Here is a 72089-nt window from a genome sequence, read left to right on the forward strand (position 1 = left end):
CAGAGAAACACACATGGTATGCACTCATTGATAAGTGGCTATTAGTCCAAATGCTTGAATTACCCTAGATGCATAGAACACATGAAACTCAAGACAGATGATCAAAATGTGAATGCTTCACTCCTTCTTTAACAGGGGAACAAGAATACCCTTGGCAGGGAATAGAGAGGCAAAGATTAAAACAGACACAGAAGGAACACCCATTCAGAGCCTGCCCCACATGTGGCCCATACATATACAGCCACCCAATTAGACAAGATGGATGAAGCAAAGTAGTGCAGGCGGACAGGAGCCGGATGTAGATCTCTCCTGAGAGACACAGCAAGAATACAACAAATACATAGGCGAATGCCAGCAGCAAACCACTGAACTGAGAACAGGACCCCCGTTGAAGGAATCAGAGAAAGAACTGGAAGAGCTTGAAGAGGCTCGAGACCCAATATGAACAACAATGCCAAGCAACCAGAGCTTCCAGGGAATAAGCCACTACCTAAAGACTATACATGGACTGACACTGGACTCTGACCTCATAGATAGCATTGAATATCCTAGTAAGATCATCAGTGTAAGGGGAAGCCCTTGGTCCTGCTAAGACTGAACCCCCAGTGAACTAGATTGTTGGGGGGAGGGTGGCAATTGGGGGAGGATGGGGAGGGGAACACCCATAAAGAAGGGGAGAGGGAGGGGTTAGGGGGATGTTGGCCCAGAAACCGGGAAAGGGAATAACATTCGAAATGTAAATAAGAAATACTTAAGTTAATAAAAAAAAAAGACCTCGTATTAATAAACTTCAACCTTGCCAGCTTATTTGCCTTGTAAACAGGCTGTTTTTCACAGTCAAAACTGCAATTCTGATGGAGGTTTAGTCTTTCTATATTGTCAGTTAATATGTGTCCCTGCCCCCTATTGTTAACAAATACTGAGAGATAGCTAGCTTCCCTCTTAAACTACGAGCAACTGTGCTTCAGCCATGTAGAGAGCAGGCTTGTTCCTCCAAAAGTATCAGGAGTCTGGGAATGTCCATCTTGAATTCTGTCTCTGTATATGTTTTGCAAGCCTTGATGTTTGCTCTCATGTTTTGTTCCAGTCGCATACAACTCTCCTGCAAAATGGCAACAATATGAACACAACATTCCATATAAGGTTTTGTTATGTAGGATGGAAAAAGAAGGGTCTAGAAAAACAGGCTGGTAGTTAAGCATGCTTGCTGCTCCTGCACAAGATCACAGTTCAAGTCCCAGAACCCATAAGCGGAAGCTCAGCACTTCCTGTAACTTCAGCTTTAACTCCAGCACCCTCTTCTGGCCTACACCAGCATATACATACAACAGCACACAGGCATACACATACAAATAAGTAAAATAATTCAATTAATTAAATTTTTTAAAGAATGAGAAAAGGATACTAGATCTATGCTTTATAGATCAAGTGAAAAACCTGCATAGATTCTTTTGGATACTATACTTACATGTTATATATTACCACACATATGTGATATATTACCACATGTATACACATATATGCAATATCATGTACAGAGATAATAAAGACAGAAATACTAAGCTTCATATTTTCTACCTATTCTGTTATTCCTAAACTCACACTTCAACATTTATCACTGTTAGGACTACTTCTGCTAGACTTACCCACTATTTTATTACAGCCTATAAAGTCCTCATCTATTCTGAATCACATGACCAACAGATAAATTTTAGTAACCTAATAATGAAGAAGACCTAGAAATCTGGCCATTGTAATGGCAGAATCCTAGCAGTCTCCTGAAGAGCATCAGATATATAAGTTTCAAGCAAGACATATAGAATCATTAGAAAGAAAAAAAAAGAGCAGTCTGAAGACAAAAGGGAGCAGGAAAGAGAGGGAGAATGTAATAGAAGCTAATACTCATTTGAAAGTAAGACCATGGATTTATGTCCATATTTTGTAAATGCTTCAAATTATTTGACACAAAATAATTCCTTAAATGAACATTATTCAAAAGAAGAACCCAGGTTAAAAACAGCTAACTTGGCCTACACCGTGGTGAATGACAAGAGACCCTGTCTTAACGTAGATGGTATGAATAGACACTTAAGGTTGTCCTCTGACTTCCACATGTATGTCACGGCCCACAACAATTGCATTCACGCACATACACACACACACACACACAAACACACACACACACACACACACACACGCATGTTTGTATGCACACTATGTTTTTAAAATTAAAAGAGAGGTACAAAATGAAATTAAAGTAAGTGGACATCAAATCTCAAAGACAAATAGAAACTGGAATCCATCATTCATATATTATAGAAGAGAAATTTGCAGTATGTTAATAAAGAACCGATGCTCTGACTTACATTTTAAAACTTCAGGCTGATGTTGCATGTGGTAGATTTTGAAGTGAAAGGGAAAGAGTAGGGGAGACTTTGTCAGAGTGTATCTTCGATGACAGTGACATGGACTAAGCAGATGACATAGACTTGAAAAATATTGGGGATATTTTGAGATGAAATATAATAGAACTTGCAAGTAGATTATATATAAAAGACGAGGGGGAAAGGAATACAAGATAATGCCTAACCAATATCAAAGATGAGAAGCTTTCATATGTTTAATTATTTGGTAGTTATGAGTGCAGCATAATTTGAAGAGAAATCAGAAGTACTTTTTTTGGTTATGTTACATTTTATATCTACAAGGACTTCAAAATGTCAGGTATATAGATGAATAATGTCCACTAGGCCACATTAAATAGTAAGTATCAAGTTCTTGATATCATAACAGCATTTGGTGTAATTAGCTTTCTTTTTGCTTTCATGATACCATTTTCTGCTGAATCCTCTTATTTTACAACCACCTTGGTTCGGCTGGTTGGTTCTGCTTCCTGAACACTCTATCAACCAAGTACCAAGCCCAGGTCTAACTGAGGTAGGATGATGGGATCACTTGGGCTTCTTAGTCTCCAGCTCTAGCCAAGAAAAACATGAGTTTCATGTTCACAGAGAACCTCCTACATCAAAGGAATACACATAGTGATAGAGAAGGATACCTGGTGCCCTCTTCTGGCCTCTGGACATATGCACATGCACATACACATTAATTATCAATTAGTTACACTTTATTAAAAGATGCTCTACACCAGTGGAAGGGGAAGCCCTTGGTCCTGCCAAGACTGAACCCCTAGTGAACGTGATTGTTGGGGGGAGGGTGGTAATGGGGGGAGGATGGGAAGGGGAACACCCATAGAGAAGGGGAGGGGAAGGGGTTAGGGGAATGTTGGCCCGGGAATAACAATCAAAATGTAAATAAAAAATACTCAAGTTAATAAAGATGGAAGAAAAAAAAAGATGCTCTAGCCATGAATAGTCAAAGTCAAATAAGGATATTCTGGAGACAGCAGAGAAATATTTAGTTGATATTTTTAGAGATAAAGGCAAAATAAAAAGGGTTTGTAAGATGTTAGTTTGTCATAAATTTGTGAGTTTTGTGTTTACAAAAAACTGAAAAACTACAAAAAGCTAAAGAATGAATTACTATAAATGCAATTAAAGGAAAAATTTGGCTTGCTTGAAGTCTTTTGTAAATTCACAAAAGTTTCTCCGCTAAAAATCAAGAAGCACATACAGCCTCTTGAGTGTAGCTCAAAGAAAAGAGTAAAGGAAGACTTACATTTAATTCCTGTTGCAGTATACAAAAATGCTATAAGTAAAAAATGACAAAAGTAATCAGATATTTTCAGATAAATCCACATCTTCAACAGAAGGAAATATTTGAAATTTCAAGAAGGTGGTAAATAAATAAAAATGAACCTAAACAAGGAACTTTTTAAATGCTTCCAATAATATCTCATAAATTGTAGTCGCTTGATATGCGGTCATAAAGTATTCTTCATATTTATTTTGATAATAAGAATACTAAATAGAGGAAAAGCCAAAGTTGCGAAGCAGGTTCAGGAGAATAAAGACTTTTCAAGCTAAAATGAGCCAATATGTTTAAAGCCCAAATCTCAAAGAATGCATGTAGTTATGATAGTTTACACCTATGCCAGAAGCAGAAATGTCATCAGTTTGAGGCCAGGTTGGACCACATGAGTCCTAAGTCAGCCTGGACAACAGTCAGGCTATAGAACTCTTCTTGTCTTGAAAAAAAATTGCAAAGAGGAAAAAAAATAACTTTCATAGATTATACTTGTCAATAAAGATGTGATTAGGCTGTTGCGAGCTGTTGCTTTGTAAATTTCATCCAGTAAAATCTAAAAAGATAGATAAGGGACAGAAATATATGGATTGAGTGACAAAGGGAAGGAATGAAAAGGAATTGACAGCACCTAAGCCATTATTTTTTTTCTTTTATTTGATATTTCTTTATTTACATTTCAAATGTTATCCCCTTTCCCATTTTCCCCTCTGGAAAACCCTATCCCCTCTACACTTCACCTGCTTCTATGAGGGTGCTCCCCCACCCACCCACCCACCCACCACCTCCTGCCACACCACTGCGGCATAGAGCTTTGGCAGAACCAATGGTCTCTCCTCCCATTGATGCTCAATAAGGCCATCCTCTGCTACATGTGGCTGGGCCCTGGGTCACTCCATTTACACTCTTTGGTTGGTGGTTTGATCCCCTGGGAGCTATGGGGGTTCTGGTTGGTTGATATTGTTGTTCTTCCTATGGGTGGCAAACCGGTTCAGCTCCTTCAGTCCTTTCTCTAACTCCTCCACTTGGGACCTCAATCTCAAATCATTGTTTGACTGTGAGCATCCCTCTCAGTATTTGTCATGCTCTGGCAGAGCCTCTCAGGAGATGGCTATATCAGGCTCCTATCAACATGCACTTCTTGGCATCAGCAATATTGTTTGGGTTTGGTGGCTGTATGGATATGGGCTGAATCCCCATAGACTCTGGATGGCCTTTACTTCAGTCTCTGCTCCAAATTTTGTCTCTGTTATTTCCGCTTGTGAATATTTTTTTGTTCCCCCTTCTAAGAAGGACTGAAGCATCCACACTTTGGTCATCTTTCTTCTTGAGTTTCATGTGGTCTATGGATTTTACCTTGGGTAAACTGAGCTTTTAGGCTAATAACTACCATAGTGTTTTTTTGTGTTTGGGTTACCTCATTCAGGATGATAATTTCTAGTTCCATCCACTGACCTTGAATCTCATGAAGTCACTGTTTTTGATAGATGAGTAGTACTCCACTGTGTAAGTGTACCACATTTTCTATATCCATTCCTCTTTTGAGGGACATCTGAGTTGTTCTAAGCTTTTGGCTATTATAAATAAGGCTACTGTGAACAGAGTAGAGCATGTGCCCTTGTTATATATTGGAGCATCTTTGGGGTATATGCCCAGGAGTGGTATAGCTGGATCTTCAGGTAGTTACTATACCCAGTTTTCTGAGGAACTTCCGGACTGATTTCCAGAATGGTTATACCAGCTTGCAATCCCACCAACAATGGAGGAGTGCTCCTCTTTCTCCACATCCTTGCAAGCATGTGTTGTCACCTGAGGTTTTTTTTTTATCTTAATCATTCTGACTGGTGTGAACTGGAATCTCAGGGTTGTTTGATTTGCAATTCCCTGATGACTAAAGTTGTTGAACATTTCTTTAGGTGCTTCTCAGAAATTCAGTATTCCTCAGTTGAGAAATCTTTGTTTAGCTCTGTACCCCATTTTTAATAGGGTTATTTGACTCTCCAGAGTCTAACTTCTTGAGTTCTTCATATACATACAAACATACATACATATACATATATATGTATATGTATATATGTATATATATGACATTAGCCCTCTAGCGAAAGATTGGTAAAGATCTTTTCTCAATCTATTTGCTGCCATTCTATCCTAATGATAGTGTCCTGTGCCTTACAGAAGCTTTGCAGTTTTATGAGGTCCCATTTGTCGATTCTTGATCTTAGAGCATAAGCCATTGGTGTTCTGTTCAGGAAATTTTCCTTAGTGCCCATGTGTTCCAGGCTCTTCCCCACTTTTTCTTCTATTAGTTTGAGTGTATCTGGTTGGATGTGGAGGTCTTTGATCCACTTGGAATTGAGCTTTGTACAAGGCGATAAGAATGGAAGAATTTGCATTCTTCTACATGATGACCTCCACTTGAACCAGCACAATTTGTTGAAAATGCTATTATTTTTCCACTTGATTATTTTAGTTTCAAAGATCAAGTGACCATAGATGTGTGGGTTCATTTCTGGGCCTTCAATTCTATGCCACTGATCTTCCTGCCTGTCTCTGTACGAATACCATACAGTTTTTATCACTATTGCTCTGTAATACAGCTTAAGGTCAGGGATGGTGATTCCCCCGTAAGTTCTTTTATTCTTGAGAATAGTTTTTGCTATCCTGGGTTTTCTTTTGTTATTCCAAATGAATTTGTATATTACCAGCTGTAGATATTCTCTGGTGGAACTTTTGGGGTCATTGAATATACTATCATATCATCTGCAAATAATGATTTTTTTTTATTTCTTCCTTTCCAATTTGTATCCCTTTGACCTTTTTGCTGTTTGATTGCTCTGGCTAGAACTTCGAGTACTATATTGAATAAGTAGGGGAGAGTGGCCGGCCTTGTCTAGGTACTGGTTTTAGTGGGATTACCTCATATTTCTCTCCATTTAGTTTGATGTTGGCTATGGTTTGCTGTATATTGCTTTTACTATATTCAAGTATGGGCCTTGAGTTCCTGATTTTCCAGGACTTTTATCATGAAGGGGTGTTGAATTTTGCCAAATGCTTTCTCAGCATCTAATGAGATGATCATGTGATTTTTTTTTCTTTGAGTTTGTTTATACAGTGGATCACATTGATGGATTTACATATATTGAACCATCACTGCATCCTTGGGATGAAACATACTTGATCATGATGGATGATCATTTGGATGTGTTTTTGGATTTGGTTTCTGAAATTTTTATTGAGTAATTTTGCATCAATATTCATAAGGGAAATTGGTTTGAAGTTCTCTTTCTTTGTTGGGTCTTTCTGTGGTTTAGGTAAAAGTGTAATAGTGGCTTCATAGAAGGAATTGGCTTAGTTGAAAGATTACTTTCCTTCTTTTTGTAGGGTGTAGTTTCCCTCCTTATGTCAGTTTTCTACCTATTATCCTTTGTAGAACTGAGTTTGTGGAAAGATATTGTGTAAATTTGGTTTTGTCATGGGATATCTTGGACTCATCTATGTTAATTCAATTTTGGTGGATATAATAGCTTGGGCTGGCATTTGTGTTCTGTTAAGGTCTGTACAACATCTGCCCAGGATCATCTAGCTTTCAGTCTCTGTTGGGAAGTCTGGTGTGATTCTGATAGATCTGCCTTTATGTCACTTGACCTTTTTCACTTACTGCTTTTAATATTTTTTGTTTTGTGAATTTGGTGTTTTTACTATTATGTGATGGGAGTTATTTCTATTCTGGTCCAAACTATTTGGAGTTCTGTAGGCTTCTTGTATGTTTATGGGCATCTCTTTCTTTAGGTTAGGGAAGTTTTCTTCTATGATTTTGTTGACAATATTTACTGGCCCTTTAAGTTGGTAATCTTCACTCTCTTCTATACCTATTATCCTTAGGTTCGATCTTCTCATTGTGTCTGGGATTTCCTGGATGTTTTGGGTTAGGAGCTTTTTGAGGTTTGCATTTTCTTTGAAAGTTGTGTCAATGCTTTTTATGGTCTCTTCTCCCTCTGAGATTCTCCCATCTCTTGTATTCTGTTAGTAATGCTTGCGACTATGACTCCTGATCTCTTTCCTATGTTTTCTATCTCTAGGGTTGTCTCCCTTTGTGATTTCTTTACTGTTTTTATTTTCATTTTTAGATCCTGAATGGTTTTGTTCAAGTCCTTCACCTGTTTAGTTGATTTTTGTATTTCCTCTTTAATGGCTTCTCCTGTTCACCTGTGTTGTCCTGTACTTTTTTTAAGGAAGCTATTTACGTCTTTCTTAAAGCCTTCTAACATCTTCATGAGTTGTGATTTGGGGTTCTGATGATGCCAAGTGACCTTGGCTTCTGTTACTTAGGTTCTTGCCCTTGCCTCCCATCTTCTGCTCATTTCTGGTGTTAGCTGGTCTTGCTGTCTCTGACAGTGGCTTGACCCTCCTGTAAGCCTGTGTGTCAGCACTACTGGGAGACCAGTTCTCTCCCTGCAGGATCTGAGTACAGAGAGCTGTGGCACAGGGTCATCTCAGGGCACAGGCAGAAACCAAAAGGATCCTGCTCCAGACTGCTCCTCAGTTCCTGTGTCCAGAGGGCTCCATGAGAGTTCCTCTTGGGCCAAGAATGTGAGCAAAAATGGTGGTCTCATCTGTGCTCTCAGGTGTGTCAGCCCTTCTGGGAGGGGAGACCAGCTTTCTCCCAGCCAGATCTGGTTACAGAGAGCTGTGGCACAGGGTAAGCTCTGGGCGCAGACAGAAACCACAAGTCATGACTTTTACACATGCATGTATCCATACATACCAGTGGGCATACTGTTTCCTCTACTCTGTTCCACACCGCTATCAGAGCAGCGGATGGGACACAGGATCTTGCACACACTCTCCTACTGAAGCATACCCCTAGGCCCTTTAGAGAATATTTTTGAGAATGACAATTCAATGAAGGTACACACTTTATATGGATGATGTAAGCCACTAGAGCACAGAGGACAACAACTATGGCACCCTACTGTGTAAACAGAGCTCTGAAGTGAAATACAGCATTTTGAATAGATTCTTCAAAGACCATTTGGCATTTAAAGAGGTACAAAAAAATCAAAACCTTAAATCGTATTTTTAAAGCAAATTGAACTACTCAAGAAAGAAGTTTTAATATGTTCTGCTTTTGTAGAAAAAATGTTTACTTACAATGTTAAAAAATACTACAATCTAGTTAAATGTCTAACTCTAATCGGGCCTGAAAGTGTCTGAGTATCTCCTATGTTTCTAGGCCTTATTTCTATCTATTCACCACCCTGCTGATCTTACAGGAAATAAAAGCTTATATGTGCAAATTTTCTTTTTAAAACTGAGGTCATCAAATGTTGTCATCTACTCACTGGCAATCTGGATCTTCCAATGAAGAATCTAATTGAATGAGAGACAGAAATGTGCTCACTTATGGACAATTTAAGGGTATCGCTGCAGTTTTAGGCTAAGCTCATCAGCAACCACTATTGACACATTTGAGATTGGCTATAAGCAGACATCAGGGGTATATCCTCAGATAGCGATGATTAATTCAATCTGGCAGCAACATGGTTCAATTCTTGGACAGTCTGTAGAAAAAGTAATGGAATATAAAAGAAAAATAAAATGTATCCATTATGATCTGACATGCCGCCTGGAGAAAACTGCCAAGCATGATGACATCAAGAAGGTGGTGAAGGAGGCATCTGAGGGCCCACTAAAGGCATCCTGGGCTACACTGAGGACCAGGTTGTCTCCTGTGACTTCAACACCAACTCCCACTCTTCCACCTTTGATGCTGGGGCTAGCACTGCTCTCAATGACAACTGTATAACTTTTATTTTCTGGTATGACAATGAATATGGCTACAGAAACAGGATGGTAGACCTCAGGACTATATGGCCTCCAAGGAGTAAGAAACCCTGAACCACCCACCCCAGCCCAGCAAGGATACTGAGAGCAAGAGAGAAGACCTCAGTTGCTGAGGAGTCCCCATCCCAACACGGCCCCCAACACTGAGCATCTCCCTCACAATTCCATCCCAGATCCCCATAATAACAGGAGGGGCCTTGGGAGCACTCCCTACTCTCTAGAATACCATCAATAAAGTACTGCTGCTTCAAGAAGAAGAAGAAGAGGAAGAGGAGAAGGGGGAGGAGGAGGGGGGAGGAGGAGGAAGAGGAGGAGGAAAAGAAGAAGAAAATACAGATCCAGTCATAGGGAACTTAAGACATAAATCACATGCATTTTGTTTATCCATTATAAAATCTAATCCTAGGACTTGTCAAAGCCAGATATCCACTAATGGTCTATCTAAATCTGCACATAGCTGACCTAGATACTACATCATAATAGTCAAATATGCAGCTATGAATAGACAGAACGCAGGTCTAGACAAATAGTATATGAAGTGGAAATTTCTGGTTTCTTTGAAAACAGTTATGTCATGTGATATTTTGCTGGCAGACTGGTACACGGATGTTTTGTGAAGCAGACACAAGTAAAAGGATATTTTGCTGAAGGAGACACATGTAAGAATGTTTTACTGTAGCAGACACATTTGAGGTGTTTTGCTGAAGGAGACACATGAAAAGATGTTTTGCTGGAGTAGGCACAAGCAAGAGGATGTTTTGCTGAAGGAGACATGTGAGAGGATATGTGATGTTTAGAAAGAATATAAATATGAACCCACAGACACTGGGAAGAGGCCCATGCACTGGTTCACCTTCCTCTGTCTCACTAGTCTTCACTTACAACAGTCTTGTATTGGCTTGCTCTATATCGTGTTGCTGACCTTAGCTTGCTGTGACTTCATAGAGGCTAACTTGCCAAAGAACTTCTCATGATATTACTATGCCGCTTCCAAGGACTTGGACAGATTGGAAGAGCCTTGCAGTTACAGGACCGAACTGCCGTTGCTGAATCATGAGTGGTGATTGCCAAATAAACTGGACTACTGCTGCTGCTTCATCAGTGGTGATTGCTGAGTACGCTGGACTGCTGATAAAACTGAAATAGCCCCAAAACTATTTCTACACAATTCCACAACCCCAGATTTTTTATTAAACTTTCTTTTCCATTATCTCTGGTGGATAGTGGTGGGTGGTGGTAGGCTAAAAAGGAGGTTAAATCACGTAAGAACCCTTATTAAAATAGGTTCTGAAGTCAAAGGCTACTAGTATATTCTCAAGGCTGACATAAGTTCATGGATAGTTTGGTTCTAGTCACACAGAACCATGAACACTCAGAAGATAACTACAGATACTTGGAGACAATTTCAACAACAGTCTGGAACCTGTACAAAGAGACCAAAACCCTACAAGAATCCACAAAGAATCATTAACATTCCATGAAAAGTTTAGGCCCATGAGAAACAACACAAGGGCCTATCCATTGTTTGTTTCTATTTTTAAAGTGAAAACTTGGGTTCTATGAACACAGTATAAGCAGAAAGCAGATATCAAGTCAGATTCATTATAGTGATAGTAAAAGGCACTCAGGAAATTGAAGTGGGCTGTCAGCTTTTGTACATTGTCACTTTGCGTGCAGTTATAAACAGTTATGGTTCAACACGAGAGGAAGACAAGTGTGATGACTAATCTTCACTGTGCAACTAGGGAGGATTTAGAAGCATTATACAAACACATTTCTGAGTGTGTCTATAGGGATATTTAAGAAGGGTTTAAATTGAGCTAGGCCCATGAGTGAGAGCAGAAGAGCTGGACCAGCCACTCATAGACTACAGCACTTGAGAGAGTGGGTCACACTTAACTATGCAGCACAGTTAACTGGGCTCCGAAGGCATGGGTGAAGGAGAGCTGTCCCAAAGGCATGAGAATAGGAAGACAGGAGACCTGATCCTGTCTCCTGCCAATGATGACATTGGGTGGTCAAGTCCAGCAGTGCTGGAAAGCGTGTAGTGGTGATGCAGATAAGAGAGAGACTGTGACCTGATCAGCTCTGCTACCACCCAGATTTAGCCCAAAATCTGCATCATCTGGAAACATTTGGGACCAGTGAAAGGGCTGATCCTGTAGATCCAAAGCTAAGGAACTCCATGACACAGGGCAAGAAGAAGATAACCAGGAGGAATCCCAGTGACGATCCAATATTGATGGTGTCACAGGAACCAAAGACCTTGAACCAGACCAGAGACTCATTGCAATGAACATTTACAAGTGAAGATATATGGATGCGATGTACTACAACTTCCGCAATCAGATGTTTTCTATGCTTTGGGGTTTTACTTTGTTTGTCTGTTTGTTTGTTTTCTTTCTGTGCTTTATTCTTTTCTTCAGGGGGATTACAACAGCAAAAAGTAGATATGAGGGAACTGGGAGAGATGAGCAGGACTAAGGTGCATGAAATGAAACTCAAAGAATCGATAAAAATTGGGAGGAAAATAAGCCAGATAACTATGAACTGATTGTCTGATTCTGCCCATGGACCCTCATGATTCATCACAAGAGAAAACAAAGGGTGCTTAAGATTAGTCTGTCTGTGCCTAGAACAAATGAAACTCAAGACGGATGATCAAAATGTGAATGCTTCACTCCTTCTTTAAAAGGGGAACAAGAATACCCTTGGCAGGGAAGAGAGAGGCAAAGATTAAAACAGAGACTGAAGGAACTCCCATTCAGAGCCTGCCCCACATGTGGCCCATACATATACAGCCACCCAATTAGACAAGATGGATGAAGCAAAGAAGTGCAGGCCGACAGGAGCAGGATGTAGATCGCTCCTGAGAGACACAGCCAGAATACAGCAAATACAGAGGCGAATGCCAGCAGCAAACCACTGAACTGAGAATAGGTCCCCCGTTGAAGGAATCAGAGAAAGAACTGGAAGAGCTTGAAGGGGCTCGAGACCCCATATGTACAACAATGCCAAGCAACCAGAGCTTCCAGGGGCTAAGCCACTACCTAAAGACTATACATGGACTGACCCTGGACTCTGACCTCATAGGTAGCAATGAATATCCTAGTAAGAGCACCAGTGGAAGGGGAAGCCCTGGGTCCTGCTAAGATTGAACCCCCAGTGAACCAGACTGGTGGGGGGAGGGCGGCAATGGGGGGAGGGTTGGGAGGGGAACACCCATAAGGAAGGGGAGGGGGGAGGGGGATGTTTGCCCGGATACCAGGAAAGGGAATAACACTCGAAATGTATATAAGAAATACTCAAGTTAATAAAAAAAAATAAAATGTAAAAAAAAAGATTAGTCTGTCTGTCTCCAACTCTCCTATCTTCCATTTGCTCTGCAACCCTTTAAAAGATGATTTTCATGCCTTTTCAAGTTTCCTTGGCTTCTCCTCCTCCATGTATTTACTTACATGCCTTTGTACTTACATGTTTTTATTTCCTAAAGCTCTGTCCTCAATTATCTGCCTATGTAAATCTGTCTCCAGTCTTAAAATTTACAAAATAAGGCAAAGAGGTGAAATGCACTACTTGTTCAAGGTTTTTTATTGGAAATTCTCACGCAATTAGACTGGCTGAAAGAGGGACTCCAAAGCCCTCTAACACTAAGGGATTCTGGTCAGCCACAGTGATCTCATGATACTAGAAAATCTAATGCAGTTTTGGGTGTATTGAATATAAAACCAACAAAAACTTACTACTTCAGCTTCATATTTCACACTTATTCTAAGACAACAAAAATCTTATATAATATTAACATTTAACTTACACCACACAAGTACGGTGAGGAGGATAAATACAAACTGAGTTGTGGTCTGTTAACTATTCTGTCTATCCTTCTGTCTCTGCCTATCTGTCTCTCTCTTCTCTGCACCCAAGTACAGTGAAGAGGATAAATACATCTCTCTCTCTCTCTCTCTCTCTCTCTCTCTCTCTCTCTCTCTCTCTCTCTCTCTCCCCCCTCCCCGGGGTCTGGTGTGTGTGTCTGTCTGTCTATCTATCTATCTATCATTCATATCTATCTACTATCATCTATTTGTCTCGTAAGTACCCTCCTGCATAGAGCCTAAGCTAGAAAGAATTGTTGGAAACAACATTGGAGAAAGAGAATAGAAAGAACTTTCTGGATCTCCTGTATCCATCTCTGTATCCAGTAGATGGCGCTAGACTACACCTCATGGCCTCCAGACCAGGAATTAATTTCATATTATTCTTGAGGAGCAAATTTTCACTTTGGAGACGCCAAATTTTTTCAGCACATAATTCTTTTATATAGTTAGAAGTTGTGAATGTGATTTGAGGTTGACTCTTTTATCTTTTCATTATTTGATAAGTACACACACACACACACACACACACACACACACATTTTTCTTCACAGTCACTCCCTATTGCCCTCTTTTATTCCCCTCTCTTCCACTAAAACTCTTCTTCCTACTTCTTCCCACTAAGCCCTGTCTTGCATTGATGTCTTTTTAATACCCACCTACTTTAATTATGGCCTGATGCATGCTCATGTGAGCCTGAATTGGGAGTTATTTATTAGAAAATGAACAACTTCTCAATGGCAATACTATTGAGGAAAAAATGGTACACACAGACATGCACATGAATGCCAACACATGGTAACTTCACATAGTCCTTCAGTGAGCTGTGAACCTTGATGATCCTTTCCTCCATGCAAGGTAAAATGGTAACAGGTCCAGTCTTGTACTGCAGACACAGCTGCAGTGAGTTCATGACCAGAATGAACTGGTTAACAGGTCCAGTCTTGTACTGCAGACACAGCTGCAGTGAGTTCATGACCAGAATGCCTGTATCATGTCCAGAAGACACGATTTCATCTCCAAACTCTTGTCTCTTACATCCTATCTGTCTGGGGAGCAAAGTTCTTTGAATGAAACATTCTACTCCCCAAGAACTATCTCCAAAACTGTACCTTTTCTAAAACATAGCTCGCCACTTCCTAACAGTATGCAGATCTGAGTTTGAGTCGTTTCGTAGCAACTTTAAAGCAGGTCACATTGTTTAATGAAAAGCTGTGCATCAGCACACAATGCACTGTGCTTTTGCAGAAAGGATAAAGCAATGCCTTTTCTCCTCTCAATATATAAGAAGCAATTAAAAAAACAGATCCCGGTACATACCACAAAAACTTTTTCTTATTCAAGGTATGGTAGCAAATTCCCATAACTCCAACAATCAGGAGGGAAAAGCAAGAGGACATAGTTTCAAGGCCAGCCTGGACTATATATAACAAGTTCTAGAATAGTCGGGGTTATGAAGCCCTATCAAAAAGAAGGGAGAGAAAGAAGGGAAGGATCTTTTCTCTTGAGGCCTGTTCTCAGTAAAGAAGAAAAGCATTAACTAAAATTAGAGAGGAGAAATTTTCATGCCCAACCTTGCTACTGTGCAATGCACACTAAGGAAATCATGAACCTCAAGTTTAGAACCTCTAGGACAATCTGATTAAAATCTCACACTGGTAATATTTAATACAGAAAAAAGAGCCAGAGCAAATTTTCAATACGAATCTTACTTTCATTATACAAAGCAGGAAATGATACTTGTCAAAATTCAGCTTGATAAGGACATTCAGAAAATAATTCACTGAAAGGTTAAGTGGTTTAGAAACCGAAGTACTACTTATAGTACATATGACAGTCGGTATAATATCCAGACAACAAACTATTTCAGAAAGCACACACTGTCTTTTCTTTTAGTTCAGATGTTAAAAGTATCTGTCTTACATCAGGTCAAAATATGTTTCCTTTTATGAGTAACCCTGGTTTGTTCCCATTCCACCTATACTAATCAATAGGTATGTGAGAGTTAGCAATTCTGTTGTACCACATACTTCAGCCTTCTTTTTCCTGTAAGAGTCTACTCTCCTAGAAAATCTTCCAAAAGCAAAGGGAACAAGCAGTGACATCTGTGACTCTAAGGCCATATCGAGCTCATCACAGTCACATGTAAGACCAAAGTCCATTAAGCAACAGTTCTCAATCTTCCTAATGCTGCAGCCCTTTAAGACAATTCTTCATGACCATAAAATTATTTCATTGCTACTTTGTAACTGTAATTTTGCTACTTTTATGAATCATGTTGTAAATATCTGGGTTTCCCAATGACTTAGGTAAACCCTAAGGCAAGGTCATCGAATCCCAAAGAGCTCCAGATGCATTGGTTGAGAACTGCTGTCATAAAGAATGTTTTCTATAGTTATAACTCACTGAAAGATAATGTGACATAGAAAATTCTAAGATCCGTGTCCATAAGTAAATTTTACCCCAACATAACCTTTTATGTAGATATCATCTATGGAGGTTAAGAATGCTAGGTGTTCTGTCAGAGGACTCAGGGTTTGGTCCCCAGCATATCCACAGCAGCTCACAACCATATGTAACTCGAGTTCTGGGGGACGGGGGATTCCTCTAGCCTCCATGAACACCAGACACACACACAATATACAAAATATCTACTTTAAAATAAAAACAATTTTAAAATGCACTATTTACTACTGCTTTCATGTTAGAATAGCAAAGTTGAATAGCTGCAAGAAAGAGCATTTGACCCACAAATCTGATCATATTTGCTGTCCAGCCATTTAAAGAAAATTTGCTGACACCTAGTTTAGGAGAACACTGGCCTCAAAGGCATGTTCATCTGCCAACAGTCTTCTTACAGCCTTTCCTGTCTCTGAAATAATAACTCTTTACTCAGCAAATTCCACCTCCCCTGAACTCCCAGAGCTTCAGTCATACCTTTAAGAAGGTCATTGCTCTTATGTAGTGTAACAACCTGGCCCAAATCAGGCATCCAGGGAAATACAACTATGGAATAGACACTGAATATTTACCCTCGGTGTAGTTTCTAGAGGAGAAAAAAACAAGCTAATGATAGTTGAAGTTGGAACCATGAAATTTGTCATTTGCCAATAACTGCCACCACCTCTTCTCAAGTTTGATGACTACATGCTTTAGGTTCATTTACCTTGGGATATCTTCAATAAAATTTATGTTATCCATTCTCAATGAAAAGAATCTGAGGACAAGATCCGCAAGAGTGAGCAGAGACTAGCTGGCTCATTCTCAATACTAAGTCTCAACTGCTAAACTGAACATTGTAGGAAAGGAGACAGATCCTACTACCAAAAAAGCAGTATAGTTTGGTCTGTGCAGAGATCTGAAGGCATAGCCTTGGTTCCTTTTTTGCTCAACCCAAAGTGGCAAATATTTATTTGCCTTGGCACACTAAGTTAAACTCTAAATCTCTAGCTGACACAGGGATTAGTAAAGCCAGTCCTGGTTCTGCAGGAGTTACTGTCTAGAAATTATATATAAGGGAGAAACAAAAAAATAATTGACCAAGTAAGTAGGAAATCAAATTATTGGTGATGTATTTTTTATTCTTGCATATTTACAGATACTGTAATTTTTCTTTTCTTATCAGAATTTTTAACTTCTACTTTGGAGGCTGAGTTAATGGCTCAGTCAATAAAGTACCTACTACACAAGCATGAGAACTGGAATAAAGATCCCAGCAAACAAGGGGGAAAAATGCCCAGGCATGTCTGAGTCAGGAGGGCACCTAAAATCCTACCATGGTGACAGCGTATATCCAGAGTCTGGCAGATTCCCTAGAACTTACCAGATAGGTAGTAAAGCTACTTGGTAAGTATGGCCTTTAACGAGAGATCCTGTCTCAAAAGACAAGATAGAAGTGATAAAGAATATGCCTGACATTGATCTCTAGCTTCTACACGGATGTACACATGCCCCCTCAAACACACGCACACACACACACACACACACACACACACACACACACACACACTATTTCTGCCTTCTAGTTTTTTACACAATGTTAATTATGATTAACATAATATTTTATCAGAATGGGGTGATAGCCCAGTCAGTACATGCTTCCCTCACAAACATCAAGACCAGAGTTCAATCTCTAGAATCAATGTAATAATTCAGGATATGATGGAGCATGTCTGTAACTCCAGCTCCTTGGAGGAGAGGACAGCAAGAATCCTGGCTACCCAATCTAGTTTAATGGCAAGTTCCAGACTACTGAGAGATTCTGTCTCAAAGCAGGTGAAAGGAATATTCAGATTAGACTTGATGGCACACACTTTAATGCCAGCATGCAGGAGAGCAGACATAAGTGGATCTCTGTGAGTTTAAGGCCATCATGATTAAAACAGAAAGTCCCAGGTAGAGCTACAAAATGAGACCCTGCCTCAATAAAAAAGAAGATCAATGACATTCCTGATGGTGACACCTAAAGTTGACCTCTGGCCTACGCACGCACACACACACACACACAGACACACACAGACACACACACACACACACACACACACACACACAAAACAAAAACACACACGCAGCCTTTCTGCAAAGTGTTCTGAGAGTTGGACAGGTGGGGCTGATACTAGCCCAGATTTGGGAGCTGCTATTGCAATCTCAGGTTAACATGTAAGGAAGTAAGAAGGTAAACACCTGGGAGGTGAGATAGAGAAGGAGCTGGACTTGTTTAGGAGTGAACTAGGACATCTCAAAGAAAGCAACTCCTCCCTCGGATGGACCATTATAAAAAGGCCAGCGTTCCTAATGAGCAGCACCCTGCAAGCAACATCAGTCTCCATCCCTACTGTTCCTCTGGTGAACCAGGTAAGTGAGCAGTCGCCCACTTCCACTCACAGTATTTAGGTCTACTAAATACTAAAGTCCATCATTACTTGAAAGACTTTTTTAGAATATTATAGGGTTCTCTGATGTAAAACTACGGTGTTTGTAGCAGCCTTTGAGATCTTTCCTTAAGAGTATACAAATCTAGTAAGCCACCAGCAGCTTGTCTTCTTTTGTTCTTCTTTGTTATATAAGCAGAAAGTCCTGAGGAATGGTTGCTACACAAAGAATGAAAGCAGAAGCTGTCTGATAGGAGTCTCCCTCAGTTTCCTATCACCGATAGCTGGCTTTGCTGTGACATGCCTGTCTCCTGTAGTGTGATGGTTGAGACTTAGAAAGCGACTAAGAGATAGATGATTAGCACACTATGGTTTTTCTATAGACACAGATCAAATCAGGTAGTACAACAAAGTCTCCCCTACATTCATTGAGGAATTGAAGGAAGACATAGGGATCCTGTTCTAATTTCATCACTCTCTTGCTACATAGCTGGAACAAGTTATTCCACTCTGAACTTATTCTCAACTAGTACAGAAAGAAATTAATCATGCTGACAATAATTACAAGCTATTGGAACTATTTATGTGTTTAAGCAATAAGTTACAGATGGATCTCTTGTTCCTTCATCTAGGTTAACTTGAATTTGCACCAAGATGCCTAAACTCCTGCAAGGCATTGTCACTGTCATCGATGTTTTCTACAATTATGCCACTGAATATGGGAACTGTGACATGTTGAGCAAAAAAGAGATGAAAGAACTTCTGGAAACTGAGTTTCGCCAAATTTTAAAGGTAAGAACTCTATATGAGGACTGAGTTCTGAAGCAATTCTCTTGTCTACTTTATCCTACCTTTCATTTATATACCAAATATAAGAAAGATATTTGGTAATAGAGAATTGAACTTGGCAGCCTTGAAATCGCCCATAAACCATTGATTAATAATGTTTTATAACATGATTAGGTCAAAATGATCCTGACGAACAACAGGCAATTCAGAGATTTAAAAATTCCCTGCCTGTGAAAGCAATTCTTATGACCGTCAGAAAACTCCTCAAAATATAATGAATTCATATTCTTACATTTGATTTCCTTAGTGTAGAGTCCAAAATACTACCTATTTCTAAGATTATAGTAATCTAAGACGTCTTAAATTAAAAGAAATTTGGGGAAAAGAATACCTTAAACTTAACCAGCTCTGAAAATAAACATGTGAGAACTTAAAATTATCCTTGAATTCAAATGCTTACTGAATAGCATTTGGATTCCTATGGCTGGGTATGTTACATCAAATATGAGAATCATCCTACCTCTTAAACTTGATCCTTTGAAATCTGTAATATGCAAATAAACTAACTGAACAAAGAAAATTTATATATAAATAAGTGGATGTCTACAATAATTATTTATTAATTAGCTGAACATCCTTCATTAACCATTGCCCTTCTTTCTCCTTCTTTCTTTCCTTCTTTCTTTCTTTCTTTCTTCCTTTCTTCGACAAAATTTTGAGTTTAATTCCAAGGAAGCCAGGAACTTCTTATGCAACGCACACTGCAAGCTCAGGATCATATTTCCTTGACCTCCATAGCATGGGTCTCAGGTATTAACCTTACCAAACATAATAGGCCCACTTGCTCCCTTACCCCATTTATCCTTGAACATTGCATCCATTCATGGTTACTACTTTCTGCCAATGTATGGATTGCCTGCTTATTGGATGGGACAAGCTCAATCTCTCTCTCTCTCTCTCTCTCTCTCTCTCTCTCTCTCTCTCCCTCTCCCTCTCCCTCTCCCTCTCCCTCTCCCTCTCCCTCTCCCTCTCCCTCTCCCTCTCCTTCTCCCACTCTATCTTTTCCACCTTTCTAGCCCAACTATGTGGTCAATTTCAACCAAAATGTACTAAATATTCATATTTCTACAGCCTTCCTCAAATGGTTGACTAAGTTTATAGTATATAATTACAAACACTTGACTTGTACCTTATACCTTGACAGAATCCAGATGATCCAGATACCGTAGATATCATCATGCAAAGTCTGGATCGAGATCATAACCACAAAGTGGATTTTACTGAGTATCTTATAATGATACTCAGGCTGGCTAAGGCTTGTAATAAAATTATTGGCAAGGATTACTGCCAAGCTTCAGGGTCAAAGCAAAAAGATCACAGTCGCCAGCACCAAGAGGAACAGAGTGAAAAAGAAACAGAAAACGAAGAGGAAGAAGCCTCTTCAAGTTATTCAAGTTCTAGTGCAGGAGAGAATGACTCTTATTACAAAAGCTCAAGAGGAAACAAAAAATACAAATCCAGAAAACCAAGACAAGGGAAGGAACAAAGTTCTGAACAAAGCACAAAATCAAATTCAAGTGATTTCAAAAATAATGAGGATTATGAAAAAGACCAGCATGGATCAGGATTTTCCTACTCATCTAGCAACAGCAGATCTAGATCAAGGAAAGATTCTGGTATTCCTCAACATGGCTCTGAATCAAGACAATCCTCTACCTCCAGTAAACAAGGATGTGGTGAATGCCAGTCATCTGGTAAAGGAAAACAAACTGCATCAACGCAAGGATCATCATCAGGTTCTGCTTCAGGTCAGTCAACCAGTAAACAAGAATCAGGAAAAAGTCAGTCAACAAGCAATACAAAAAACAGGTCTAGCACGAGAGGGACGACTGGCTCCCAAGAATATAGCTCTGGTTCAGAAGAAGAATCTGGCTTTAGTCAATGTGGATCTGGGGAACGACCATCTTCAAACACTGGAAAAAAAGGTTCCTTTCCTGCAGAATTAGCAGGTAGCAACCAGGATAATACTGGCTTTAGTAAGGGATCAAGCTCAGGACAGACTACCAATACCTGTGAGCATGGCTCTCAGTATGGTCATTCTTCAAGTTACGAGACTTACAAGTCCAAATCAGGACAAAGTTCTAACTCCAAACGACAGGGATCAGGACAAGGTGGGTCCTCAGGGTCTGGACAATATGGTTCTTCATCGGGACAGTCTCCGGGCTGTGAGTCAGGTCAGTCCACTGGCTATGGAGAACAAAGGTCAGGAAAAAGTCAGTCATCTAGACACAGACGAGGCAGGTCCACCTCAAGGGAGTCTAACGGATCCCAAGACTATGGATCCAGCTCAAGAGAATCTTCTGGCTTTAGTCAGCGTGGATCTGGGCATGGTCAATCTTCTCGGGGTAGAAAAAGTGGTTCTTTCTCTGGACAGTCAGCAGGCAGTCAACAACATCAATCTGGCTCTAGGCATGGATCTCGCTCAGGTCACTCTCCCACCTCTGGTCAGCAAGGCTCTCATTATGGTCAGTCTTCCAGTTATGGCACACACAACTCAGGGTCAAGCCAGTCGTCCAGCCAGAGGACACATGGCTCTGGTTCAGGGCGGTCATCTGGTTTAGGTGAATACGGCTCCTCATCAGGACAAACTTCTAACTCCCAGAGACAGGGTTCTGGACAAGGTGTGTCCTCTGGGTCAGGACGATATGGTTCTTCCTCAGGACAGTCTTCAGGCTGTGGGTCAGGTCAGTCCACTGGCTATGGAGAACAAGGGTCAGGAAAAAGTCAGTCATCTAGCCACAGGCGAGGCAGGTCTACCTCCAGGGAGTCTTCTACCTCTCAACAGTATGGATCTGGCTCAGGAGAATCTTCTGGATTTAGTCAACGTGGATCGGCTCGGGGTCAATCTTCTCATAGTGGACAACATGGTTCTTTCTCTGGACAGTCAGCAGGCAGTCAAGACCATGGATCTTGCTGCGGTCAGTCTTCTGGATATGGTCAAAATGAATATGGCTCAGGTCAGTCACCCACGTCTGGGCAGCAAGGCTCTCATTACAGTCAGTCTTCCAGTTATGGCACACACAACTCGGGATCAAGCCAGTCATCCAGCCAGAGGACACATGGCTCTGGTTCAGGGCAGTCATCTGGGTTAGGGCAATATGGCTCCACAACAGGACAAACTTCTAGCTCCAAAGGACAGGGTTCTGGAAAAGGTGTGTCCTCTGGGTCAGGACGATATGGTTCTTCCTCAGGACAGTCTTCAGGCTGTGGGTCAGGTCAGTCCACTGGCTATGGAGAACAAGGATCAGGAAAAAGTCAATCATCTGGCCACACTCGAGGCAGGTCCACCTCAAGGGAGTCTAACGGATCCCAAGAGTATGGATCCAGCTCAAGAGAATCTTCTGGCTTTAGTCAGCAAGGATCTGGGCATGGTCAATCTTCTAGGGGTAGACAAAGTGGTTCTTTCTCTGGACAGTCAGCAGGCAGTCAACAGCATCAATCTGGCTCTAGGCATGGATCTCACTCAGGTCAGTCTCCCACCTCTGGTCAGCAAGGCTCTCATTATGGTCAGTCTTCCAGTTATGGCACACACAACTCAGGGTCAAGCCAGTCATCCAGCCAGAGGACACATGGCTCTGGTTCAAGGCAGTCATCAGGTTTAGGTGAATACGGCTCCTCATCAGGACAAACTTCTAACTCCCAAAGACAGGGTTCTGGACAAGGTGTGTCCTCTGGGTCAGGACGATATGGTGCTTCATCAGGACAGTCTTCAGGCTGTGGGACAGATCAGTCGAGTAACTATGGAGAACAAGGGTCAGGAAAAAGTCAGTCATCTAGCCACAGGCGAGGCAGGTCTACCTCCAGGGAGTCTTCTACCTCTCAACAGTATGGATCTGGCTCAGGAGAATCTTCTGGATTTAGTCAACGTGGATCGGCTCGGGGTCAATCTTCTCATAGTGGACAACATGGCTCTTTCTCTGGACAGTCAGCAGGCAGTCAACACCATGGAGCTTGTTGCGGTCAGTCTTTTGGATATGGTCAAAATGAACATGGCTCAGGTCAGTCTCCCACGTCTGGGCAGCAAGGCTCTCATTACAGTCAGTCTTCCAGTTATGGCACACACAACTCAGGATCAAGCCAGTCTTCCCGCCAGACTACACATGGCTCTGGTTCAGGGCAGTCATCTGGGTTAGGGCAATACGGCTCCACAACAGGACAAACTTCTAGCTCCGAAGGACAGGGTTCTGGACAAGGTGTGTCCTCAGGGTCTGGACGATATGGTTCTTCCTCAGGACAGTCTTCAGGCTGTGGGTCAGGTCAGTCCACTGGCTATGGAGAACAAGGGTCAGGAAAAAGTCAGTCATCTAGCCACAGACGAGGCAGGTCCACCTCAAGGGAGTCTTATGGATCCCAAGAGCATGGATCCGGCTCAAGAGAATCTTCTGGCTTTAGTCAGCGTGGATCTGGGCATGGTCAATCTTCTCGGGGTAGACAAAGTGGTTCTTTCTCTGGACAGTCAGCAGGCAGTCAACAGCATCAATCTGGCTCTAGGCATGGATCTCACTCAGGTCAGTCTCCCACCTCTGGTCAGCAAGGCTCTCATTATGGTCAGTCTTCCAGTTATGGCACACACAACTCAGGGTCAAGCCAGTCATCCAGCCAGAGGACACATGGCTCTGGTTCAAGGCAGTCATCAGGTTTAGGTGAATACGGCTCCTCATCAGGACAACCTTCTAACACCCAAAGACAGGGTTCTGGACAAGGTGTGTCCTCTGGGTCAGGACGATATGGTGCTTCATCAGGACAGTCTTCAGGCTGTGGGTCAGGTCAGTCCACTGGCTATGGAGAACAAGGGTCAGGAAAAAGTCAGTCATCTAGCCACAGGCGAGGCAGGTCTACCTCCAGGGAGTCTTCTACCTCTCAACAGTATGGATCTGGCTCAGGAGAATCTTCTGGATTTAGTCAACGTGGATCGGCTCGGGGTCAATCTTCTCATAGTGGACAACATGGCTCTTTCTCTGGACAGTCAGCAGGCAGTCAACACCATGGAGCTTGTTGCGGTCAGTCTTCTGGATATGGTCAAAATGAACATGGCTCAGGTCAGTCTCCCACGTCTGGGCAGCAAGGCTCTCATTACAGTCAGTCTTCCAGTTATGGCACACACAACTCAGGATCAAGCCAGTCTTCCCGCCAGACTACACATGGCTCTGGTTCAGGGCAGTCATCAGGGTTAGGGCAATACGGCTCCACAACAGGACAAACTTCTAGCTCCAAAGGACAGGGTTCTGGACAAGGTGTGTCCTCAGGGTCTGGACGATATGGTTCTTCCTCAGGACAGTCTTCAGGCTGTGGGTCAGGTCAGTCCACTGGCTATGGAGAACAAGGGTCAGGAAAAAGTCAGTCATCTAGCCACAGACGAGGCAGGTCCACCTCAAGGGAGTCTTATGGATCCCAAGAGCATGGATCCGGCTCAAGAGAATCTTCTGGCTTTAGTCAGCGTGGATCTGGGCATGGTCAATCTTCTCGGGGTAGACAAAGTGGTTCTTTCTCTGGACAGTCAGCAGGCAGTCAACAGCATCAATCTGGCTCTAGGCATGGATCTCGTTCAGGTCAGTCTCCCACCTCTGGTCAGCAAGGCTCTCATTATGGTCAGTCTTCCAGTTATGGCACACACAACTCAGGGTCAAGCCAGTCGTCCAGCCAGAGGACACATGGTTCTGGTTCAGGGCAGTCATCTGGGTTAGGGCAATATGGCTCCACAACAGGACAAACTTCTAGTTCCAAAGGACAGGGTTCTGGACAAGGTGTGTCCTCAGGGTCTGGAAGATATGGTGCTTCATCAGGACAGTCTTCAGGCTGTGGGTCAGGTCAGTCCACTGGCTATGGAGAACAAGGGTCAGGAAAAAGTCAGTCATCTAGCCACAGACGAGGCAGGTCCACCTCAAGGGAGTCTTATGGATCCCAACAGCATGGATCCGGCTCAAGAGAATCTTCTGGCTTTAGTCAGCGAGGATCTGGGCATGGTCAATCTTCTCGGGGTAGAAAAAGTGGTTCTTTCTCTGGACAGTCAGCAGGCAGTCAACAGCATCAATCTGGCTCTAGGCATGGATCTCGCTCAGGTCAGTCTCCCACCTCTGGTCAGCAAGGCTCTCATTATGGTCAGTCTTCCAGTTATGGCACACACAACTCAGGGTCAAGCCAGTCATCCAGCCAGAGGACACATGGCTCTGGTTCAGGGCATTCATCAGGTTTAGGTGAATACGGCTCCACCACAGGACAAACTTCTAGCTCCAAAGGACAGGGTTCTGAACAAGGTGTGTCCTCTGGGTCAGGACGATATGGTGCTTCATCAGGACAGTCTTCAGGCTGTGGGTCAGGTCAGTCCACTGGCTATGGAGAACAAGGGTCAGGCAAAAGTCAGTCATCTAGCCACAGGCGAGGCAGGTCTACCTCCAGGGAGTCTTCTACCTCTCAACAGTATGGATCTGGCTCAGGAGAATCTTCTGGATTTAGTCAACGTGGATCGGCTCGGTGTCAATCTTCTCATAGTGGACAACATGGTTCTTTCTCTGGACAGTCAGCAGGCAGTCAACACCATGGATCTTGTTGCGGTCAGACTTCTGGATACGGTCAAAATGAATATGGCTCAGGTCAGTCTCCCACGTCTGGGCAGCAAGGCTCTCATTACAGTCAGTCTTCCAGTTATGGCACACACAACTCAGGATCAAGCCAGTCTTCCAGCCAGAGGACACATGGCTCTGGTTCAGGGCAGTCATCTGGGTTAGGGCAATACGGCTCCACAACAGGACAAAGTTCTAGCTCCAAAGGACAGGGTTCTGGACAAGGTGTGTCCTCTGGGTCAGGACGATACGGTTCTTCCTCAGGACAGTCTTCAGGCTGTGGGTCAGGTCAGTCCACTGGCTATGGAGAACAAGGGTCAGGAAAAAGTCATTCATCTTGCCACAGACGAGGCAGGTCCACCTCAAGGGAGTCTTATGGATCCCAAGAGCATGGATCCGGCTCAAGAGAATCTTCTGGCTTTAGTCAGCGTGGATCTGGGCATGGTCAATCTTCTAGGGGTAGACAAAGTGGTTCTTTCTCTGGACAGTCAGCAGGCAGTCAACAGCATCAATCTGGCTCTAGGCATGGATCTCGTTCAGGTCAGTCTCCCACCTCTGGTCAGCAAGGCTCTCATTATGGTCAGTCTTCCAGTTATGGCACACACAACTCAGGGTCAAGCCAGTCATCCAGCCAGAGGACACATGGTTCTGGTTCAGGGCAGTCATCTGGGTTAGGGCAATACGGCTCCACAACAGGACAAACTTCTAGTTCCAAAGGACAGGGTTCTGGAAAAGGTGTGTCCTCAGGGTCTGGACAATATGGTGCTTCATCAGGACAGTCTTCAGGCTGTGGGTCAGGTCAGTACACTGGCTATGGAGAACAAGGGTCAGGAAAAAGTCAGTCATCTAGCCACAGACGAGGCAGGTCCACCTCAAGGGAGTCTTATGGATCCCAAGAGCATGGATCCGGCTCAAGAGAATCTTCTGGCTTTAGTCAGCGTGGATCTGGGCATGGTCAATCTTCTCGGGGTAGACAAAGTGGTTCTTTCTCTGGACAGTCAGCAGGCAGTCAACAACATCAATCTGGCTTTAGGCATAAATCTGGCTCAGGACATTCTTCCACCTCTGGTCAGCAAGGCTCTCATTATGGTCAGTCTTCCAGTTATGGCACACACAACTCAGGGTCAAGCCACTCATCCAGCCAGAGGACACATGGTTCTGGTTCAGAGCAGTCATCTGGGTTAGGGCAATACGGCTCCACCACACGACAAACTTCTAGCTCCAAAGGACAGGGTTCTGGAAAAGGTGTGTCCTCTGGGTCAGGACGATATGGTTCTTCCACAGGACAGTCTTCAGGCTGTGAGTCAGGTCAGTCCACTGGCTATGGAGAAAAGGGGTCAGGAAAAAGTCAGTCATCTAGCCACAGACGAGGCAGGTCCACCTCAAGGGAGTCTTATGGATCCCAAGAGCATGGATCCGGCTCAAGAGAATCTTCTGGCTTTAGTCAGCGTGGATCTGGGCATGGTCAATCTTCTCGGGGTAGACAAAGTGGTTCTTTCTCTGGACAGTCAGCAGGCAGTCAACAGCATCATACCGGCTCTAGGCATGGATCTCGCTCAGGTCAGTCTCCCAACTCTGGTCAGCAAGGCTCTCATTATAGTCAGTCTTCCAGTTATGGCACACACAACTCAGGGTCAAGCCAGTCATCCAGCCAGAGGACACATGGTTCTGGTTCAGGGCAGTCGTCTGGGTTAGGGCAATACGGCTCCACCACAGGACAAACTTCTAGCTCCAAAGGACCGGGTTCTGGACAAGGTGTGTCCTCTGGGTCAGGACGATATGGTTCTTCCACAGGACATTCTTCAGGCTGTGAGTCAGGTCAGTCCACTGGCTATGGAGAAAAGGGGTCAGGAAAAAGTCAGTCATCTAGCCACAGACGAGGCAGGTCCACCTCAAGGGAGTCTTATGGATCCCAACAGCATGGATCCGGCTCAAGAGAATCTTCTGGCTTTAGTCAGCGTGGATCTGGGCATGGTCAATCTTCTCGGGGTAGACAAAGTGGTTCTTTCTCTGGACAGTCAGCAGGCAGTCAACAGCATCAATCTGGCTCTACGCATGGATCTCGCTCAGGTCAGTCTCCCACTTCTGGTCAGCAAGACTCTCATTATGGTCAGTCTTCCAGTTATGGCACACACAACTCAGGGTCAAGCCATTCGTCCAGCCAGAGGACACATGGTTCTGGTTCAGGGCAGTCATCTGGGTTAGAGCAATATGGCTCCACAACAGGACAAACTTCTAGTTCCAAAGGACAGGGTTCTGGACAAGGTGTGTCCTCAGGGTCTGGACAATATGGTGCTTCATCAGGACAGTCTTCAGGCTGTGGGTCAGGTCAGTCCACTGGCTATGGAGAACAAGGGTCAGGAAAAAGTCAGTCATCTAGCCACAGACGAGGCAGGTCCACCTCAAGGGAGTCTTATGGATCCCAACAGCATGGATCCGGCTCAAGAGAATCTTCTGGCTTTAGTCAGCGTGGATCTGGGCATGGTCAATCTTCTCGGGGTAAACAAAGTGGTTCTTTCTCTGGACAGTCAGCAGGCAGTCAACACCATCAATCTGGCTCTAGGAATGGATCTCGCTCAGGCCATTCTTCCACCTCTGGTCAGCAAGGCTCTCATTATGGTCAGTCTTCCAGTTATGGCACACACAGCTCAGGGTCAAGCCAGTCATCCAGCCAGACTACACATTGTTCTGGTTCAGGGCAGTCATCTGGTTTAGGTGAATACGGCTCCTCATCAGGACAAACTTCTAACTCCCAGAGACAGGGTTCTGGACAAGGTGTGTCCTCTGGGTCAGAACGATATGGTTCTTCCTCAGGACAGTCTTCAGGCTGTGGGTCAGGTCAGTCCACTGGCTATGGAGAACAAGGGTCAGGAAAAAGTCAGTCATCTAGCCACAGGCGAGGCAGGTCTACCTCCAGGGAGTCTTCTACCTCTCAACAATATGGATCTGGCTCAGGAGAATCTTCTGGATTTAGTCAACGTGGATCAGCTCGGGGTCAGTCTTCTCATAGTGGACAACATGGTTCTTTCTCTGGACAGTCAGCAGGCAGTCAACACCATGGAGCTTGTTGCGGTCAGTCTTCTGGATACGGTCAAAATGAATATGGCTCAGGTCAGTCTCCCACGTCTGGGCAGCAAGGCTCTCATTACAGTCAGTCTTCCAGTTATGGCACACACAACTCAGGATCAAGCCAGTCATCCAGCCAGACTACACATGGCTCTGGTTTAAGGCAGTCATCTGGGTTAGGGCAATACGGCTCCGCAACAGGACAAAGTTCTAGCTCCAAAGGACAGGGTTCTGGACAAGGAGTGTCCTCGGGGTCTGGACGATATGGTGCTTCCTCAGGACAGTCTTCAGGCTGTGGGTCATGTCAGTCCACTGGCTATGGAGAACAAGGGTCAGGAAAAAGTCAGTCATCTGGCCACACTCGAGGCAGGTCCTACTCAAGGGGTTCTTCTGGTTCTCAACGGGATATATCTGGCTCAAATGAGGCTCCTACCTTTAGTCAACATCGATCTTGGCAAAGGCAGTCTTCTCACAGTTGGCAAAGTGGTCCTTACTCTGGACAGTCATCTGGCCATGTTCAGCATGGTCCTGAATGTCCTCAATCTGAAGGGTCAATTCACTCATCCACCTGTGGTCAGCCTGGTTCTGCATCATGGCAGTCTTCTGGTTTTGACCAACAATATCCTGCATCACACCATTCTTCTCCCTGTAGTAGTCATGGTACTGTCTCTCAAGAATGTTCTGGCTTTGGTAAACAGGTATCTAGATCAGGTCAGTGTACTTATGGGCAACATGAATCTAATATAAACCAATCATCTGACTATAGACAATATAATCCCACATCAGGGCAGTCATACTGTGGTGGTCACTGTGGATCTAATTCAAACCAATCTTCTAGCTATTGTGGACAGGGAGTTGGTTCAAGTCAGTCTTCTAACTATGGCCAATATGGATGTTCCTCAAATCATTATTCTAGCCAGAGTCAACATGGAAGTGGATGTACTCAGGGTTTTGGTGCTGATCAATGTGGGTCTGGTTCCTATCCCTCTTCTATCTCTAGACAAAATTGTCCAGGATCTGGTCTGTGCCATACTTCACAACAATATGGGTCTGCTTCAAGTCACTCATTTAGCCCTGGATCATGTTGTTCTGGATATGGTCAATATTCTAACTGTGGGAAAACTCAGTCAAATGGGAGATCTGGAACCCAATGGGAATCTGGTTGTAGCCCATCAATGTGTAATGAAAATCAATCAATAAGAGTGCATAGACAAGTAGAAACCTTCTCAGGTTGTGACTTTGGACAATTTACACCTTCATATGGACAGATTAGATCTGATACAACTGGTAAATTGTCACTTTGTAATGTGGCCAATAGACAAGGTAACTATGACTATCAGAGAGTCAAGGAAAGTAACTTTGGAATGAAAAATATAGTCTCAGGTTCTCATAGTTTCAATAGTAGCACTCCACTCTATGAGTATGTCCAAGAACAGAAACGCTAATTGTCATAGTAAATAAAGAACCGTGGTAAAATTAACTTAAATGTTAATTTAAGAAATAAAAAATTGTTAGAAATAAGCTGATCATGAAATTCCTTTCTAAATCTGGACCTACCTGTACTCATCCATTTAAAATAAAAATTAGCATATATACCTAGTTATTGAGTTCCTTCCAAATAATATACGATAGTTGGGGTACTTAGTTAGGATCTATTGCAGTGGATAAATGTTTGGTTTAAGGGAATTAGTTTGGAAGAATAATTTGGGGTTTAATTAAGGTATCTATCTGAAAGATTATTATTTAGTTAGGGATGATGCTAAAGCTAAGCTTATAGTTTTAAAGGTCAATATATTACAAATCTATTATCACTCCAGTTGCCAAAGCTTTACCTTACATAAAATACAGTCTAATTTTCAATGTATATTATGTTACATGGCAAGAGCAGGACATATATGTAGGTGTGTTTCTATTCTTACCCGAATCACCAAGATACTTTGACAAACTGTAAATCAGTAAGTGACCAAGTGGCACTAAAATTTTGCTCCAGATCCTGATTCTTAACCACTGGAAAAGAGGTGCAGGACCAATGGATCCAAGTGTGGGATTTACCTTTATTTGAACAAGAGATATCTTGGCTTCCATTTGTAAGAAATTGTTTCAGATTAGAAAATTTTAGGCATACTACATACAGCTTTGAAGTGTAAGTGGTCTACTGGTCTCACCATGTAGAGATATCAGCAATGACAAAATGGAAAAACAGTTTGCCATTATTATTTAGGTCTTTTCTTGCCTATAATGTATTTCCTTCAAGTCTTTGGATTCAAATAACTGGATAACATTAATATTAACAATAAATTGCTGGTGATTAAATACTGAGCTTTGTCTTGCCTCTGCTTAATCTTACTTCTCTCACACAAGTGGTCAAACTAGAAACCAATACAAGGTGCTATTTCCCAAAGTCCCATACCTCACAAACCATCCAAACTAGAAAACCTTAATAATCTTAATAATATGGACTTTTTAATTTAAAAATAGGCAAAAGCCATGCCTTTTGGTTTTGCGTGGGATCTTGCTGATTGGTTGGTTGGTTGGTTGGTTGGTTGGGGACAGGGTCTCATGACTAGCTTTGCCTAGTTCAACCTTCCAGCCTTAGTCTCCTGAATGTTGGGATTACAAGTATGTCCCACCATGCCCACCTTTACAACATTGTTCTTCACAATAGTTGTGTTTATGACACAGAGAGCAAAAACAAAATAAGGATAAGTGAGACTACATCAAACTAAGTAAAATAATCAAGATTAAAATATTTGAAATAAATGTGTCTAAAGAAGCCGACAAAATGTTAATATCTAAAATAAACTCAAGTAAACCCAAAAGAAAAGACAAAGTATGCAAATTTTAGAATGGGAAAGCCATGAGAAGATAGTTCCCAAAGAAAACAAGTAGACAACAACTCTTTAAAAACAAACTAAAATTAAACAGGCCTATGGGCAGCATATTTCTAATTTCCATACTTGGAAGGTTGAGACAGGAGGACTGCAAATTCAAGACCAGCTTGGGTCATAGCAAGACCATCTTTCAAAAACAGAAAAAGAAAGAAAGGGAAGGAAAGGTGAAAAAAATACAAAAGAAAGAAATGCTAACAGAACCCTCCAAGACCAGTCCATACTGTACATCCTGTGCCCCAGCCTAGCATGGTGAGTCCACCTGTCCCTATTCTCCCTACATCCTCCCCAGTTTCTATACCCAAACCAGGTTTCACACTGAGTGCCCCAGCTCAGTCTGAAGAGCCTTATACCCCTCCCAAATCTCCAGGCATGGCCTCAGTGGCAAACCTTATGTGCCATGTGCAGATGCTGAGTTCACCAGATTCTATCCCACCCATTCTATATCCAACCTCCAGCCTTAGCCTAGCTCACACAATCTGTGTGCTAGTCCACTCTAGTGAGTCTCCTAGATCCTACCCAGCCTGTACCACATCGAACCTCCAGCCTAACCTGGGTTATATATTTGTGCACTGGCAATGCCTAATTAGTCCTTAGAACAGTCCTAGAACCTCAGCTGTTCACCCTATCCCCAATCCTCAGGTTAAGCCTCACACAGTTAGCTTCCTGGAACCCCACATATCCATGCCAATAAACCTTTATCTTAGTTCCACAACCTGTTGGAAACTTAGTTCCACAGCCAGCCTAAGTTGGTGAGGACCAATTCCCCAGTCCACCCATGTAATCTTCATATTCCCAGATAAATCTTGTGTTGTATGGATTGAACATCAGCCAAATGAGGTCTAGTCATTTAGTTCAACTCAGTCTAATCAAAATTCAACACTGAGAATCTGAAGAGTTGACACACAAACTCCTCATACTTAATCTGAAATCAACCATGCTTGGACAAAAACAAAATAACTAATTGCACAACAAACACAAAACCAACAACATCCACATGCCCAAGGCTCATCACAAAAACACAAATAATATGAAAATTCAAGATAGTCTGTTAACAAATCAAAGAGCTGAAAAAACCATAATATGCCACTCATCATCAGAAAAATGTACATGGAAACATTAAGAGATGGGCTGGAGAGATGGCTCAGTGATTAAGAGCACTAACTGCTCTTTCAGAGGTCCTGAGTTCAAATCCAGAAACCACATGGTGTCTCACTACCATCTGTAATGGGATCTGATGCCCTCTTCCGGTGTGTCTGAAGACAGCTACAGTGTACTTATATATAATAAATAAAGAAATCTTTTTAAAAAATTGAGATGTTATAACATACCTTTTGAATAATTAAAGTTTAAAAACATTGGCAAAACCAAATGCTAGTTTGGCTCAGGTAAAGTAAAGTTATACAGACACTACAGAAAATACTTTTCATCATAAAGTTAATGTAATTTTGTCAGAGTAATGAAAACAAAATGGAACCATTTCTATTAAAAAAATTTCATTTCATAGGGCCCAATTCAGACTCTTTGGCAACCTAACATTACACATATTAAGAACTGTAGAGCTTGATCCCCAGGTAAGACGGTAACCCTTCTCTAGCACTATTATAATCTCTGGCATCTCAAAACTCACACAGAGCTTACTTTCCAGATCAGAATCATTTCACTTTTTCTAGACCCCAAATCTCTAGTGCCTAAGGATCCAAGGGAGTTCATCCCCAGGTTAGAAGCTGCCTCTCTTGTGTAGGCACCCTAGCCCCACCATCTTAAGACCCAAGTGGAATTCATCCCCAATTTAGAAGCCATATTTCCTGTTTGCTGGCAACCATATCCTCACATCTCAGGTTCCACATGGACTTCACTCGGCATCCTCCAAGGACCCAAGCAGAGATCATTCCCCAGATCATAGTACACGCACTACCTTTCAGCACCCTAACCCCAGCATCTACACACCGATAAGGAGTTTGTTGTCCATGTCAGAGGCCAGGTCGCTTACTCTCTGACACCACAGTCCCCAAAGGACCTAGGCAGAGCTTGTTCCACATTAAACCACATCTCTGTACTTGGGCATCCTCAGGTCCCAAGAGACGCTTGCTCCCCTAGTCAGAGGTTATACCCACACTTTCCTCCAACATCTTAACCTCCACTGTTTAAGAAACCAAGTGGTACATCTACCTCCACCCTGTATTCCACCCCAGATCTCAGCCTCGCAGTACATGCTTGGGACACTTTGGGAATGGGAACATTCCTCAGGTCAGAGAACAGGTCAACCCTGACTAGCCACTCTTTCTCTGCTAACTATACAGATCACCCATACAGAGGTCATGCCTTCTCCTAAGCTGAGCTGGGGTCACCTCAGTAGCCCCACCCACAAGCCACTACCTAGTGGCCCCAAGATTGAACTTAGAATATCACCTAACTGATTTATAAAACAGCTACAAAACATTCATGCAAGCAGAAAATTAAATGCCCATTCAAAACAGGTAGGCTAGAAACTCATACCAAAAATACATAAGCAATGAAAGATGCACAAATCCTAATGTAAAACTTAAAGCAACATAAAAATTGAAGAAACTAAGTCCTTCAATGATCACCAACTCTGCATTCACATTCCCTAATTAGAATAATTAAGATGAAATTTCAGACAAAATTTTGAAATTCTAAATTTGTTCAAAGTATGTAAACAGTACATGAAAGAAATGCAGGCCGCAGATACCACGTGGATCTGAAGGGACCCGGTCAACAGCTCCCTGCACCCAAATACCCTGGGAAGGAGAACTAAACCTTAAGAGGGGCAGACATGCCAAGGAAGACATCAGAGACTACACTCTGCCCACATTTCTGACTCCAGAGGAAAACGACTAATGCCATCTGGGACCCCGATGCACCGGGGCCACGGGAAAAGGCAGGGCCGGCCCTTCTGGTTGCCGCCCTGACAGTGAGGTCAAAAGCAGGCCCCCAGGAGCAATTTCAGCCCTAGGACCAGAGGTAAGACCAACTTTTCTGCTCCAAGTGACCTGCCTGGTGGACTCAAAACACACGCCAACAGGAACAGCTGAAGACCAGTAGACAGGAAAGACTACACGACTGAAAGCAGAACACTCTGTTCCCATAACTGGCTGAAAGAAAACAGGAAAACAGGTCTACAGCACTCCTGACACTCAGGCCTATAGGACGGTCTAGCCACTGTCAGAAAAAGCAGAACAAGGTAACACCAGAGACAACCTGATAGCGAGAGGCAAGCGCAAGAAACCAAGACTACATGAAATCATCGAAGCCCTATTCTCCCACCAAAGCAAACATGGAATATCCAAACACACCAGAAAAGCAAGATCTTAATTTTAAATCAAATTTGATCATGATGATGGAGGACATCAAGAAAGACATAAAGAACTCCCTTAGACAAATGCAGGAAAACATAAATAAACAAGTAGAAGCCTATAGAGAGGAATCACAAAAATCCCTGAAAGAAATCCACGAAAATACAATCAAAGAGGTGAAGGAATTAAAAATGGAAATAGAAGCAATAAAGAAAGCTCAAAGGGAGACAACTCTGGATACAGAAAACCAAAGGAAGAGACAAGGAGCCATAGATACAAGCATCACCAAGAGAATACAATAGATAGAAGAGAGAATCTCAGGAGGAAAAGATTCCATAGAAATCATCGACAAAACTGTCAAAGATAATATTAAACAGAAAAAGATACTGGTCCAAAACATACAGGATTGCAGGACTCAATGAGAAGATCAAACCTAAAGATAATAGGTATAGAAGAGAGTGAAGACTCCAAGCTCAAAGGACCAGTAAATATCTTCAACAAAATCATAGAAGAAAACTTCCCGAACCTAAAGAAAGAGATGTCCGAAAACATACAAGAAGCCTACAGAACTCCAAATAGATTGGACCAGAAAAGAAACTCCTCCCGTCACATAATAGTGAAAACACCAAATGCACAAAACAAAGAAAGAATATTAAAAGCGTGAGGTAAAAAAGGTCAAATAACATATAAAGGCAGACCTATCAGAATCACACCAGACTTCTCACCAGAGACTATGAAAGCCAGAAGATCCTGGACAGATGTCATATAGACCCTAAGAAAACACAAATACCAGTCCAGGTTACGGTATCCAGCAAAACTCTCAATTAACATAGATGGAGAAACCAAGATATTCCATGACAAAACCAAATTCATACAATATCTTTCTACAAATCCAGCCCTACAAAGGATAATAAATAGTAAAGCCCAACATAAGGAGGCATACTACACCCTAGAAAAAGCAAGAAACTAATCGTCTTGGAAACAAAACAAAGACAGAAAAGCACACAAACATAATCTCACATCCAATACGAATATAACAGGAAGCAATAATCACTATTCCTTAATATCTTTCAACATCAATGGACTCAATTCCCCCAATAAAAAGACATAGATTAAAAAACTGGATACACAATGAGGACTCTGCATTCTGCTGCCTACAGGAAACACACCTCAGAGACAAAGAGAGACACTACCTCAGAGTGAAAGGCTGGAAAACAACTTTCCAAGCAAATGGTCTGAAGAAGAAAGCTGGAGTAGCCATTCTAATATCAAATAAAATCAATTTTCAACTAAAAGTCATCAAAAATGATAAGGAAGGACACTTCATATTCATCAAGGAAAAATCCACCAAGATGAACTCTCAATCCTAAATATCTATGCTCCAAATACAAGGGCACCTACATACATAAAAGAAACCTTACTAAAGCTCAAAGCACACATTGTGCCTCACACAATAACAGTAGGAGATTTCAACACCCCACTCTCATCAACGGACAGATCATGGAAACAGAAATTAAACAGAGACATAGACAGACTAAGAGAAGTCATGTACCAAATGGACTTAACAGATATTTATAGAACATTCTATCCTAAAACAAAAGGATATACCTTCTTCTCAACAACTCATGGTACTTTCCCCATAATTGACCATATATTTCATCATAAAACAGGCCTCAATAGATACAGAAAGATAGAAATAATCCCATGCGTCCTATGAGACCACCGCGGGCTAAAGCTGGTCTTCAATAACAATAAGGTAATAACGCCCACATATACATGGAAGTTGAACAATGCTCTACTCAATGATAACCTGGTCAAGGAAGAAATAAGGAAATAATTTAAAGACTTCTTAGAATTTAATGAAAATGAAGGTACAACATACCCAAACTTATGGGACACAATGAAAGCTGTGCTAAGAGGAAAACTCATAGCTCTGAGTGCCTGCAGAAAGAAACAGGAGAGAGCATATGTCAGCAGCTTGACAGCACACCTAAAAGCTATAGAACAAAAATAAGCAAATACACTCAGCAGGAGTAGAAGGCAGGAAATGATCAAACTCAGAGCTGAAATCAACCAAACAAAAAGGACTATACAAAGAATCAACAGAACCAAAAGTTGGTTCTTCGAGAAAATCAACAAGATAGAAAAAACATTAGCCAGAATAACAAGAGGGCACAGAGAGTGTATTCAAATAAACAAAATCAGAAATGAAAAAGGAGACATAACTACAGATTCAGAAAATCATCAGATCCTACTACAAAAGCCTATATTCAACAGAACATGAAAATCTGCAGGAAATAGACAATTTCCTAGACAGATACAAGGTACCGAAGTTAAGTCAGGAACAGATAAACCATTTAAACAACCCAATAACTCCTAAAGAAATAGAAGCAGTCATTAAAGGTCTCCCAACCAAAAAGAGCCCAGGTCCAGATGGGTTCAGTGCAGAATTCTATCAGACCTTCATAGAAGACCTCAACCAATACTACCCAAACTATTCCACAAAATTGAAACAGATGGAGCACTACTGAATTCCTTCTATGAAGCCACAATTACTCTTATACCTAAACCACACAAAGACCCTACAAAGAAAGAGAACTTCAGACCAATTTCCCTTACGAATATCGAGGCAAAGATACTCAATAAAACTCTTGCAAATGGAATCCAAGAGCACATCAAAACCATCATCCATCATGATCAAGTAGGCTTCATCCAAGGCATACAGGGATGGTTTAATATTCGGAAAACCATCAATGTAATCCACTATATAAACAAACTGAAAGATAAAAACCACATGATCATTTCATTAGATGCTGAGAAAGCATTTGACAAAATTCAACACCCCTTTAAGATAAAAGTCCTGCAAAGAATAGGAATTCAAGGCCCATATCTAAACATGGTAAAAGCCATATACAACAAACCAGTAGATAATATTAAACTAAATGGAGAGAAACTAGAAGAAATCCCACTAAAATCACGGACTAGACAAGGGTGCCCACTCTCTCCCTTCTTATTCGATATAGTTCTCGAAGTTCTAGCCCGAACAATCAGACAACAAAAGGAGATCAAAGGGATATAGATTGGAAAAAAAAGAAGCCAAAATATCACTATTTGCAGATGATGTGATAGTATATTTAGGTGGTGGGATCGCAGACTGGTACACCCATTCTGGAAATCAGTCTCGAGGTTCCTCAGAAAATTGGACATTGAACTGCCTGAGAACCCAGCTATACCTCTCTTGGGCATATACCCAAAAGCCTCTCCAAGCCTCTCATAGGCCAAGAGCTTCTCCCTTTCTAAGCTCCTGCTGCAACCAGCAGGAGTCAATTGTCAGAAGTCACCAGCTCTGGCCCCAAAAGAGTAAAAGACCACCGAATTGTCTGGAACTGTCACTTCTGGCCCCCACCTCAGTTTACTCCTGGTGTCAAAATGGTCTTTGACAATTTTCTGACTTCTAACTTACCCTTCCTGACTTATTGGCATCGATATAAAGGGCCTTAGAAATTGGTGTTCCTCTCAATACACAAGGAAGAATCCAATTAGTTCTTTTGAAAAACTGAGGTTGCTTGCTTTTGGGGTATTTGTTGTTAAATTCTCCCCTCCAAAAAATCTTTTTTGTCAATGTTTGTTTTCTGCCACATAATGAGGCATTTTCAGCATTTATAAAAGGTATCATAATTTCTTCTGGGTCTCTTCCTGTTAATTGACAAATTTAATTTTTTTCCTTTCAGAATTAATTCAGGAACAATTCTATATAGATCTTTAATTTTTTATGTTTTAAGCACATAATGTTTATGTGCTTAAAATATCCATTCTAAGATATTATCGTCTCTCTGCCTAAGAATTCTTGTGCGACAGCAAGTAGATGGCAAAACAACTAAAATATAATCCAGTTTTGTATTCAATTTCTCTCAGCAGCTATTGTTTTTTCCTCATTAGCATTTAAAATATTTAAAGTTAATAAAGTACTATTTACTCTATCTCTTGGGGTCTTTGCTACCCCTTTCTGAGTTAACTACTCAAGAGCTAAATAATTTAATTCAGTAATTACAAGGTGGTTTGGACTTAAAAAATCCAAGAAAATTATCAGCTGAAGCTGAAAAGGAATTAGTTCTGTTTGAACTGCCCAGATGTCCTGCTTTTCCCTCCTGTCCTGCTATAGGCCATTTGGCTCTTTATTAAACCAGTCAGAAAGTGATGGAGAAGATGTTTAGCAATGATTGAAACAGGTGATGCTTCATAAAAATAACAATACCAAAGTCTGGCCTGTATTCAGTTCTCTGCAGGTACAGAAATCTAAGTTTTCTAACTGTAGCTATCCAGTTCTTCGAATACCAGTTCGTGAAGATGCTGCCTTTTCTTCAGTGTATATTTTTGGCTTCTTTGCTTTTATCTGTTGACTGAAGGAGTGTTTGCTTATATGTCGGTACTCAGTTCTATTCCACTGATCAATGTATCACCAAGACGTGCTGTATTTATTACTCTTTCTCTGTACTGTGACTTGAAATTAGGGATGGTGATATCCCAGCAATGTTTTTATTGTTTATGATTATTTTGGTTGTCCTAGGCCTTTTTTGTTTCCATATGAACGTTAAGTTTTTTTTTAAATTCTGTAAAGAATTGCTTTAGATTTGATATTGATTGTGTTGAGTCTGAGATTACTTTTGGTAGGATGGCTCCTTTCACAATATTGATCCTACCAATCCATTAGTATGGGAGGTTTTTCCATTGTCTGGTGTCTTCTCAAATTTCTTTGGTGTCTTAAAGTTTTTATTGAATAAATATTTCATTTTATTGGTTAGGTTCATTTCAAGAGTTTTGTTTTTGGAATTATGGTAAATGGCATGGTTTCCCTGCTTTCTTTCTTGTTCTGTTTGCCATTTGTTTCTAAGAAAGGAACTGATAATTTTGTTAATTTTATATCCTGATACTTTGCTATATAAGTTTTCTGGTAGAGTCCTTAGGGTCCTTTATGTGTAGAATAATGTCATCTGCAAAGAAGGATAATTTCACTTTTTCCAATTTGTATCTCCTTTATCTCCGTCACTTGTCTTTTTGCTCTAAGATTTCAAGCACTGTATTGAACAGGACAGGATGAGAGAAAGTAGACATCTTTATTTTGTTCCTTAGTTTAGTGAAAATTTGGCATGATATTGGCCGTGAGCTTGTATATTTCCTTAATTATATTTTGTTATGGCCCCAGTATCCCTATATTCACTAGAATTTTCATCCTTATAAAGGGACCTTGGGTTTTATCAAAGGGAATTTTTGCATCTCCGGATATGACCATATGGTTTCTGTCCATGTTTCTGTTTGTGCAGTAGATTGCACTTAATGATTTATAGTTTTTGAAAGAACACTGCTTTTCTGGAACAAATGCAATTTGATTGTGGTGAGTGATCTTTTTAATGTTCTCTTGATTTTGGTTAGCAAATATTTTATTGATCCTTTAGGTATCTGATTATCAGGGAGCTTGACCTATCTAGAATACCAGCCCCCCCCCCAATCTCTCTTCATCTCTCTTCTTGTGTTATTGCTTTTGGTGTCAGAGTAATCTTACCTTCATATGTGGAGGATGTGGTTGGTGGGTATGTGTGTAGTGATGTGACATGTTCCACAAGGAATCTGGTATCAGTAGGTAGACGAGCTCTAGACCATCCCCAGGGAGTGTGGATCTGGATTCTGCAGGTAGATGATGCTACCTTTGGGATATGCCTGTGTCTACAGGACCTTTAGCTTTCACCGGTTGTTTTTTTGTGGATGGAAAGAGTTACCATGAGGTGTGTGCTTCCCAGGGTCCTCAGCTGATGGGTGGGTTGGCAGATGAATGGGATTGCCTCAGGGTATTGTAGGGCTCTAAACAGCTGTGTAGAATGGGCTGGTGTCACTAAGTAGGCAGTGCAGCTTATATGAAGTATATATGCTTATACTTAGGGTTTTTCCTGATTTAAGAGTATATTTAGAGGTTTATAGTAATATATATATATATATATATATATATATATATATATATATATTCTTTCTTATGTTGATATATGTTCTTTGAATTCCACTTCTCTCCAGGACTTTTATTATGAATAGATGCTAGATTTTTGCCAAAGGCCCTTTTCTGTATCTATTAAGCTAATCATGTAATTTGACACTTAGCATGTGCTGAACAATCTCCACATTTCCGTAAAACACAGATTTGGTCATGATGATAATGTTTTTGCAATGTTCTTATATTAAGTTAGCAAGTATCCTATTGAGAATATTTGCATCTGTGTTACGTAGGGATATTGTTTAATAGGTTTTCCCCCATTGTCTTCATCTGATTTGGGTATTAGAAAAATATTGGCTTAGTTGAAGGAATTTGAAAGATTTTGTCTTTTTCTATTTTACCTATCCTATTTTAGTTTCTGCGTGCCTCTGCCTCCTGAGTGCTGGAATTAAAGACGTGAGCCACTGTGCTTAGCTTTTCAATCCTTTCTTTCTTCTCTCTCTCTCTCTCTCTCTCTCTCTCTCTCTCTCTCTCTCTCTCTCTCTCTCCCTCCCTCCCTCCCTCCCTCCCTCCCTCTCTCTCTCTCTCCCTCTCTCTCTCTCCTTTCCTCCTCCTCCTCCTCCTCCTCCTCCTCCTCCTCCTCCTCCTCCTCCTCCTCCTCCTCCTCCTTCTGTTTTTGAGAATTTCAGACTGTTATACACTGAGCCCATCCCCTTACTGAAGAGATTTTGGCACTGGATAATTGCTGGGAGAGGAAGAGTCACTCTCGAGAATATGGCAGGTGATTGGGTCCCTGTGCTCTAGCAGATGTCCTCACATCTATACAACTAAGAATAGCACTAAGCAGACTCAATTAAATAAAAGTAAAAGACATGATATTGAGATGGCTATGATGAGGATATTTGGCATTTGCTTTAACTTCTCCTGGTTTTGTTCTAGCACTATATATTTTCTTCCTTTTAGTCCTCTTATTTTCAGTCCATAATATTCCTTCTGCAATGATATGTAGAAACACCTTTTTCGTCATGAATTCTTTTATCCCGCATGAAAGTTTTAAGTCTTCTTCAAATAATGACAGTTTTACTCTATGAACTAGGCTGGGGTAGGCGCAATCTGCATTATTTCAGAATTTGAAAGGTACCACTCTAAGTCCTTCTGTGTTTTAAAGTTTCCATTGAAAAGTCAGTTGTTACAAAGCTTAAGTCCAAGTGGATCAAGGACCTCCACATCAAACCAGATACACTCAAACTAATAGAAGAAAAACTAGGGAAGCATCTGGAACACATGGGCACTGGAAAAAATTTCCTGAACAAAACACCAATGGCTTACGCTCTAAGATCAAGAATTGACAAATGGGATCTCATAAAACTGCAAAGCTTCTGTAAGGCAAAGGACACTGTGGTTAGGACAAATGCAAATCAAAACAACCCTGAGATTTCACCTCACACCAGTGAGAATGGCTAAGATCAAAAACTCAGGTGACAGCAGTTGCTGGCGAGGATGTGGAGAAAGAGGAACACTCCTCCATTGTTGGTGGGATTGCAGACTGGTACAAACATTCTGGAAATCAGTCTGGAGGTTCCTCAGAAAATTGGACATTGAACTGCCTGAGGACCCCGCTATACCTCTCTTGGGCATATACCCAAAAGATGCCCCAACATATAAAAAAGACACGTGCTCCACTATGTTCATCGCAGCCTATTTATAATAGCCAGAAGCTGGAAAGAACCCAGATGCCCTTCAACAGAGGAATGGATACAGAAAATGTGGTACATCTACACAATGGAATATTATTCAGCTATCAAAAACAATGATTTTATGAAATTCGTAGGCACAGACTGCTCCAGCCAGGACTTCGGTTAAACCCTGTACTTTCTTATCATACAGGACTGAACAACAAATGATATTGCTAGCTCTCCCAGGACTTGACCAATATCTGAAGTGGAAATTTCTGGTTTCTTTGGAGACTCATATGTCATGTGATTTTGGGGGGGAGGGGGTTGCTGTCTTATGAAAGGATGTTTTGCAGAAAATGACATGTGAAAGGATGATTTTCTGAGGCAAATACTTGAGAGGATGCGTGATATTTGGAAAGACTATAAGGATAATCCAACAGAGAGTGGATGATGGTAGGCCTTGCCATGCTTTACTGGTCTTTGCAATGTTCACTTGACCTGACTTCATAGAAAGAAATGTGCCAAAGAACTTCTCACAGTATTACAGCTGCTTCTTGCTACTTCTGGATTGAGTCGATACTACTGATTCATGTTTGACATTTTGAACTGGACTGCTGATATCCTGCCAACAAAGATTGGAATCACCCCCCAAAAGAACTACTTCTAAACAGATCCACAGCCCCCATTTCCCATTAACCTTTCTGTTTCCTTAACTCTGTTAAGTAGGTTAGAAGACAGACTGAAGCATTAAAGAGCCCCAATTAAGTAGGTTTTGAAAATTCTAAGACTACAATTATCCAAATTTTCTTAGGGCCTTCAAAGCATGTTGTCACCCCCAAATAGCATGAAGCACTTTTAAGAGAATGACACCCCCATTTCCAAGAGGTGGGGGACGGGGTGTTTTGGTCATTCAATGGGTGATGGATATTTATAGCTGCTTAAGTGGAGTTGACCACAATTTGCTTATGGTCTTGGTCAGGAAGAAAACAAAGTAAAGGAGCTTAGATTTGAGAATCTCTTTCTCTTCTCTATCTTTTCTCTCCTATCTAGGGATAGAGAATGGGGCAGGGGAGGAGAAAGAATGAAAAGAAAAAGGATATAGAAATGGGATATAGAAAGGATAGAATAAAAGGATAGATGATTGAATCTACTTTTAGACTAGAAAGCAACAACAAGCCAAATATTTTTACATTAGTATAGATTTTTGTATATTGATAAAAAATGATTATTTTTCTTACAACATGCTGTATATAAGTTTCAACTCTTGTTTAAAGTATTGTACCTATGAAACTCATTTAAAAATGTAATGCAAACTTACAGTCCTTGAAAGCCACTATTACAAACTGTTTAGGATAATTAAGAAATTCAAGTTAGGGCTGGAGAGATGGCTCAAATGTTAAGAGCACTGGCTGTTCTTCCAGAGGTTCTGAATTCAATTCCTAGCACCCACGTTACCACTATAGATAGCTCAAAACCCATCTATAATGGGATCTGATGCCATCTTCTGTCATGCAGGCACACATGCAAATAAAGCATTCATATACATAAATAAATCTTCAAAAATGCAATGCAAGAAATGCAAGTTGGTAGTCAAACTTGTGGTTGTGATAGATACTAGTTTAATTAAATAGTGAAATAGGCTTTATATCATCTCCTGTATATGTTTTCAAAGTTAAGCAGATAGTAAAAAGCTAGAAACAAACAACATTTGACTAGTCAGACATATTCTAGATAGATAATCTTCAAACACTTCAGGGATCTGCAGAATATGGCACTTAGGATGTTTTAATAACATAGGGCTTTTCATGACAGTGAGATATTCAACTTCTGGAAGCACCCCATACTACTTCAAAGAAGATGATAGGCATCGAAGACCCTCCATGTGGAGTTTGTTTTAATATGGCAAAGCTGGACACTGGGCAAAAAACTGCTAACTGCTGACAGCATGCTGTCCCAACTGTGGAAAAGCAGTAAACCAAGGAAGTTGACTGTCAAACTGTGCCAAGATAAGTCAGCCCTTCATAATCCCTGCTTAACAGATAAGTCTGTCAGATACTCTGGGCCGGGAGGCCACAGATGGATGCTCCAATGTTGCAAAAGAATCCTGGGTAACTGACCAGGCAATCAACAATCTCTGTCATCTTGTAGTTTTAGAAGCTGCTTGCTGTGCAATTCCGATCTCTAATGGGGTTGAAGACTAGATAGTTATAGTCTCATATTATGCTTAACTCGTTTAGGATTTAAGAAAATGATTTTAGCTCTAAAAAGATGTTTTTAGGTTGATATGATAGAAATTCATTTAGGTGCAGAATTTAGGACTCACCAAAATAGGATACATTAGTAGAGTACTTTTTCCATATTTGCCAAATACAAATGGACTACACATTGTGAATGTAATTCTTATCTGATAGGTTTCATAATTGTTCTTATTGTATATAATTTATTAATATTAGAGAAAGACCCTTTTATTGGACTAAGGAGGGCAGCTGTTAGGGTAATCTCTTGTGCATTGTGTAAAGATTGTCTTTGTATTATTCAACGGCTGTTTTCTGTACTGGCAGAGATTTGAGTACAGGCTGGACTTTGGTATTGTTTTTTTGTATGAACCATCACCTGTAAACCTCTTCCTCCATCATCTGACTTGTTTTATGAAGAGCTGAACATCCAATAGCAAAACAGAAGAGAACAGGCAGAATGCCTGGTGGAGAGAGGTGCTCTGGGAAAGAATCGGATGTGGGGAATTCACCTGCCAGACAATGAAGAAGGAAGAGGTGCCAGGACTGAAATAGAGGCAATGTGCCAGATGGCAGGTCTTAGATTAGAATAAATGAATTAATTAAGTTATACGTGCTGGTCAGGAAATAGCTTAAGCTAAGGTCTGAGCTAAATAAATAAGTCTGTGTCATTATTTGGATGCTGGCGGGTCAGAGACAATCCAGCGGTATTCCTGGGCTCTTCCAGCACTTGTACTCACATGCACATACCCACACGTGCACACCCGCACATACATACATACATACATACATACATACATACACACACACGAGCACACACATGCACATAGTTAAACATGAAAAAACCTTTAAAAATTATGAAACTATATCCTCATCTCTTTTCCTGCATAAACCTCAATTCCCAGTAGATAAATGATATCAAATTAAAATCCCACACTGAATCTATCAGAGGAAAAAGTAGTAAAGTGCACCAACTACAAACATAAGAAAGGAATTAATGACTGGACTTCATTAGCCAGACATTAAGACCAACAACCTAATGGGACCTCATAAACTCAAAAGCTTCTAAACAGCAAGGGACACTGTCATTTGAATGAAAAGGAGTCTACAGAATAGGTAAAGATCTTTACCAGCTATACATCTCACAGAGGTTTCATGCATAAACTACACAAAGAACTCAGGAAACATCAAGAAAACAAGTAAGTCAATTAAAAATCAGGACATAGATCTAAATAGTGAATTCTCAAAAAGAATTGCAAATGGCTGAGAAAAAATTTAATATTCAATGTCCTTATCCATCAGAGAAATCTACAAATTTATACTAACTTGAAATTTTACTTTACACCAGTCAGAATGACTAAGTTCATTAAAACAAATGACAACAAATTATGGCATGGATATGGGGAAAACAGAACATTTATTCATTGTTGGTTGGAATGCAAACTAGCACAGCCGCCACAGAAATAAGTGTGAAAGCCCCTCAAAAAGCTAGAAATACATCTACCAAATGATCTAGCTATCCCACCACTGGGTACATTCCCAAAGGACTCCATATCCTACTACACTGACACTTGCTCATCCATGGTCATTCATAACACCAAGTAAATAGAAACAGTCTAAATGTTCATTAACTGAAGAAAGGGTAATGAATTTACCCATTAAAAAATGAAATCTGCAGTAAAAGCGTTGAACTAAAAACAATCATTTTCCCAGAGGGACAAACATCAGTCTTACACAGGTGTGAACCCTGAAGACTGGCCGGGCAAGACAGGCCCTCACCACCCTTTGCTCACACAGTTCTTCTACCCCCTCTTCGGCAATGTTCCCTGGGCCTCCGAATGGGTGTCATAGATCTTTGCTATCTATAGAGATCTACCAGAAGATTTGTACCTAGACAATATAAGGGATTTATCACTTAAAACCTCAAGAAAATAAATACCAAATTTTAAAAAATAGTTATGGAATTAACTGAAAATTCTCAAAAAGAAGAAATAACAAGAGCTAATACAATTTTTTAAAGTGTTCAACATCTTTAGCCTTCAGGGAAATGCAAATCAAAGCTAATTTGAGATCCCATCTTTTTCTCAAGTATAGCCTTTTTCAGGAAAAATGTTTACTCATTCTCTCCATAAACAGATAATTTTTTAAGCCACAAGATTTATAAGGGAAGAGTCTCACATGTGGTAACGTAATAGTAATCACCATGAAAAGACTGACAGAGCTACAGCCTATACAGCCACCTCAGCCGTATCCAAAAATCCTTCTGATCTGCACAGCAGTTGTACATTCTTGTTAGGAAATGTTGTAGCTAAATATGATGGTTTCAAAGCATCCGATGCAGCTTCTTCTAGGAAAAATGGCAAAAGCCATTTGTGCCCGTGAGTCTCCCCTGACCATAAAGCCAGTGCCAGGGTCAGGGCAAGTGAAAGAACACAATAGCTCACTCCATGGCTAACCTCAGAACGTCCTGACTACATCACGGCTTCCAACTCCAGGCTCCTGGGAAATTAGGACACTGAATATTGGCAAACCTGCATCAGATGTTGAAATCTCAGGAGAAATTTTTGCACCAAGAAAAATGGCTGACAAAGATAAAGAGATAGGTGCTGATGAAAACTGAGATTTGTAATGCATGAGGTGGTTAGAGGACAAAGCATACTGTGTATCCTGTTAGCTTACATTGTAAACTAAAGCCAAAAGCAATTACAAGACTTGTTGATGAGAGCAGGCTCTAATCATCACTAATTCCTGGCTATTCCTCCATAAGCATCGCATCATATTATCTAGAGCATCATACTCTAAAGCATGTGTGTTTACACTCATGCCATCTAAAATGTCATGCAATTGTCTCCAGAGAAGTTAATATTTATACTACGAAAGAATCCATCTTCTTTAAAATATAGAATTTTTAAGTATTAAAAAGAGAAATAAAATATCAATTCAAACCACTCCAAAAACATATCTTAAAAGATCCTCATTTTTTTGTCTTTAAAAATTGTGAACTGGGCCGCCGCAGAGAGCCCTTGGGCAGCACCCCGCGAGCAAACTTGAGCCTCGGGACCACAGGTAAGACCAACTTGTCTGCTGCAAGAGAGCTGCCTGGTGAGATCGGGACACACAGAGGCAGAGTTCATCTAGGACCGGGCACGTCCTCTATTTGCCGGAGGTCCCACGCCTGCGGGTCCCGGGCCCGCAGCAACTCTCTGCTCCCAGACCCTGTGGGAAAGAGACCTCACCGCCTGATCAGGTGGGCACTCCTGAGGCTGCAGAGCGGAAGAGACCACCAACACTGCCCACCCCTGCCCACATCCCTGGCCCAAGAGGAAACTGTATAAGGCATCTGGGCTCCCGTGGGGGAGGGCCCAGGAGCGGCAGGACCCCTGCCTGAGACACCACTGGAACCTGAGGGAAACAGACCGGATAAACAGTTCTCTGCACCCAAATCCCGTGGGAGGGAGAGCTGAACCTTCAGAGAGGCAGACAAGCCTGGGAAACCAGAAGAGACTGCTGTCTGTACATACATCTCGGACGCCAGAGGAAAACACCAAAGGCCATCTGGAACCCTGGTGCACTGAAGCTCCCGGAAGGGGAGGCACAGGTCTTCCTGGTTGCTGCCGCCACAGAGAGCCCCTGGGCAGCACCCCGCGAGCAAACTTGAGCCTCGGGACCACAGGTAAGACCAACTTTTCTGCTGAAAGAAAGCTGCCTGGTGAACTCAAGACACAGGCCCACAGGAACAGCTGAAGACCTGTAGAGAGGAAAAACTACACGCCCGAAAGCAGAACACTCTGTCCCCATAACTGACTGAAAGAGAGGAAAACAGGTCTACAGCACTCCTGACACACAGGCTTATAGGACAGTCTAGCCACTGTCAGAAATAGCAGAACAAAGTAACACTAGAGATAATCTGATGGCGAGAGGCAAGCGCAGGAACCCAAGCAACAGAAACCAAGACTACATGCCATCATCGGAGCCCAATTCTCCCACCAAAACAAACATGGAATATCCAAACACACCAGAAAAGCAAGATCTAGTTTCAAAATCATATTTGATCATGATGCTGGAGGATTTCAAGAAAGACATGAACACACTTAGGGAAACACAGGAAAACATTAATAAACAAGTAGAAGCCTACAGAGAGGAATCGCAAAAATCCCTGAAAGAATTCCAGGAAAACGGGCTGGAGAGATGGCTCAGTGGTTAAGAACACCCGACTGTTCTTCCAGAGGTCATGAGTTCAATTCCCAGCAACCACATGGTGGCTCACAACCATCTGTAAAGAGATCCGATGCCCTCTTCTGGTGTATCTGAAGACAGCTACAGTGTACTTATATATAATAAATAAATCTTTAAAAAAAAAAAAAGAATTCCAGGAAAACACAATCAAACAGTTGAAGGAATTAAAAATGGAAATAGAAGCAATCAAGAAAGAACACATGGAAACAACCTTGGATATAGAAAACCAAAAGAAGAGACAAGGAGCTGTAGATACAAGCCTCACCAACAGAATTCAAGAGATGGAAGAGAGAATCTCAGGAGCAGAAGATTCCATAGAAATCATTGACTCAACTGTCAAAGATAATGTAAAGCGGAAAAAGCTACTGGTCCAAAACATACAGGAAATCCAGGACTCAATGAGAAGATCAAACCTAAGGATAATAGGTATAGAAGAGAGTGAAGACTCCCAGCTCAAAGGACCAGTAAATATCTTCAACAAAATCATAGAAGAAAACTTCCCTAACCTAAAAAAAGAGATACCCATAGGCATACAAGATGCCTACAGAACTCCAAATAGATTGGACCAGAAAAGAAACACCTCCCGTCACATAATAGTCAAAACACCAAATGCACAAAATAAAGAAAGAATATTAAAAGCAGTAAGGGAAAAAGATCAAGTAACATATAAAGGCAGACCTATCAGAATCACACCAGACTTCTCGCCAGAAACTATGAAGGCCAGAAGATCCTGGACTGAAGAAGCAAATGCACCCAGGAGGAGTAGAAGGCAGGAAATAATCAAACTCAGAGCTGAAATCAACCAAGTAGAAACAAAAAGGACCATAGAAAGAATCAACAGAACCAAAAGTTGGTTATTTGAGAAAATAAACAAGATAGATAAACCCTTAGCCAGACTAATGAGAGGACACAGAGAGTGCATCCAAATTAACAAAATCAGAAATGAAAAGGGAGACATAACAACAGATTAAGAGGAAATTCAAAAAATCATCAGATCTTACTACAAAAACCTATATTCAACAAAACTTGAAAATCTTCAGGAAATGGACAATTTCCTAGACAGATACCAGGTACCAAAGTTAAATCAGGAACAGATAAACCAGTTAAACAACCCCATAACTCCTAAGGAAATAGAAGCAGTCATTAAAGGTCTCCCAACCAAAAAGAGCCCAGGTCCAGACGGGTTTAGTGCAGAATTCTATCAAACCTTCATAGAAGACCTCATACCAATATTATCCAAACTATTCCACAAAATTGAAACAGATGGATCACTACCGAATACCTTCTACGAAGCCACAATTACTCTTATACCTAAACCACACAAAGACACAACAAAGAAAGAGAACTTCAGACCAATTTCCCTTATGAATATCGACGCAAAAATACTCAACAAAATTCTGGCAAACCGAATCCAAGAGAACATCAAAACAATCATCCACCATGATCAAGTAGGCTTCATCCCAGGCATGCAGGGATGGTTTAATATGCGGAAAACCATCAATGTGATCCATTATATAAACAAACTGAAAGAACAAAACCACATGATCATTTCATTAGATGCTGAGAAAGCATTTGACAAAATTCAACACCCCTTCATGATAAAAGTCCTGGAAACAATAGGAATTCAAGGCCCATACCTGAACATAGTAAAAGCCATATACAGCAAACCAGTTGCTAACATTAAACTAAATGGAGAGAAACTTGAAGCAATCCCACTAAAATCAGGGACTAGACAAGGCTGCCCACTCTCTCCCTACTTATTCAATATAGTTCTTGAAGTTCTAGCCAGAGCAATCAGACAACAAAAGGAGGTCAAGGGGATACAGATCGGAAAAGAAGAAGTCAAAATATCACTATTTGCAGATGATATGATAGTATATTTAAGTGATCCCAAAAGTTCCACCAGAGAACTACTAAAGCTGATAAACAACTTCAGCAAAGTGGCTGGGTATAAAATTAACTCAAATAAATCAGTTGCCTTCCTCTATACAAAAGAGAAACAAGCCGAGAAAGAAATTAGGGAAACGACACCCTTCATAATAGACCCAAATAATATAAAGTACCTCGGAGTGACTTTAACAAAGCAAGTAAAAGATCTGTACAATAAGAACTTCAAGACACTGAAGAAGGAAATTGAAGAAGACCTCAGAAGATGGAAAGATCTCCCATGCTCATGGATTGGCAGGATTAATATAGTAAAAATGGCCATTTTACCAAAAGCAATCTACAGATTCAATGCAATCCCCATCAAAATACCAATCCAATTCTTCAAAGAGTTAGACAGAACAATTTGCAAATTCATCTGGAATAACAAAAAACCCAGGATAGCTAAAGCTATCCTCAACAATGAAAGGACTTCAGGGGGAATCACTATCCCTGAACTCAAGCAGTATTACAGAGCAATAGTGATAAAAACTGCATGGTATTGGTACAGAGACAGACAGATAGACCAATGGAATAGAATTGAAGACCCAGAAATGAACCCACACACATATGGTCACTTGATTTTTGACAAAGGAGCCAAAACCATCCAATGGAAAAAAGATAGCATTTTCAGCAAATGGTGCTGGTTCAACTGGAGGTCAACATGTAGAAGAATGCAGATCGATCCATGCTTATCACCCTGTACAAAGCTTAAGTCCAAGTGGATCAAGGACCTCCACATCAAAGCAGACACACTCAAACTAATAGAAGAAAAACTAGGGAAGCATCTGGAACACATGGGCACTGGAAAAAATTTCCTGAACAAAACACCAATGGCTTACGCTCTAAGATCAAGAATTGACAAATGGGATCTCATAAAACTGCAAAGCTTCTGTAAGGCAAAGGACACTGTGGTTAGGACAAATCGGCAACCAACAGATTGGGAAAAGATCTTTACCAATCCTACAACAGATAGAGGCCTTATATCCAAAATATACAAAGAACTCAAGAAGTTAGACCACAGGGAAACAAATAACCCTATTAAAAAATGGGGCTCAGAGCTAAACAAAGAATTCACAGCTGAGGAATGCCGAATGGCAGAGAAACACCTAAAGAAATGTTCAACATCTTTAGTCATAAGGGAAATGCAAATCAAAACAACCCTGAGATTTCACCTCACACCAGTGAGAATGGCTAAGATCAAAAACTCAGGGGACAACAGATGCTGGCGAGGATGTGGAGAAAGAGGAACACTCCTCCATTGTTGGTGGGATTGCAGACTGGTAAAACCATTCTGGAAATCAGTCTGGAGGATCCTCAGAAAATTGGACATTGAACTGCCTGAGGATCCAGCTATACCTCTCTTGGGCATATACCCAAAAGATGCCCCAACATATAAAAAAGACACGTGCTCCACTATGTTCATTGCAGTCTTATTTATAATAGCCAGAAGCTGGAAAGAACCCAGATGCCCTTCAACAGAGGAATGGATACAGAAAATGTGGTACATCTACACAATGGAATATTACTCAGCTATCAAAAACAACGACTTTATGAAATTCGTAGGCAAATGGCTGGAACTGGAAAATATCATCCTGAGTGAGCTAACCCAAACACAGAAAGACATACATGGTATGCACTCACTGATAAGTGGCTATTAGCCCAAATGCTTGAATTACCCTAAATGCCTAGAACAAATGAAACTCAAGACGGATGATCAAAATGTGAATGCTTCACTCCTTCTTTAAAAGGGGAACAAGAATACCCTTGGCAGGGAAGAGAGAGGCAAAGATTAAAACAGAGACTGAAGGAACTCCCATTCAGAGCCTGCCCCACATGTGGCCCATACATATACAGCCATCCAATTAGACAAGGTGGATGAAGCAAAGAAGTGCAGACCGACAGGAGCCGGATGTAGATCGCTCCTGAGAGACACAGCCAGAATACAGCAAATACAGAGGCAAATACCAGCAGCAAACCACTGAACTGAGAATAGGACCCCCGTTGAAGGAATCAGAGAAAGAACTGGAAGAGCTTGAAGGGGCTCGAGACCCCATATGTACAACAATGCCAAGCAACCAGAGCTTCCAGGGACTAAGCCACTACCTAAAGACTATACATGGACTGACCCTGGACTCTGACCTCATAGGTAGCAATGAATATCCTAGTAAGAGCACCAGTGGAAGGGGAAGCCCTGGGTCCTGCTAAGACTGAACCCCCAGTGAACTAGACTGTTGGGGGGAGGGGGACAATGGGGGGAGGGTGGGGAGGGGAACACCGATAAGAAAGGGGAGGGGGGAGGGGGATGTTTGCCCGGAAACTGGGAAAGGGAATAACACTCGAAATGTATATAAGAAATACTCAAGTTAATAAAAGAAAAAAAATTGTGAACTGAGCTAATATAATGTCAATTTGAAGTTGCTTTGGGACACAAATTTACAAATCTAACAATTATCCGTGCTTTGTATCTGGAATATTTGTTCATAAAAAGTAAAAATAGAAACTCCTAAGTAGAAATGAAAGACAATTTTATCTTGCCTCAGCTTCTTTAAAAGGCTATTAACCACAAACTATATAGTATTGTCAACTATATTGTAATACAGCATAAAACAAAATTACACAGTGTATATATGTTTTATAACCTATGGACAGACTTCAAAATCACAATATTCACTGAAAATTTTATAAAATGTTAGTATGGTGAATATAAGATCTTTATTTGAATAATAAATACCAGATTCATAATGCTGAGCACTCTAGAGGGAGTAGAGAGAATGAAACTAAGAACATATAAGACCCATACATCTCTGAATTAATATGGCATTTGTTATGTGACTCTCTGTACTTGTTTGTAAACTGCAAAGTATTTTTTTGAAAAAAAAAAGTATCTGAAGACAAGTGTTAGAATGCCCACCAACACCAGGGGAAGGGGAAGCCCTTGGTCCTGCCAAGGTTGGACCCCAGTGCAGGGGAATATGAGGAGGGGCAATAAGGGGGATGTATAAGGGGAATACCCATATGCGGGAGGGGGAGGGGAGGTAATGGGGGCTTATGGACAGGAAACCGGGAATGGGAATAACCTTTGAAATGTAAGTAAAGAAATATATCTAATAAAAAATCTTTAAAAAGAAAGAATATTGTCTGAAAGGGAAAAAAAAAAGAAGCCCACCAAGGACTGCTCAGGGAGAAAGTGTTCTGACCAACTAATCCACGGGCATATTTGCTCTAGCATGCCCAGGATTTTTATATAAATTTCTAACCACAGTGATTCATGTTGATAGTCATCAGCTGAGTCACACACTGAACATTCATTCTGGCTGTCCTGCAACTCACCTGGGCCCATCATTTTCCCAGAGGGGAAAAAAAAGCACTCATTTCTGATCATTTTTATACTTCAGCTTACAGGAGAGATAAGTTACAGTGAAAGAGATTTTTTGATTCTCACCTGTCCAGGGTACTAATATTAGTGTGTTTCTGAGTCTACAAGGAAAATGCAAGTTCACACCCTGGCTTTTTCTATCTACACAGCATGCCTACACTATTCTTTGCCCTTCAAATTTCAAAAAGTAAGTAGCAAGAAAATCTTTCTAACAAAAAAAGCAAACAATTTCAAATAAATATTTAGCAGTATAGTTAAGCCAAGTTTGTTACAATATTTCTCTTCTTTATTATGATTCCATAATCTCAGAACCAATAGCTACAAGAAAAAGGCTAAGTAACTAGGGCACCCTATGAACACCTTATCCAGGGTCTGGATCTCACCTCTGAAGATAAGGGAAAAGGTGCTAATTCTTTGGGCTTATTGCCCTGATACACAGATACAACCTGAAAGGCAGATTCATACTAAGCAAAAACTTGATTGATCCACTCTGCTAACAATAAATCAAAAACTAGAACCAGTTATCATAGTGTCTCCCATTTGATCAATTCATTTAAAAGACATCAACTGTTATTAGATGGGCTTCAGAAGTGCAAAGGAATTTCAGTACTGTTTCATTACCACATTATTGTAGCCTGGCAACTTCACTAATTTTCCTTAAAGGGAAGAAATAACACAAAAGTAACTTTATTGTTTAATAAGTAATGCTTATAAGCTAGGAGTATTCTTTATGTGCTGTGCTTGGTATACTACTTATCACTTAATTTTACTCTCATAGCAACCCAACGTTTCATGGTATTATACTCATTTTATTAAAGGGGAAACAGTCTCTGAAATGTTAGATGACCTGCTTTTATTAACAACAATTTTACATGTAAGTCTATCTGCTACCTACACAGATCTGCTTCCATTACCCTGTCTTCACTCCAGTAATTAAACCATAAACATCTAAGGCCAGAGCAACCTCTTCTTTCTGGACACTGCTGGAAACACAAATTAGTATCCATTCTCTTCCTACCTTCATTGCAAATATACTTAATGTCCTTGAGGGAGCATTGAGAAACAACTTTACTCACTGGCCATACACTTAATAATTTCCAAGGGTGGATCCCACCTGTAGATAACTCATCTCACATTTTATTTAACTTAGCACATTAATTGTACTCATTAACCTTAATTCCAGGTGGCATTTTGTGACCTGGGTCTTGGTGCATGCCCTATTTGAAGTTCAACATTTACTGCACTATGCTGAGTTGCTATGAGAGCTCATCTGCAACGATCCATAGCTTTGTATTCCTTTTGTGGAAGATTCTATATCCAACTGTCCTAACAGCCAGAATCTGTGCCCCGCTTCCCTAACTCCTGTGCTCTCAGACTCCCCTACTCTGGCACTGAACTCCACACAAGAGGATCTTTGAGAAGCAACCCTGTCCATAGCTGGTCATTCTCTACAACTCTAAACAAAAAATCCCAGGTTTTGACTACTTTAAATCACAAAGTGCTCGGTTGGAGATTTAGCTCAGTGGTAGAGCACTTGCCTAGCAAGCGGAAGGCCCTGGGTTCGATCCCCAGCTCCGGAAAAAAAAAATCACAAAGTGCTCATAGATACAAAGATCTATGACAGATCAATTATGTAATTTTTTTTACTTCACAGCCAAAGAAACCCCATATTCCAAAACATTAGGAGAAAATGAGCTCAGGGATCAAAGAAGGTTTTCTTTGGAGATGAAGCATGTAGTCACAAAAGTATGGCTGGTAAAGCAAGTGAGAAGTGTATTTTAGAGGGTTTTAAATAGACTCATTTCACATAGACAAAGATGAAAAGTTCATTAAAAAGCACCGAAAAGATGAATCAAAGAAGAATGAAAAGCAAGTATTTCAGAGAGAATTATGCTAAGAAATTGTCAAGATAAAAAATACAATTTATAAAGTAACAATAATACCATAACATATTGGTAAATATTAGGTAGATAACTGACTAAGCAAAGTAGCCCATAAACAGATCCACATATTCATTCACACACACACACACACACACACACACACACACACACAAAGATGGATTTGTAGACTACCTGATACAATACTGCTATATAAAGCACCTGAAACTGTATAATCAGAGGTTAGGAGATGGTTCAGCAGATAAGAGTCCTTGAGGCACAAACATGAGGACCTGAGTTCTAATCCTTAGCACATACATAAAAAGTTGGGTGCAGGTGCGCACCTCAGCATCATGGGGAGCAGAGACAGGAGGGTAGCTGGGGCTTGCTGGTTGCTAGCATAGATCCAGTTAAGTGAAAGTTCCCGTGTCAGGATAATAATGTTAAAAGTGGTGGACAGGACTTCTCCTTCTCCCCTACTGCCATGTGTATATCCTCATGCATACATGTACATATGCTAAACACATTGTACATGCTCACAATTTTTAAAAAGTATTAATATCATAAGAATTAATAACTATCTTTACCACTGCTTATAATTATTACAAATTAGTATGGAAAGAAAATATTATTTGGAAAATTTAGTGGCGAAGAAGTATGACCATAGGCAAGGAAGAAAGAAAATGTACAGAAAATAATGTGACCAAAATGTAGACGATACTAGAAGAAGAATTAGTGAATGGCTTAGAAACTTAAGGAGAGCAGGTTATAGAATTACAGGATTGTTACCTCCAGGGAAGGAAGTCTGCCAACTCAAAGAACTAGAAAAAAAATTACAAAAATGAAATCAAAGCCAGGCACGATAGTGCACGCCTGTAATTCCAGCGTTTAGGAAGCTAAGGCAGGAAGATTGCCAGGGGTCTGAGCACAGCAGGGATACATAGTGAGACACTATCATTTTAAAAACAGAAAATTTAAAAATGGAATCAATGCACCCATAGAAAAATCAGCTTTGCAAAAGAAGAGGGTCCCATACTGCTCAAACAAAACGAGGTAACAATGAGTAACACCTGCAGCATAGGAGGCTGAGGCAGGAGCATGAGTTCCAGGTCAGTGTAAGCTACAATAGGAGTTCCCAACAGGTTTCATGGTAGTGAGACCCTGCCCCATTAAACCAACCAACATACAAACGTAGACAGGCAAACTATACGTTTCTTTGACACTTGTTTCTAAAGGCACGCTCTCCCTGGGATGAGCTGCATCAGTGTTGCACAAGATAATTACTTTAAAAAGAAAATGCTTGGACACCATCCCAGATGCTTCTAGTCTGTATCTAGTAATGGATCCAGGAATCTGAATTTCAGTAGTTTATGACCCACTGGATCTCTCCAGGAAAAATGAAAATAAAGGATTTTTCCTACCCATTTGTCCCTAGTGAGAAAACAAAACTGGTCCCCTGTCTGGACACTGCTATGACTCTGCACACCAAATCCCATCACCACTAGAGAGAGAGAGAGAGAGAGAGAGAGAGAGAGAGAGAGAGAGAGAGAGAGAGAGAGAGAGAGAAGAGAGAGAGATCTTTACATTCTGAGATAAGATTCTACTTAATATTAATCTTCCAAAAACAGTAAAACTCTGAAACCTTCCCTATAACCTGCTAACATAAGTTCTCTGGCTTTAATACAACTTTGATATCATGTTGAGAAACTGCTATTTGACTTTTGTAAGAAAATTAACTAAAACCTCAGTAAAATCTACTGGGCTTGGTGTGTACATGTGCGCTTGCATCTCTCTCTTCTCTCTCTCTCTCTCTCTCTCTCTCTCTCTCTCTCTCTCTCTCTGTGTGTGTGTGTGTGTGTGTGTGTGTGTGTGTGTGTGTGTGTGTGTGTGTTTAGGGGAGGGGTGTCTTTTTCCTTTAAATGCCCTGTCATTTATCCAAATAAGCACTCTCCTCAAGACTGGGCTCCTAAGTGCTTTTAAAACAATCTCCTTTTTTAGCAAGGTAGTAAAATCATCCACCAAGGTAAGGAGAGAGGGAGGGGGAGACAAGAAAGAGGCTTGAGAAGAATGGGAAGACTCTGAAAAGGGAGAAAGAGTTTTGAAAAAAGTAGAATGTCTGAAGCCTGAAGAGGAGTTAAGGTACCATCAGATAGCTTTAGCAGCACCCAAAAGCCTGGCAAAAACACAAAAAATAATAATAATAAAATAAATCTAAATTAATCCCAGACTTAAGGTTGTCAGGGAACGTGCAAGCAAAGGTCAAAGGTCCAAGGACACTCAACAGATCCTACAGAGAGTTACAGAAGAGAGAAGCTCCTCCGGCCCAAACTGCATATGTGAAGGAAGATAACTTCATAGCCATTTTCCTTAGACAAGGCCCTAACTTTATATATTCAACTATAGCAGAAAAGGAATGCTTGCTAGGAGCAGCAACTTGTCAGATTAAAGGAAACCATGGGACACACTAGAAGCTACAGTGTGTAGCTTACTACTTTATTTTTTTTTCGGGGGTGGGGGGAACTTCACAATAAATCATCCAGGTAAAAATCCTTAAGCTTCTCAATGTGCAAACTGTTGTGTGAAGCTGCCATTGAGCCAATGACATATAAAACTTGCCTATGGTGTTGTTCTTATTACCTAAAAAAATAATTTTCAATCAGAGTCATTAGTCCACACTGGCATCATTGTGAACAACTGGGTTCCGCTAGGAAGAGCAAAGCCTTATGGATAAACAGGAAACAGAGCCATGGAGGGAAACCCAAATCCCCAGTAAAGCCAGGACTGCTGCACGTATTAAAAAAAAAAAATCATATAAGAAAGTTTCTTGGCACTATAACTAAAGAGATGAGAAAGGTGGGAAGTAGTTGTTACACTGCAAACATCATAAAGTAATCCTAACTATTTTATCTGCTGGCCAGTTGAATGAGGGTAACATGGGGGTGGACAGGAAAAAGAGAGATGAGCTGGGTGGAGAAGGAAGTGAGAGGAAAAATTTGAGCTCATCCTCTTATCATCATTATCTATGATCTCTCAAAGGAGGTGGCGAGGGCAGCAAAAGATTTTTCACAGGACTTGTCTAGGTGAAGAGAGTCGCTGTTCATGGCAAATCACTCTCGTTGCATCTATAATAAAAATTCTTTTCACCTCCCTGCCTTGGGAAATGACTAGCTGGACTTGGTTTGCTCTGCAGAGGCAGGCTTACCTATTGCTGACACCAACCACAATGTAACAGGATTGGGGCCCACAATTCCAAAAGTGTTATGGTGGAATCTAGGTTATCTACTACATGAAAGTAATGGGGTAGAGCTGACAAACTGAAAACACTGGAGAGAACACATGTAACTGTGCAAGGTTTCCACCACTCAGAGGTGCTCACCGGGAGCCAGTTTGCACAAAACTCCAACTCATTTAGTTATCCGTCTACCCCTAGCTCAAAACTACACTCACCAGAGTGGGCAGTTATAACTGTCCTCCGGTATTCTTAGCTAATTGGTTCCATGATCCACAGGTCTGGAAGTCTGCAGATGTCCAAGTCCCTTATAGAAAGTAATGGAGCACTGCAGATAACCTGCTTGTGCTCTTGCTTACATCTTAAATCATCTCTAAATTACTTATAGCTCTGCATATAATATAAATGCTGCATACAAACCTCACTGTTTTATTCATTTTAATATATTTAATATATCCTGAAACAAATGACAAAATGTTTATGTACAATTACATACAATTTGGCATACAATTACTCAAAACAAAAATAAAATCTATTTCTCAAAACAGAATTTCACTCTGCAGCCCTGGCTGGCCTGGAACTCACTACATAGACCTAGAACCCACAGAGATCCACCCGCCTCTACCGCAGAGTGCCAACACACCCAGCAAAAACTATTTCCTAAGAAAAGACTTAGTGGGAACTCAGGAGTAAGAGAGTTAGGAGGCTATGCTGTCTGATCAGTAAGTAGAACTTCAGAGTTCACAGCTCCAGAAGTGAAGCAATTATAGATTATGATAAGGCCCTGGGTATGGCCATTTTGATGGATGGCTGATGTGGAGTAGAGCCCAGGGTATGACCATTTGACTGGGTGACTGATGTGTGTGGAATCCAGGGTATAATCATTTGACTGGGTGGCTGATGTGGGGTGGAGTTCACGGTATAGCCATTTGAATGGGTGGCTGACTGATGTGGGGTGGAGTCCAGGCTATAGCTCTTTAAATGTGTGGTTGATGTGGGGGGAGACCAGGAACCATGTAAATGGCTGGGTGATGTGAAGTGGAGGACGAATCTGGTGCAGTGGAAAAAATGAATAATGCAGATGTGTCACCAACATGGTTGCTAAGATTTTCCAGAATGATGATGATAGCCAGGGTGGGAAAATGCAATTGCCAAAGTCGTCGCTGAATATGATTATAGGATAAGGAGATTAATTGAAGGGAAAAGTGAGGATAAAGAGGGTGGAGTGTGCATAAATGTATGAGTAGTTGTTGAAAGAAGGCACAGCAGTGAGGAGAAAAAAACAAAATCATATCCACAACACATGATGGAGGGGAGAAAGAAATGCCTGCACTTAGATCGCTGATTCGGGAAAACTCTAATACTAGCTGAAGTGAGGAGGTGGTTACATCAAAAAAAATCCCATTGTGGGTAATGAATGATATGATGGCTCAGGAGTTATGAGCACTGACTGCTCTTCCAGAGGACCCAGATTTGACTCCTAGCATCCACATGGCAGCTCACAACCCTCTGTACCCGCAGTACCATGGGGATCTGATGCCTTCTGGCCACGCAGGTACTGCACACATGTGGTGCACAGATATGAGAACAAAACAGCTATACACAAATTAAAAAGGAAATCCCATTTTTCTTTTTTCTAATTCACTGACCCACAACTCCATGTATAATCATAAAAGAGCAGACTTGAGTGTAATCCATATAGAAATTTGAGTTCATACTGTGCTGGAAATAAAACTGCCAGTTGCACCAACAGAAAACAAAATGTCAAAAAGCCAAAGGCCAATAATCTCTAAGATCGTCAACTTTGGGAAATAAAGTTACCACCCAGTGAAATGGCCTGAGGGAGGAGATAAAGTTTCAAATATTTTAAATGAAGGTCTGATTCTAGTTCAGAAAATGGCCTTGGTTTTGGAAACGGTTCTTGGTTAGATGCAAAGAATAACTAGAGAGAATGACCAACCTATGAAGGGACTTGAGATTTCAGTGTCCAAAATGAACCCAGAGAAAGGGGCAATCAATGCCCTGCAACTTCAATCTTTTTAAGACGGAATTGGAAAAGCCCTTTAGAATAGGGAAGCAAGGCCAGGATCCAGCAGAACTCAGTGACACTTCCCAGTTCAATCCCACCTTGGGGCTAAGTTTCTCCAACATTAATACTAAGTATGCCAAATTCTCAGCTCCATAGCCCAGAAAACCTCACTACAATGCTGAGGTCATGTTAGTAACCCCAGGAAAAGGTAACATACACCCCTGCTGTGCTGAACCCCGATACTTCAAGGCAGATTTGTCCATATCCGGTTATCACTCTTCAACTTAGCCTAGAGCATGTGAGAAACGTAGGTCCCTCACATTACACCTTCCCTTTTTCTTCAAATTCCCCTTTACTCTTGTTTGGAGACCCTGAGAGTATACTACACGAAGCAGAGAAAGGGGCCGGAACAACCTCAAAATAGTGCATTATGTAGCCACAGTTGTTTTTTACAGCTCTAAAATATTTCATTTCCAAGCATCTGAAGATTAAGCAAACCAAAAAACTTCATCTCGTTCTGTTAAAGAATGAGGCAGCAAGACTAAACCATTGGTACAAGAAGGAAGGGTGGATTTTTTTTTTCCTTTGTGGTGGTAGGGAAAGAACCTAAGATGGCCTCATACATCATACATTCTAAATAGGCTCTGCCATTGAGTGACACTCCTCAGGCTAAATGGTAACTAACTTTAAGATTAGCCAAGTTGGATAAAAATCATCGAACTCCCCGACTCTGTATCAATAATGTACAGATTTTAAAACAAAATGATGACTTGGTTTCACAGACAAAGAAGAAAAACACAACACTGACAAGCTAAGAAAGCAGAGGCATGATGAGAAGGCACCAATAACATGCATAATTTGTCTGCTCTGAGCAGCCTGCACAGAGGAGCATGTTAGTCTAGTTCTACATTCCGACGAAAATAATCCCATCTGATTCTAGAGCCTCCCTCTGGAGCACTGGCCGTCTCCTGCAGGAACTCAATCCTCATGCGGCAAACCTCAACTGCCCTTCAAACATGCCTGTCGCACCTTGCAAATGTCATTCCCTGTGTGATTAGCAGCCCTAAATGAAAACATATTAACACTGAATGGCTCATTGAGCATTAATAGCTAAGAGCACTAAGCATTTCCTATGCAGTAGCCCCACTCTAAGAAGATCCTGGACACTAACTACAAAAACTCTTTGAGGTGTTATTCGTACACATGTATTACAGAACCAAATAGGGGGCAGTTAAATGTCAGGGTCTGAAGCAGTCATTGTAAGCAAACACACACACACACAGATAGTCACAAAGGAGCAGACTCAGTATTTTAAGTATTATCTGATTCGCCACCTACGAGACAAAACAACCAACACAGTGGTTTTATTCAGAAATGCACATGTATAACTTCTAAGCGGCCCTCTCACAATGACTTCCTGCTACCCTAGACTCAGTGTTTATTCATGTTGATGTTTTCAGTCTTGACATCTGAATTTCAAGAGAGTATAAATTGGGTCATCTTAGCCAACTAAACAGCAGGGCCTCAGTGGGAATATGGTTCCCACAGCCAAGTATTGCACTCATGTCTTCATCAAAGTGAAGCCCACATTTCTCACTTTAACAGACAAGATAAGTGGTATCTGCAGTAGCAGAATTTCAGCACTCAGAGATAAAAATAGAGTAAGTTTGGAGAAATAAACAGCTTTGGTGTTCGTTCCCTTAACAAGTATTTTTGGAACATTAACTATATATCTGATACTGTGCTGGATTCTGACATTTGGCAGGGAGCCAAATCAAGTCTTTCACCTCTAGCAACATTCACTCATAATAGTAAGCTAGAAGAGACTGGGGACCAGGAAATAAACAGCAGGTAAGAAATAGGACACTGTGGCAAAATAACCAAGGAGATCTCTTTTACATGGGGTCATAATGAATCTGAAGTGCTCAGAGCCAGGTAGGTAGATATTCAGGTCCTAATGACACATGTCACTAAGTCTTCATTTCAGATTCCCAGGAACTTCCATATTTAAGAACATTCATGATTCTGCAATGCACACTTCTCAACCTTGGGCCCCAGGGCCTGTTCTAGTTCAGACCTGTCCACCTATCTTCTTTCACCTCCACTCCCAAGCACACCCTCTCCATTCCATTTAAGTTAATCTTCTCATTGGCCCACATATACCATGTAGTCTTCCCACCCTGTTCCTCCCCTTACACCTCTTAATTCTGTTTATTCTTCAAGACCAGGAAGTTCCATCGTCTTCATTCTTCTGTGCTGAGTTCCCAGGCTCTCTCCTCATCCACACTACTCCTTCTCTAACAATTAATTACCTAAAACTACAGTTCTATCCCTCCCTCCGCTGTTTTTTTTGTTTTGGTTTGGTTTTTGTTTTTGTTTTTGTTTTTTTTATTAACTTGAGTATTTCTTATTTACATTTCGAATGTTATTCCCTTTCCCGGTTTCCGGGCAAACATCCCCCTAATCCCTCCCCCTCCCCTTCTTTATGGGTGTTCCCCTCCCCACCCTCCCCCCATTGTCTCCCTCCCCCCAACAATCACGTTCACTGGGGGTTCAGTCTTAGCTGGACCCAGGGCTTCCCCTTCCACTGGTGCTCTTACTAGGATATTCATTGCTACCTATGAGGTCAGAGTCCAGGGTCAGTCCACGTATAGGCTTTAGGTAGTGGCTTAGTCCCTGGACTCCCTTCCACTGTTTTACACACACCACAATCTGGGGCTTTGACTCTGACAGAAGGCACCACACTCTCCTCCCAGAATGTGTAGGCAGAAGAGAAAGGGAGTTGGTACTTGAAAGTTCTCGCAGCCAGAGGCAGAGAAATGACTCTGGCTTATCTCCACAATAGAAAAGGGGCCAAGGGCTGGAGAGATGGCTCAGCGGTTAAGAGCACCTGACTGCTCTTCCAGAGGTCCTGAGTTCAATTCCCAGCAACCACATAGTGGCTCACAACCATCTGTAAAGAGATCCGATGCCCTCTTCTGGTGTATCTGAAGACAGCTACAGTGTACTTATATATAATAAATGAATAAATAAATCTTTAAAAAAAAAAAAGAAAAAAAAAAAAAGAAAAGGGGCCAAGAAGTATCCAAGAGACACATGTTCCAAACACAGATTAGAGACACAGACTCTCTAATTGAATAAAAAAAAAAAAAAACTCAACAACTAAGAACACTGGTGACAGGGAAGTATGGGGCTAAAGAGGATTTGAGTGAAACATCGAATTGAGACATAGACAAGCAAGCAGTAACCCAGCCTTACAGACTGCTTCCTACACAGGATAGAGGTAGTCAAGATGTATTAACCTGAGAGGATCAGTTAGCAAATGGTAGCAGAAGGAACTTGGGGGGAAATTCAGAAACCAAGAATGGGAGTCAGATTAAGAGCCTAACCTAATTCCAAACTGGAGAAAGATTGTTAGTGGGCCTGTTAGGGGGGAAATGAATGGGTAAAGTAGATGAAGGTCTAAGAGAAACGAAGGACAGAACTGTTTATGCACAAATTAGTCCTTTAAAGGAAATGGCCTTACCTTATGCCTCATTTCTACCACTCAAAGCTCCTACCTAGCAAAATAAATATACATATAGATTGCATAAAAGAGAAAGACCTGAGATTTGAGCATCACTCAATAAGGAGAAGTATGGCAAGAAACATAAGTCGTCACTTACAAGTTATGGATGGCACAGGTTTACTAGAAGGTTCTGCTCCTTGTAAAAGTGAGAAGCCATGTGATCTGTGAATGAACACAAGACTAAAAATGAGGAGGTGGACTTGGACCAGCTTTGTTAACAACTTCCTATAAGACCCTAAAACAATCCATTTCATTTCCCTGGGATCAATTATTTTATCTATAAAAAGACTAGAGTGACTGCCCAGTTTGTTTGTGTTTCCAATTTCTGGAACACTCTTTTCTCAGATCTTTAAGTGGCTCTCTCTTCCTGTTTTTCCAGTCTTTGTTTAAATCTTGCCTTCTTAATAGGTATTTATTAACTACCCTACCTAATAGTGGAACCCACCCATCCCACTCACATACTCTCTAGTCTGAGATCTTTGTTCTATCTAATACACTTCAAATGACTGAACAATATATGGAAAAGCATAGAAATCCAGTAAATATTTGTTAAGTGAATCTAATATGGGGGAAATCTTGTGGGAAAAAAAAAGACTAGAATAAGGGCTGGAGAGATGGCTCAATGGTTAAGAGCACTGACTGCTCTTCCAGAGGTCATGAGTTCAATTCCCAGCAACCAAATGGTGGCTCACAACCATCTGTAATGAGATCTGGTGCCCTCTTCTGGCCTGCAGTCACATATGCAGGCAGAATGCTGTACATAAAATAAATAAATAAATAAATCTTAAAAAAAAAAAAAAAGACTAGAATAATAAACCATTTAAATTCTCCCTAAGGTCAGTTTCTGACCCATTGTTTATCCCAGTATTTCCTTAAGCCCAATGCAATAGTATGGGGTCAGGTGTTCAATAAGCCCTCATTAAATTACTAATTAAGTTAGGAGACAGCAAAGGCAAACATCCATAGTATTCCCAGGCCACCTGCTGCCAACCCTATTTGGTATCTGCTTAAGCAACTGAAGTGGCAAGAGATGCCACAGGTAAGAGTTACAGGGAACACTTATCTTCCCTGATAAGGACAACCAGGTTTTCCAGTACAAAACAGGAAGTATGCTAATGCTGGACCTCAGATGTCTCCAAAGGTCCCAGGGAAAAGACAATTAAATCTCCTTTGAAGGACAGTAATAACAGTTAAGTGCCTGGCACGGAGGTCCTATGTAGCAGATATTAACTTAAGCACTTTTATATATTCCTTCCTTCAATCCTCACATCCAGTCCATTGATGTATTGTCATCAGTTAATAGGTGAGCACACAGACCACACTCAAGAAAGATGACCAAAGTGCAGATGCTTTAGTTCTTCTTAAAACGGGGAACAAAAATATTCATAGGAGGGGATATGGAGGCAAAGTTTGGAGCAGAGACTGAAGGAATGACCATTCAGAGACTGCCCCACATGGGTACACAGCCCATATATATACAGCCACTAAAACTAGATAAGATTGATGAAGCTAAGAACCTGACAGGAGCCAGATATAGATGTCTCCTGAGAGACACAGCCAAAGCATGTCAAATACAGAGGTGACTGCTAGCTAACAACAAACCATTGAACTGAGAACGAGGTCCCCAATGGAGGAGTTAGAGAAAGGATTGAAGGAGCTGAAAGGGATTGCAATCCCATAAGAACAACAATAGCAACCAACCAGAGCTCCCAGGGACAAAACCACTATCCAAAGGCTATATACATGGACAGACCCATGGCTCTAGGGGCATATTTAGCAGAGGATGGCCTTGTTGGGCACCAATGGGAGGAGAAGCCCTTGGTCCTGTCAAAGTTGGATCCCCCAGTGTAGGTAAATACCGAGGTGGGGGTATTGGGGAGGGGAACACCCTTATAGAAGAAGGGGAAGGGGATGGAATAGGGGGTTTATGTATGGAAAACCGCGAAAAGGAATAACATTTGAAATGTAAATAAAAAAATATCCAATTAAAAAAAAGAAAAAAGAAAAAAGAAAAGTAACAATAAAAATCCACAACTTAAATTAATTAATAAGAAAATTAAAGTCGAGGTGTACACGGATCGTTTGGGGGGTACTGGGGCACACGTGCTGGCCAGTATTATGAGACCCAACTATGCTTCACACTACCCTGACCTGTCAAGACTGACCTTACGCCTAACACAACAAAGTTGCTGGGCTCAGGATTCCGAAGTTCATTCTCATTTGTTTTAGTTTTGGTTGTGAAACAGGGTCTTACCTAGCAGCTCTGACTGACTGGGAATTTACTGTGTAGACCTCAGTAAATTGCTTGCCTCTTCCTCCCGAACGCTGATATTGCGGCCAGCTTTCCTGAATTCACCAGAGAATTTTGTACCTAATAACCAGTTCTGGACCGCTGGAGCTGAGAGCCGCGGTTCCGGAAATGCAGCCCCTCAGCCCGGAAGTGGCTTTTGTATTTCCCTCAGTTACAGCCAGTTGCTCATAGGGTTAAGGACCCTAAGGCTACCTTTTCCATGTGAGCTGCGCAAAGTAATGGACATGAGCGGACAGAACTATGTCACCTCATAGCAGTCTCCCCACTGAGAAAGCCTGGGCGCACCGGAGCCTCTGCATTGCAGGGGAGTGTCCTGGTAAACCTACTGGCCCCGGCCTGTGCTACTTGAAGCTTCAACACTTCCTCTACTTCATCCTAGCTCCCTGTGCAGGAGACAGCGGCGCCCCCTGGTGACCAACCAGACCCGTGGGTACCTTAGTTATCCAAACAACCTTGATGATATTTTACTCAAACGCAGTAGGAAAACGGTTATAGGTGCAGCTTATCTGTTTAAGTGTTATTCTTGTGCGTTTTGCTTCTTTTAAAAAAATGCAGGGGTTGGGGATTTAGCTCAGTGGTAGAGTGCTTGCCTAGCAAGCGCAAGGCCCTGGGTTCGGTCCCCAGCTCCGAAAAAAAAAAAGAAAAAAAAATGCACCCAGTACCATAAACCTGTTATTATTGAATGCCAACCTATTTTAAGAAGGTAACAATAGATCATAGAAAATATTAGGTATATAGTACACACAATACAGCAAAAATTATGAAAGCAAGCTGGCCTGGTGTTTCATGCCCGAGGTACCAGGACATGGGAAGTAGAAAGGACCGTAAGTATGTGTTTAAAAAAAAAAAAAAAAAAGTAAGGTAGTACTCAAAATCAAAAAAAAAAAAAGTAAGTTTCACAGGTCAAAAGGAATAAATTAGAAAGCTCTTTGATTTTATGTGTGGACTTGACAGGTTTTTGAAATGAACAAAATGAATTTGAAAAATGAGATTAACATTTAAATCATTTAAACTGCATAATGCAGATCCCAACCCCCATCCCCTACCCCTGAGACTCATCCCATCAACTGAAGGCCTGAACAGAACAGCTTTGAGCAAGAAAAAATGGTCTTGCAGACATCTGTACGACTGTGTCTCTATTGCTTCTGAGTCTTCACACTGCTGCAGACTTTAAGCTTACCCAAGTCACATAAACCAATTTCTTTATAGTATTTTTTATAAAACTACAACCCACTGATTCTTTTTTTTTTTTTTTTTTTTTTTTTTTTTTTTTTGGAGGGGAAAGGGGAGTCGTAGTGTAGAAAGTAACTTCAAAAATCCTTGCCTCTTTCTTTTTTTACACTTTCCTACTCCATTTCAGTGTGATAACTAAGGTACCCACGGGTCTGGTTGGTCACCAGGGGGCGCCGCTGTCTCCTGCACAGGGAGCTAGGATGAAGTAGAGGAAGTGTTGAAGCTTCAAGTAGCACAGGCCAGAGAGCTTCCTCAGCCTTATCCAACCAATCAAGAGGGCCATTTCTGTCAGGGGGCCAGTAGGTTTACCAGGACACTCCCCTGCAATGCAGAGGCTCCGGTGCGCCCAGGCTTTTACTAGGTCTGATATATTTTATGCATATTTTATATGTTGATGAAAGTGTAAAACTCCACGGCTAATGTTCAAATGAGTATTCTAACTGTATAGAAGTTTATTGAGTCATACAGACCTTGGGTCTGGTTAATTTTGGTGTGTTGTGTTCTTATTTATCTGTTCCCTCTGTAATGTACTTTATAAAATGAGAAGCAATTCCTTCTTTTGACACTGGGTGGAGCTATGAGGATGGGAGGGCTTGGGTATGGAAAAGAAGATTTGTTGCAAGTGCTCAAAGGCCTAAACCAATAATCCAGCTCTCCTAATCTGAATTCAGAGCTTCAGCTATATTCCCATACATTGTTCTGATCCAAGAAGAGGAGTTATTTTGTACATTTACCCTTGATTCAGTATTCCCTCCTTCCCCTCACACCAGATCTCTTGGCTGACATGTTCTAAAGTACAACTCCTCACTCTTCTTGAACAAGAACAATGTAGAGGTATATATACCTGAAACTACTCACCATGGTTGAATTCATAAATTTCTGTGTGGAGACAGTTCACCAGATGATGTCTGTGGTCTTCACCAAAAGTGAGCATCTTCCCCTCACCCAGGGCCTCTTCCCATCCCTTCCTTTGCCCCTAAAGATTTAACATATTTGGTGTATTTTGGAAGAATCGTTGTCTTAGCTCTGCCCAGCTTTGACTTTGGGACAGAAGAGACTCCCCATGGCACACTCGGAGCCTAACCCGTATCCCTGGACCTACCGCAGGGAGGCAAGTCACGACTGGGTGGGGAAGACTCCACGACTCTGTGTCTAGAAAGCAGTAACTAAAACACCTACAGCCACTGTTGTTTAACACTGCTACTAATGGCATTTTGGAAACCCTGCTTTTTTTCTACTCTACTTTTCCACTTGTTCAGAATAGGGTAAGAAAATGAAACAGTAATGTTTGCTAGAATCCTTTGCAAAACCCCACAATTCCTTCTTCCAGCCCCTTCTAGTACCTATATTAAATAAGACAAAGAAAACATCTAATGAACAAGCTCACAGTTTGGTCCTCACAGGATACATCCATCTTTAAAACACTGTAAGAGTTTTAAGAAAGGGCAATGCCATGTGGCAAACACTGTACAATTAAACTTCTCAGTGCAAAGTGGTTCCCCAGCCCCCCACCCCGGGGACATCATCATCATCATCATCATCATTATTATTATTATTATTATTATTATTATTATTATTATTATTATTATTATTATCAGTCAACAGCTACTTTAAAAGTTAAGAGTAGGAGTTAAAGCATTTACCTGTCTAGGTTCGTCAAAACCAACTGCCTCTGGTTATCATCTACAAGAAGACAGCTTGAAAGGATTAATACCATAATGAGCTGTGTGTTGGGCACAGCTTTACTACTCCTACATCCCTGGGGATTTTGCTTCCAGAATATGAAATCAGGATTATTTTACTACCAAGATCATGGAAATAGTAAAATTAAACCAAATATGGAGTTTGAGCTGGTGACAGAATTCATATCTGATACCAATGGACTATTCCAAACCCAGGAAGCTCTCAAGAATTAATGGTAGGGGGGGTTGGGGATTTAGCTCAGTGGTAGAGTGCTTGCCTAGCAAGCGCAAGGTCCCGGGCTCGGTCCCCAGCTCCGGAAGAAAAAAGAAAAAAAAAAGAATTAACAAAGTGCCTACTGTACTGTGACATAGGCCATCATTCCCCAAAATTGCCAGTAGGTGGCAGCATTTACTAACCTTCTGGCTCCCGCACTGCACGCGGTAGTTACAATGGACTCTGGCAGACCAGGCCTCCTCCTATAATACTGTAACTGATAGCATTAACGTGAAGGAGAAGGAAGGAGAGCTGCAGTCAGCCCAGAAAGGAAGCTGATACACAATTCCTTTCAGGAATGAAGTCTCTTACAATAATTAGACAAGGTGGTCCAATATCCTTGAGAAAGAACAATGGTTGAAGGGACACGCAGCTCAAATGGGCTTTTACTTAAAACATGAAGGAGAGCTTCACTCAGATCGAGAATAAGGGGGCTGGAGAGATTCCCCAGGAGGAAAGAGACCAGTGGCTCACAACCATCAGCACTAACTCCAGTTCCAGGAAGGACACTGGGCATTTGTGAGGTTCATGTACATACATGCAGGTGAAACACTCTTGCACATAAATCAATAAATCTAAATAAATTTAGGGGTAGAAGTGAAACTAAGGTAAGGGTTGAAGTAGAAAAGAGGCAGGTGAGAGTTTGGTTTCAGACTCAAGGACAAGGGGTGGAAGTACACATTCTACATGTCAAAGCAAGCCTGGCCTCCAAGGCTCTCCGAACATCCCTCAGTCCCTACATGGCATGTGCTGCCCCAACCTTGAACTTTCCAGCTCAGGGAATCAGCTGGCCTTTCCCGAGAGACTCCTCCCTATACAATCCACACATTTTGGACTCCTCTTTCTCCTGCTTTTTATTCTCTCTTGTGCATGCACCCTTTCTCTCTTTCTCTTCCCCTTCCTCACCCCACCTCCAAATGGGGGCTTCCTTGGCCTGTGTACTTGGAGCCAGTCGACTTGCCCAAGAGCAGCTTCTCAATAAACCTTCATTTAATATAATCTAATCTGGCTTGAATTGGCTTATTTCTCCAGTGAAGAATTGATAAATTACCATGAAAGGAGCGGTGCTTGGGGCTTAGGGGTCAGAGTTCCAGTGAGGAGTCTTCTGAGGAATCTCCCTGAGAATTCTCTAGACCAATCCCCAGAATAAACAAGAAATCTAACTTTTCTAAGTTTTGTGGGGCTGGCAGGAAATGATCTATTCAACACAGCATGTTTGACAAGGAGCAGGTATCATAAATTGAGTTTTCAAGTCACATAGCACAGTCGCTTCTTAAGTCTGTTGCAGAGAGCTGCAGGGAGGTGTGGCCTGTTCAGGCTTTGAGACACCTAAAGGTTCAGGCCTGTGTTCATAATTTTGTTTTTAAACAATTCTTTGGTATAAATATAATTTTATCACTTATGTAAGACTAAGGTAAATTTGCAACTAAACTGGTAGATGTGCTTGTTTATTTTACATAGGGAGCTAATCTAGTTGAAT

At 41.3% G+C, this 72089-nt stretch overlaps 1 protein-coding gene across 1 annotated transcript; it reads left to right on the plus strand.

Moving 5' to 3' along the window:
• Positions 1 to 18227: 18227 nt before the first annotated feature.
• Positions 18228 to 31089, plus strand: Hrnr (hornerin). Its single transcript, XM_063282905.1, has 3 exons — positions 18228 to 18278; positions 18928 to 19087; positions 20289 to 31089. The coding sequence occupies exons 2-3, from the start codon at positions 18950 to 18952 to the stop codon at positions 30213 to 30215; spliced, it is 10065 nt and encodes a 3354-aa protein (XP_063138975.1). The 5' UTR covers positions 18228 to 18278; positions 18928 to 18949; the 3' UTR covers positions 30216 to 31089.
• The last annotated feature ends 41000 nt before the right edge of the window (positions 31090 to 72089 follow it).

The sequence above is a fragment of the Rattus norvegicus genome, chromosome 2 (assembly GCF_036323735.1).
Source record: "Rattus norvegicus strain BN/NHsdMcwi chromosome 2, GRCr8, whole genome shotgun sequence".
Taxonomy (NCBI): domain Eukaryota; kingdom Metazoa; phylum Chordata; class Mammalia; order Rodentia; family Muridae; genus Rattus; species Rattus norvegicus.

Bases quoted from the DNA above. Each gene is read 5' to 3' on its own strand.
- Hrnr (XM_063282905.1), top strand. From the start codon at position 18,950: ATGCCTAAACTCCTGCAAGGCATTGTCACTGTCATCGATGTTTTCTAC. The intron at 19,088-20,288 runs GTAAGAACTCTA...ATACCTTGACAG, and splicing joins AGTTTCGCCAAATTTTAAAG to AATCCAGATGATCCAGATAC.